Below are 72,089 nucleotides of genomic sequence, written 5' to 3'. Positions count from 1 at the left end.
AACATTTCAGGGAAATGAATAAGTAAGAAACTATTTTTCTTTGTCTGAACAAAACTATAAAGGATAAATTACTCATTAATTGTGACCACATTAATCAATGTAGTTTTCCCATAATTATTATGATGAAAGGGATTATAAACAATAATGAAACTAGACAAAATCAATCGTTCAGCCTTCTCATTGGTTGGTTTGTCTCGTGTGATTGGTCAGTAATATCTTTTCCCTTGGTCACATGGGAAAATTGCATTTCCCTGTCCTCATGACATAAACACATTTACTTCCTTATGACTTGCTTTGGTTAATGAAATGTGAGGAGAAGTGATAGGGGTCATTTCAAGATGGATCCTTTAAAAGAAAATTTCAACTTGCTGTTGTTCCCTTCTCCTGCCGGGGCAACCAGCAACTTTCCAGACAGTAGAAGCATCATCTTCCTGGAGTGAGAAGATGTAGAGCAGAGTTCCCAGTTGTCCTGTGATGAACATGTAATGCTAGCGAGAAGTACCCTTTTGTTATGCTCATCTACTGCATCTGGGAGCTGTTATCACAGTACAAACTAGCCTGTCTTGGTTACCCTCACAGTGTGATTTGTAGAAATTCAAAGAATAACTTTCTTTATTGAAATATATTTGACATATAACATTATGTAAATTTAGGGTTCAGTTAAAAAAATATACATGTTAAAAAAATAATTCTTTATCTTTTTGTAGAATCAGAGGTTATAATGAGGATAATGCTTCAAACCTCTTCACCAAAATGAGACAGACTGTCCTGTTTCTGTCTTGGCGAGAGGTAAGCGCAAAATCATGAGTTTATGGTTGAACTATGTTCACTAGACAGAAACTGAAATGCACACTTGGAGCAATCCAGATGAACTGTTTTACTACCTGAACTAGTCAGAAACAATTTCTTTAACTTGTTATCTTGTAAAAAAAAGCCAAAGTTTTATGAAAAAATGTTCCTCAGGCAGACCCCTTTTATTTTCCCTTGAATCTGCCTTTTTCTTTGTATACTTTACACCCTAACCTTTTCCCTTACAGCCACTCTCTCTCTCCTTTACTTATGTAGTATTCTCCTGTCTGACAACGAGAAAGTAATTATTACTACTTTATAGAACAGATTCTGGCAAAGTATTTGTGCTTCTGTTTCCACAGTAATTTAAACTTTCTGCTGTTAATGGAAAGCAAAGTTAGATGTTGGCCTTATGGAATCTTTGTGAAGTGATACCAATTCCACTAGGCTTTTCTAGTCTCCCAAAATATTTGAACCCCTTGTAATACAGGTAAAATAGAATACAGGTAATGTTAAAGCAACCCTACTATGTTTCTCTGTTTATTTCTGAGATCAGCCCAGAACAACAGGTTCAGTTGTGTTTCTGTGAGCACAGTTAAATGCATAAAAAGGGAGTGTGTGCGTGCATGTGTGCACATGTGCACATGTGCCTGTGTGTGCAGACATGCCTGTTCATGTGTTTAAAGTAAAAAAGAGACGTAATCAGCTAAAAAATGGACATTTATCAATTTTTAACTTATGAAAATAACACCATTATATTTGTTTATACTCTTTCTGCAGAATTACTACAATAAAACTCCACACTTAAAGGCTTACTTGGCAGAAAGCCATGATGACTTCTAGAAAAATCTAAACGGAGATAACGTGTATTCTTTATACTACTGACCAGGAGTAAATTCTTTTTCTCAAGCCACAGAAAAAAAATTTTTAAATTTTATGAAGCATTATGGTATGGTGTAATTTTTTTCAAAAAGGTTATTTTTCTCATTTGCAGAATATCAATTTTTCTATAGAGTAGTGGTTTTGCCTAAGATTTACTAGTTGTCAGTTCCATCTATATTATATGTACCAATGTAGAGAGTCTTTATAAGGGGTTTTAAAGGTAACAAAATACATTAATTTCACAGGGTTAAAATTATTGTCTAGAAATAAACTCATATTTCCCCAAATTAAATATATGTATTAATTTCAAAATTGCTTTATTTTGATGACATTATTAATTTATCACAATCCATAACACAAATATCTAAATTTAAAATAACTCAGATTCATTTTTCATTGCCAAATATTGAGAGAGAAGTTCAGTGATCATTTTGGAAAATAATAATAATCCCCCTTTTACCCAAATCTGTGTATTTATAAAATTTATTCAACTGTGACAATATGACAACTCTAAGTGTTATATGAATGGCTTATATTCCATGTTCCTACTGTTCTCTCTGTGAATCCATGGAATAGGATTGTATAATGAATTAAGGGGAATTTGCTAGTGAAATAGTAATTTTGATACCTGATTAGTAGAATTCACAATAGTTGTGGCTCTCAATAGGGGATTTTTAAAAGAAAACTCCCCTACCAGGGTTTTAAAATATGAAAATCCACTTTCCATTGATCATAGTCTTTATTAAGAAGACTATTGACTTCAATACTAAAAATATCTGATTGTTCCAGAAAATTCTGAAGCAATCATTTTTCTGGCAAACTGATCATGTACCATTACATAGTCCAGGTTGAGGTAGGCAGAGGTGGGGGACTTCACATTTTCAGAGAGCCTACTATGGCCCCAAACCTCTTTTGGACACTTTACATATATTATCATGTTTAGTATTCATACTCAGTCCATGATGAAGCAATTATTGTCTCTTGATTATAGAGGAGGAGGCTCAGGCTCAGAGAAGTGGGTAATTTGATAAGGGGCATATACCTGGTAAGAAGTGAAGAATTTATGATTTAGGTCTTGTGATTTAATGTCTGTACTATTCCATTATTTTATGTTGCTGCCCACAGGATACAATTGCTGCTTCACTAATTTGGGGCTTATTTTCAATTAGATTGTCTATAAAGTACTCAGCCAATTATTTTTCTTGTATGAAGCTTAAAATATACAGATGTGTGGTTCAAATTCTTTATCCATTGATATTCGTCAAGAATTTGACACAATAAACTGAAAAGAATTACTGAAGAAAAAAAATTCATTAACGGGGCCCACAAATGTACAAGAAATGCCTTATACTTGTAGCTTGCAGCTTAAGTTATATTTAGGGAAGGCTGGACTGACCTTCAGAGCCAGATGTTTCTACTCCCTGGTCTTTCTTTCCAACCTTTTCTCTTCCATTAAGAAAAAAAAAAAAAGGTTTGGTATAGTAAAAGTGAAGCAGTTCCTTGATTTCTACGCATTTATCCAGGATTTGGAAAACTCTAAATTAGAACTATAATTTGCTCTCTCCCTGTCAGCAAAAATGAAACCGTAAATGTATGGGCATTTAATCTACTATCTGTACAGAGTTCTCCTGCTTGATCCTGCTTTCTTCCCAAATCGGTTCCCGAACACATCTCTAACTCTAGCTTTATATTTCTCAGAGGGTGCTGTGCTTTTCCCTTTAAACATATAAAATCCTTTGGTATTTTTCCACTCATGTTTATAATTCTGACTTTCATTTTGGCATTCACATTTTCTAAATTTTAAAGTAAGACCTTTCTACCATACTTTGTTCCTCATTTAAGATTTGTTGCAAAATTCTAATTAACAGATTGAACAACAAAAGAACCCACTGAACACCCACTAGATTTTTTTTGAAGGGGGAAAACATTCTATAAAAAAACACTGAACACTGTAAGACACACACTGATGAACACCTACTGCTTAATGAAATTTATCATCAAATTCAGTTCCTTCTTTCCCACCTCGTTGCTTCTACCCACTCTACACACACAGACACACACACACACACACACAAACTCTCATAAGACCAGTTCTAATAGCATGTACACCAAGATTTTTCAAAGAGGGTTTGTAAAACTGAAAATCCTGGCTTGTGTTTCAAATAGATGAGATGATAATTTTTCTGCCTAACTTTCTGTTTTGTTCCATCAAAAGGACATCTTGTTGTTTGTGCCATCATAATTTAAGGATCATCTAAAAAATATTTTTTTTCTAGAAATTATAAAAATACAATTTGCTAAAATTTTTTACTGTAGATTTTTTTCAGCAAATTAACTAGTAATAACTGGAAGCCAAAAGCACTCTAAGAAAAGATTTATGATGGTCTATATAGATAACAGCAATGTGGAGCAAAGTTTTTTCCTTAACATAAAGTACATGACAGGTAGTGTTCAGCCATTTGTAACTTTAGTTCTAGGTGAAAGTATATATAGAATAGGTATAAGAATGAAGAAACACTGGCTTATACATAATTTCTTAAGTTTTAGGGGAAAAAAATGCCTAACGAGTTTTACATAAGCAAGGTTTAGTCCATAAAGAGGATAGGAATGTCTTATCTTCTATTCAGTTAACAGGTTTTAGCAGTTTTCTGAATACTTATGAGTAGCTCAGAAATTCATATAAGTTCATGTAATTCACACAGCATCTGTTGTGAAAAAATAAAGTGATAATTTACATCCAATTAAAATATTTTTCATTAGATAAAATGCTTTAATAAACTAACAAACTTATATAAGAAGATCGTATTCATTGGGAATAAAACAAGTCGATTTTCTACAGAGAATGCAAAAAATCAAGGACTGGTCAATCAGAAAAGGAAAGAGAGTCAGTCTTTTATGTAAAATTTTAATCCATTGAATATTGTTTTTAAAAACTCTGTGTCCTATTATGCCTTACAATTTATGTAAGTTTTTGAAAGCATATCTGCTCGAGTGCATTCTTATTAAACTGCTAAAAATATATATCTACCAAACCCCTCATATCTACTATAGAAGTGGAAATTTCAGAGGTGCTTCTTACACATAATCACCTTTCTGTCTTTTAAATGTTTGCCAATTATACCACAGGGGAATATATGCAACCAAGTCTTAAAAGGAAGTTAAAGGTTGCTTTTGTTTTTTTTTTTTTTTTTTTTATTAATTTCTCTTCTCTGCTATAAGAATTCTTTAACTTTAAAAATAAGCTTACATCTAATTTGGCAGGCAATTATGCAAATGCATTCTGTTAGGGCAGATTCCAATGGTAAAACATAAAATAAACCTAAAAAAAAAGGGGGAGTCAAGTAAAGAGAAAGTTGGTGGGTCTTGCAATTTTTTTTTTTTTTTTTTTTGTACTTTAAATATTTTTAGGCCTCTTTAGCACTGCTGTTGGGTCATTTCTCTTAGCTATACTAAAGAGCCTTTGTCAGTCTGGAGGAGGCAGCCATGTGTCCACGAACGCTTATTTAGTATGGTGAGGACAGATGGCCTGGAATTGCTGAAGAAGACCTTAAGATATATTTAAAAGAGGAAAGGGAAAGAAACAATAAGGGAGGAAATAAATTAGAGGAGAGGAGAATGTTTGGCCAGGAAAAGTACGTGCACATATACAAACACACACACACACATACACATGTACTCAGATGCAGACAAACTATAAAGCGGTAAGCAGGGCCTGATTTTTATAAATTTCCTTTTTTCTGTAGAAACGTTAATTTCCATTATTGTTGATTTGTTGTATTTTCAGCACAAAGCTGACAGTTACAGTCACTGCTGATCTGAACTTAGTCTGTTCTGGTTGATATATAATACACCTTTGGCTTCTTAGAGTATCCAAACTTAAAAGATGAATTTTGATTCATAAAAGCTCAAAACATGTACTTAAAATCAAACTGAATTAAATTGAATTCCCTGACACCCTAAGAGTCAATGTCTTAACATAATTTGTTTTCGAGTTGATCCTTATTGCTTTATATTGCTTAGCATTTTATTTCATTTTTTTCCTATTATTTCAACAAAACATACCCACTATTACCCAGTCAAAACATCATGAAGGGATGTTTCCTGTGTATTAGGGATGGGAGAGGAAGTGAGAGTGAAGGATGGATGGGCAGGGGGGCACCAGTGGATAATGTTGTGTTTTTAAATAGAAAAACTCTGTGACGTGTTATAAGATGATAAAAAGTGACATTAGTGGATTTTTGTTATATATTTTTCTTTCCAAGTTATCAGATTAACATTTCCCATTTTCTTCAGATATAGTCTATTTCAGCCATGTTCTGTCTATGCCAGGTAACAGAGGACTGTCGCTTCAATTGCCGGGTCTTCTATTGCTCATAAGACACATATTAGATTCCAAATTTCTTCCTATTGCCTTCTGAGTTGTCAGTTATCAAATGACACCTTCGCTACATTCTCTCTCATTTTAACTCTTTTTCCATACTCTGTGTAAACAGGCTGCTTGAAAATCAAGAAAAAAATCGATGGGTGCTACAATAGAAGCATGCAGCACAAGAAGAACAGGAATATTTTGTTAACCACAAATTGAAATTGGAAAGATTTTACCCAAAGCATTAAATGACTTTAGATATAAGAAGTCTAAAAAAATACCTGCTTTATATAATAGTTCTCTGAACAAGCTCTTGGTAACTTGCCGTCTGCTAAGTGTGTGACTCCTGCATTGCGGTTAGAGCCCTTCTGCAACTACCACCCCGCCCCACCCCCCACCAACCACCACCACCAATGAGACAGGCAGCAAGGATGCTTGGTAGTTCTAAAAGTAAATATAAGGAATATTTTTTTGGATACAAGCACCTTTAAAAATAGAAAGGCAAGAAGATTCATAAACAGAGCCTTTGAAAATGTACAATACTTTTGTCTTACAAAAATATCTGTTGCTCGGATGAGTATTTGGAACACTGACGCTTCAGATTACCCCTCGGAAGGTGTGTTGGGTGGTGGCTCTCTGTGGATTTGGCCCCAGAGGAGGTCAACCCGACTCCCTGGCCTGTTGGCTCAGCAATTTCCCAGTGGTCAGCCCGTCTTGCCATAATCATATGCTGGCGCCCCAAGCCTGTTTCTTAACTGTACTCTGTACCTTCTAATGAAAGCATCCCAAAATATCCCCAACCACTCAAATCCTGAGGCAGCCATGACCTCAGACTGGACTGCTGGACACATTGCGTATACTCAGACAGAATGCCTGATAGAAATCTCCCTGCCACGATGTCTGAAGCGCTCACTCTCTCTCTGCTAGATTTTCTCACTTCATAGCTTATGATTACTTGAATGAATTCCAGCATCTTTGATAGGCAAACTGATTAGGAAGCATTAACCCAACACACAACACCACAATTTCATGTGACTTGGAGCTTTTACAATAATGAAAAGAAAAAATAGGGGAAAAAAGTAATTATGAAATAACTTTTTGTGCTTAAACCAACAAATACAGTAATAACAACAAAAAGTAACGTGATAATCAAAAGAGATAATTCATTTGAAACTTATTGGAAAAATGTAGTTTATCCCCTGTACAAATGAGAAATGATATTATTATGATTCTTTTTAGGGAGCATTCCCATTATTAATTAATTTATGGAAAAGTGACACTAATGTGGCTATGGATGAAGATGTGCTATCAGATTTTACTAGAACCTTTTAGGTGAGCTTTCAGAAGCTGTGAGGATGATAAAACAAAATGGGGATGTACCACTTTTCATGAAAAGTTCAATTGGAATAGCAGGCAAATAAAGAAAAAGGAGCTGTACTTAAATTCAACAGGTGTTCCTCTGGGCACTTTATCTTGTCAAGCCTTTGTGTGATCAAATAAGGTAACTCAGTATTTTGTCCAATGTGGCTTGACGGGGGTGGGGGGAGGGAGAGAAAAAAAGATTAACAACTTAAGGAAATAAGCAAAAAAAAAAAAAAAAAAGTAGATAAAAACCAGAGATCCCAATTGTTATTTTGCCATGTTTTACATGCATTTTGAAAGCTTTGAAGCCTCTACAAAATAATGCTCATAGATACACAGCACAATTCACACAACTTGATTCTTAAAAGTGCCTTTTGTACTTTGATCATATCAGCTAGAGTGTATGTTTGAACTAGCCTCCCAGTATTAACGCTTTTATTTTCTTCAGGAACAAAAAATTTACCTGTAAAAAAGGGGTAACATAAAATACACTGACATGGTTTTGTTAAAAATACAAAGCATTATCATTTATACGATGGTGACCTTCTCCCTACGAGTATGCTTTGTAAATGTGATTGAATGAGAAGAAAAATATCTTTTATTATCTCAGCTCTCAGAAGCTTTATTGTTTAAGCTACACTTGCTCCTAAGTATAGCAGAATTAAAACATGTCAGGATGTTGTATAGCAAGTAACTAACGAGGCACTGATAGAGATTCCTTGCATGCGTTTAAATGCAGGTTGGCAAAAATAATAATTCCTCTATTACCTATTTTAGAATAGAATGTTAAAGGCCCAAATTTTAACTTAGATTTTTCTAACCCAAGATTCACAGATTTCAAATCTATGTACCTCACTTTGCCGAGAGTCAACGTTTTCCAAATGAGTGCAAACATATTTATATACAGTATGCAAATATATATATACATACAGGCTATCTATTATATATATCATTGTATATGTCTTTATTCATGTGTGTAGGCTATATATTATATATATTATTGTATATGTCTTTATTCATGTGTGTAATAATTATAGTCCACTTCTTACAACTAGAACAAAAAGCACAAATTCACTTTAACCTAGAAACTCCTTGGGTGTTTGGCTTATATCTACTTACTTTTCTTTCTCCACTAGGGAAGAGGAGTGAGGCAAACTTGCTAGTCACAAGCAGGCTTGAAAACAAGTGAAAGTCAATTTACCTTGCTAATTTTTCATATGCTTCTTTCTTTAACTGCAGAACTCTCTACTTTTTCCTCTTTTTCTTTTCAGAATCACTTTAAAATATTTTTTTCAACCTATTTTTTCCCCTAGAAAGTAACCCCTTGTGTCCTACCTTAGGCTCCTCACTGAATGATCTCTTTTTCTTCTAATTATATTTCCTCACCTTGGGAGGGACTTACACCGCTTCAGGATAAGCAACCCAGAAGAGCCTAAGGTCAGGTGTGCCCTAGAATCTAACTCTAGAAATTGCAATCATGGAATAAGAGCAGGAGAGGGAAAGAAGCAGAATGGGGAATTTGCAACAATACTGAGGCTCATTCTGAGGAATAATTAACCGAACAGCATCCTATGTTACATCACTTGCTTTGAAATCTCAGAGGACAGACTAAAGAATTTAGGAAAGATGATTTGAATCCCCTTCCTAAAGCCATGGGATTAACAAATTCATTGTACCATGGTCAAGCCTCAGAGTTTTATTTCCAAAGTATTACCTGCTCTGGGGTCCAAAAAAATAGAGTTCTATTCATGAAGCAGCAGAACACAAAAAGTGCCAATGGCATATTATGTATTAAAGATGCTCAAAATTAAAACATCGAAAGAAGAGGAGACTTAGTTCAATAGGAGGCTTTTATTCCTGTTCAAATGAGGTTCAGTGAGGGAGCTAATGGGGGTCAGCAAGAGAAGATTTCTAAGGTAATTCTTGAAGTAAAAGGGACTTCTATTTTGGGAAAGGTATGGGGACATTTGTAAAATACAAACTCTTCAGGTAGAGGAATTGTAGGTAGAAAAGGGAGAAACATTAGCTGAGCTTTTAAACCAAATCTTCAGCTGGGCTTTTGTTTAACACATATGCAAATGTGTGCACTGCTTCATTTGAATATTTATTTACTGCATTTGTGAAGGAAATTGGGGGATTATAGCCTCTTCCCAGCTGTGTTTTAGTTAATGACTGGTCAGCCTATTAGCCTGCTCCACTAAACGAATTCTCTGCACAAGCAACACCTTTTTTTACCCTGACTAGAAATTCTTTACATAAACAACAGTAGGGGAAAAACAGCAAATCAGATGCAGAGAGTTTTGTACCAAAAATGAAACTATTCCCCCAGAATCATTAGAAATAAGCAAGAAAGTTATTTGACGATGGTGACTTTTGCATTTTTATAATAAACAAAGCAAATATTTGCTATCAGATGTTGAGGGGGGTGGTTAGCTAATCAGAATTTCTCTTTACTGAGAACTAACTCGGGTTGTTGTTCTAAGTGGCCATTCTCTTCCTTCCCCTGGACTTGCTCACTCATTGTCCCCTATGAGCATAAACACACACAGCAATGAAAATGTCATGAGTTACTTGGGCAATTATTAGTATTTGAAAAACTTATTGGAATGTGAATTTTACAGTTTCCCCCATCTTCTCTCTGCCAAAAAAGCACAGAGGGAGAAGAGTAAATAACATTTCTTTAGCAACCAAACCCAGTGTACTGTCATTGCCTAAACCAACTTATTTAGAGCCATGGTGCTGGTTATGAAATTAAAGATTTGTATTATGACAAGCCCATTTCAAAGGCTTAGTGGTGAACAAATCTTTATGTCAAAAAGCCCTAATATAATAACTTAGGTGTGACAGTCTATCATTTATTCATTGTTATTAAGAAAAGTAGCCTCTGTTTTCTGGTAATTGTATGTATCTCAGTCAATAGGAGAAAATGTATCTTGTTGCCAAAATGTCTCTCTTCTTTATATCCTTTCAAATTTTATTTACTATTTATTCCACACTTCCGGGTGAGAACATGCGCTAATTCTAATACAGTCAGAATTAATCCATGGAAATAAATTAAACTTTTACTATAGGAATTCTGAATTTTTCTGTCTGGGTCAAAGAAAAACCCGGGCTTTGATTTGTTTTATTAGTGAGGTCATCTTTATAAAACAAATATAAGCTACTTATTCATCACAAGTGTTAATACTTTACATAATTTGTGTGAACAACTGTGCTGGTTTATGTATGAAGTATTGCTGCAAATAAAGAGACAACAACAGAGAATCTGAGAGCAATCTGGACATGAGGAACTGTTCCTGGAGCAAAATGATCATTTCTCACAGTTGGAACAATTGTGCATCATACATTAGACTGACAACTCAAATATTTACAGAACAAAAACAAATAAGAAAGGAAGAGATGCTGTCAGACCTCAAGATAAAAAGAGAAGTAGTAATTACGTTGATGAAAGACTATTACAAGAATAAATATTCTGCTTAAGAAACCTATTTTAGCGACTTCATTGCTAATAACATATTAATTCTGCTCCTAATACTTAAAACCACTCAAAACATCAGAAAGAAGTTTAAGGTATACATTTCATGGTCATCTTCTACATCAAAAGTGCATTGTGTGCACATCTCAATGGTATCATTTTTTTTTTGCCTCCATACATGAGTTTCTAAGCCATCTCATAAGCTCGTCAGGCATATTTCTTGTTCATTCCTTCTGTGGGGCAGAGGCAGACAGATTGCTGGATCAGATAGTGCAATACGCTGTATACTGCATTTGAAATGTGCCTTTTTTTAAAGCAGCAGATTTATTGATTTTCTTAAGTAGAAAATATGCACCCGGACATTAGACAAACACAGACTAAACACAGACTGAGGAAAAGCTGATAATTTGATTAAACTGACTGAGCTTTTGTTGTCTGTGTTTGGGGAATTTCCAATAATGCACAAGTGCCAAGCGCCCTTCTTCTTCTGAATTTAACAAATGTAATCCCTAAGCACAATGAATTTTTACAATTATACTGTATGTGGAGAATTCTTTTTCTGTAGAAAAACATTTTGATGGACCCATATACTGCTTTGAAAGGAAGGTGGGATGAAAATCTTGCCTTTCTCAAGATGTAGGGCTTTACTTAGGAAGGGTAAGTGTTGACTAGGCAAAAAGCATTTGGTTGTTCTAAGGGAATATTTTTCTTCTTTCTTTCTTCTTTCTTTCTTTCTTTCATCTATCTACCTATCTATCTATAATTATCATCAAGATCACTGAGATATAAGTGATTAGATGCAATTTGCTCCATTTGGGGTCCAAATTGACTTAAAAATTTAAGGTTTATACTGTTTCACAGTGTTGGTATCATTTCATGCATCTTAGAGAGCGGTTTGATTGTCTCAAGATGTCAAAAATCTCTAGTTATTTAATTTACCCTCGTGGATGCCTGCAAAGAAATTAGTGGCAGCAAGTGTGTGTGTGGGTGTGGCGTGGCAGGGATGAGGGAATAATAGCTGAAAGTATGTGAGGATTACTGAGTTTTATGAATTAGTTGAATGAGACCTTGTGAACTTTTATCGTGAACACCTCTGATCTTTCCTTGTATCTTTTTTTTCTCATTTCTATTATGATACCGAGAACAAAATCTAATTCCCTAATATTCTGCAAGGACCATGCTGTAAAACATCCATTGCTATTTGCTTGACCAGAAAGCTGTTCATCGTTATTGTTTTCTAGGCCTACATGTACTAGGTTTTTAATCATTCTTTTCTCACATGGTTCTGCAGCTTCTCATAACCATTCTTTCACAATGATATTTTATGCCTTCTTTTCCACTGGCTCAATCCTCAGGCTTTTATGTCTTACCAAAGTGACGTTTCCCCTCTAATTTTTGCCCACTCCAGTTCATATTGAATATCTCTTTCAGAACTCTCTACTCCAGCTAATTTGGCTCATAAGATATTTGATTACAACTTTTCAAAAATTTCTTGTGCTTATATTTGAAAGTCTGGATTCTTTCCTTTAGCCTATACCAACTATATCTTTTTCTAAGCAGAGACTTAGACCCCTAATAGGTAACCATTGTAGTGACCAGATACAGTCATAACTCAGAAGGTCATCAATTTCTTCACAACTACTGCTCACTGATGAGGTAGGTATATTTCAATAACAGATTCTGCACTCTTTTTAATTTCCTTTGACTCAAGGATATTTATGCACAAATTAAAATAATACTGAAGTTGAAAATCACTTTGCCTTCCTTGTATTAAGATAGGAGTTTATTTAATGATTGATCTCAGCTGGCCTGAGGATGTTTAAACCAAGCCACATATAAGGCAGATTTAAAAATAATTTAAATCTATCCTTTTTCTGATTTGCCTCTCTGCCTTTCCAAGTGTATGACAAAGATAATTTCCACTAACTCTTTTTCACACTGCTTGAACTCATCAGGGAAAGTAACATATAAGGAAAAAAAGTCAATTTTTAGAGGACATTTTATAGCTGTGTGAGGCTTATCCCAATAATTTCCAATAGCAATTTAAATATATTTCATCTCATTCCATCATTTATAATTTTAGCATTTAGAAATTACATCTATTTTATATAAATAATATTTACGTAATCTTTTGGGGGTTCTAAAAACAATCATGTAAACAAATTATGGCCCATTTTAATTTGATGTACATTTTCTTGCTCTTTCAATAAGCATCTAGGGAAAAAAGTAGCTTTCACTAACTGTATTAAATGTGACATTCAAGTCACATTGATATTAAGGTGATAATTTTCTTTAGAGAAGTCAAACTATGAGGTCAAATGACAGAGTCAGGAAACCGATGTTCACTGTGTGAGTCTACCTTGAGGAAGTTATTTACCTTTTCTCAGTCTCTGTTTCCTCATCTGCAAAATCACAAAGTTAGAATAAATGTCCCTTCCAACTTAAGGATCTAAAGTCATATATTTAAGCTCTGTGGATTTTTATTTTTTCTTTATGAAAACTTTTTTGGCCATGATGAGAACCTTTGAATTCAATAATTAGGGCTTCACTACATGCTCAGATATCTGGGTGTTAAATCACACTCCCGTGACCCCCACTCTGTGAAACCTAATTCAAATCAAGAAACTGCTGTGGGTGGTGGAGGTGAGCGCTCTGGTGGTACACAGGAAGCTTTACCGGAAGGTATCAACTGAAAGGAAACACACATGGAAATATCCTGTCACCCATACTGAAACCTCCTGCAGTAGACCGAGGCCTTTCACGGGATCTCCCAAGCATGGCCACCCACAGCTGCCTTCACATCATCCAGCTTCTCTTCTCTCTTTTAAAAAATTACTAAATATAGATTTTTATAATATGTGTTTTACTGATGATGTGTCTCCTGAATACCATGAAACAACTGGCTTTTCTTACAAGGTTTTAATGCATGTTTAAGCCCCAAACTTTCTACATAGTTCTTCCTTCACAATACTGGAAATTTCCTGGGCTTTGGTGGAATTGAGGGAAAATAAAGACTTTGTAATCTCTATTAAGGAAATTAGTTTTGATAACAATTTCCTATGTCTCAAAACAAAACAAACTTTGCCTTACATATATAGCTTATTAAATTAAGAAAAGTAGCAGAAAGTTTTTACTAACATTTGTTTTTATGAAATAATCTTATTTCTTGTCAAAAATAATTATTCAATATAGACTCTTTAATTTTTATTGTCTTCATTAAATGAACTACATACTACAGATATATTATGACATCCATTAACTGGACGATGATTCCATTACAGATTAAATATGACTAAATGTTAGCCATATTCTCTTATTTTTAAAAAAAGTTATTTTGCTATTCAGAATTTCATTCCTCCTAATGCAGATATGTACAGCCATGCAAACAAATTTACAGTTACCCATTTCACATGCAAACATGGAGATTTTTAGAAACATAAGGATGCAGCTGACCATATCATGTCATTCTACCTATAAAATGTATTCAGAAAACTAAAGGCTGTTTCCTCTAACCATCATAACTATTTTAAATAGTCTATCACCTAAGAAATAACACCTAGTAATTAAAGCCCAGAATTTTTCTTAGTAGTAATTTCTTTTATTTTACTTTTATTCAAAAGATATTTATCAGGATTTAATCTACATTACTTGAAACAGATATTTATGGAGTCAGGCAGTTTTATTTGGTGGTGGAGAAGGAGAAAGATAAAAATAAGATTTGGTTCTGGACACAAATATATACCTAATCTATTAGAGGAGATAAGGAGTGGGTATAAATAACTGCATTTAAAACAAATATGATAGAAATTTAAGTTTTAAAATGTGTGTGTCTCTGTGTCTATGGTATGTGTATGTAAGTATTAAAGTTTTGGCAGGTAGAAAAAGGGAAGATTTCATCTGAGGTTCACATCCGGGTTGCCCTTTGAAGGAAAGAACATTTCAACAAGTGGGAAAAGTGCAGAAGCCTTCTGACCACATGAAGGCTGCAGCATCACCAAGGTGTGATTAACCAAATTCATTCAAGAATGGTAAGTATGATTTAGCAGTGCAGGGTGATGGACGGGAAATTTTGGGGGGTGCATCATAAAAATTAGATACAACCTGATCTGTAGAAGGCCTTGAAAGCTAAGGTAAAGTCTCAGGGTTTGTTGAATAGGCAGTGAGGACCCATTGAAGAGGATAAAGATTTGAGAAAAGGAGTGAGTTACAACAATAAACTAGGAGATAGGAATGAGCAGGCAAGATGGGATGATCAGAAGTGGAGGTGTCATTTAGGAAGAGAATATAATAAAGTGGGTAAAGTAAAATAAAACTCTGAACAAAATAAGGACAATAAAGATTAAATGGAGGTGTAGGATACAAGAGACTTTTCAGGAGAATCAGAGAGCATGGTGAGCATTAAATATGTGTGACTCTAGGAGAATGCAGGGACATCGAGAAGACTTGAGCTTGGATTTTTGGCAGAGAGATTAAACTACTAACATAAAACATGGGGATGGTAAAAAATAAGATAAATATGGTGGAATCAACCCTACACACGTACTACTTCGGAAACATCCAAGTGGTAGCTGGAAAAGTGAGTCAGCTGCAGCAGTGTGATTGTGATACAGGGAAGCAGAGGGAGCCTGAGCTTTTTTCTGCTGCAAGGAGTAGTTAAAAGTGTTAAATAAAATGAGTGGCCAGATTATGAATCAGCTAAGAAGGCTGTCAGAGAGAACTGTCTTGATTATTTAAGTCTTCTGTCATGAATGAAAACTTCACATCTCCTTCCTCCCTGCCCTGTGCTTCTCCTGTTCCCTGTTCCTAGGCCTGATCTTCCCTCAGGCCTGGGGCTCCTGATAATGCCCTGAGTCTTATGGTCTGGAGTTGCAAATTTAGAGCAATGAAAAAGAGTCTGATGTCATCTTCACAAAGGTGGAAGCAAAACTTTCCAAAGTGGATGATTTCACTAACATCACTGGGAATAGGGATGAAGGCAGGAGGCCTAGGGGAGCAGAGCGCCTAGATTTAGCTTTATAGGAGGAGCAGGAGAAACTAGAGAAGAAGGCATGGTGACTAATATGTATAAAATAGATGACTATATACACTATATATACATTAATATATAACATATACACTAATATGTATAAAATATGACAAAAAATCAAAGTGTACACTTTATATGCAGTTTATTGTGTGTCAATTATATCTCAATAAAACTCTTTTTAAAAGGAAAAACAAAAAAAAAGAAGCCATGGTGAGAAGCATTGGAGGAGAATCTGGAAAGAAAGTGTCAGGAAATTTGAGTTTCCTACAAAGTAGAAAAGAGAAGTGGTCAAGAAATCCAAAATGCAGAGTTCTGAGAAAAAGCAACCAGACAAGCAATGTAATAATATGTGGGTTAATAAAAGGCAAGGTTTCCAGAGTTGCTAAAGGGAGACAGATTATATTGACTAAGGCTGAGTAGGATAAGGCAAGCCCTAGGTGGGGAGTAAGGAGGTGGGTAGATAGGATAAAGCTAGCTAAAGAAAGATTAAGAAAACGCAGTGGAGAGAAAAGTCCAGAATTTGTATCAGATTGGTAATTGTGCTCACACCCAGAGGAGAAGGAGTCTGAAAGACTTTTTATGAAAAAAAGAAGAATTTGGTTAAAATAATGTATATAGCTAATCAAACTCAAAGTAGCAGTTGTCATGTCAAAAGGCCTTACAATGTGGAATCTTGGTGATCAAGGTTTGCTGGTTTCATTGAAAACCTTGCTATCAAGCTGATAAAATCAAATCTCAGATTTTGAAACAAGAGCCTGCTATGGACTGAACTGTGTCCCTCCTAAATTCATATTTGAAGTCCTAGCTCCCAATGTGGTAGTATTTAAAGATGGGGCCTGTGGGAAATAACTAGGTTTAGATGAGGTCATGAGGGTAGTGCCCTTGTGATGGGATTAGTGCCCTAATAAGACGAAACACCAGAGAGCTTTCAATCTCCTCCAGAAAGGTGGGAAAATATATTGCCTGTTGTTTAAGCCACTCAGTTTATGGTATTTTGTTATGGAAGCCCAAGTTGATTAAGACAGTCATTGACCCCCTCCCACCCCATACACACAAAGTGGGGTATTTATAGAATACGATTCAATCGTAGTCCAATTTAAGATTTCAAAACTTTATAAACAAAGAATCCTACTCTCTATAAGGTTTGAATAGTAATAAAAAAAAATCAGGAAAAAATGAAAGAATAAAAGGAAGGAGCAAAGAAACAGTCATTTGGAAAAATTTTAAACATCTTGTGAATGTGTTAGAATAGACTAAGAATAATACCAATTGAAGTTCTTTGATTTTTCACTATGTTCCTAGCATCTTCCCAAACTAACTCATTTAATCCTCACAATAACTCTATGAGGTAGGTAAAATAGTATTGCTACCCTCTTTTTATAAGAGAAAAAAATAGCCAGGGAGGTAAAATAATACTTGCTTAATATTACTCCATAAGCCAATGAAAGAGCTAGGACCATCCTTCCACAGTGTCTAATACTTTGTAAGATTTCCCTAAATAAAAAACTATATTTCCATAATTTTTTTAACTTCCCTATAAAGCTACACTTACATAAAATATTCCATGCTAGCATTTACTTACTACCTGTCAATCTTGAAATGGAAGTAGGAAAGCAATAGGGGTACAGGCATATATATATATGTCTAGGATAAAGTTTAGATTTTAGATTTTCAAGGTTATGTTCATTGAAGCATTATTCACAACAGCCAACATATGGAAGCAACATAAATGCCAAAATGTCTTTCAATGGATGAATGGATAAAGAAAATGTGAAATATATATATATATACATATATGTAAAATATATATACACACACAGAGATACATATACACACAATACACATATATATAAATATAAATATACACACACACATACACACAATGGAATACTATTCAGTCTTCAAAAAGAAGAAAATCCTGTCATTTACAATATGGATTAAGAAGTAAAATAAGCAAGACATAGAAAGACAAATACTGTATGATTTCACTTATGTGTAGAATCTGAAATAGTCAAAATCCATAGAAGCAGAGTCAGATGGTGATTGTCAGAATCCTAGGGGAAGGGAAAATGGGATGATGCTGGTGAAAGGGTACAGAGTTTCAGTTGCGCAAGATGTAAAAGTTCTGGAGATCTACTATATAGCAATGGTGATTATAATTAACAATACTATATTGTAGATTTATATTTGCTAAGAAGATAGATCTTAAATTAAGTGTTCTCACCACACCCCCACAAGAGGGGATGGATGTGTTAATTAGCTTGACTGTGGTGATCATTTCACAATGTATATGTATATCAAAACATCAAACTGTACACCTTAAATACATACAATTTTTAATGTCATCTATATCTCAGTAAAGCTGTTGAAAACCTGTTTCTGAAACGTCCATCATTTAGTTAAACTCTAGTTACTTTTCTATCCTACACAAACCCCCAGCAAAGATCTAGTATCTTGAACAATCCAAGTGAAAAAGAGGAATTTTAACCCTCAAAGTATGTCTCTCCTTTTTTGCTAGCTTTAAAAAGCTGTCGATCCAAAATAAGTTGTAACTTTCAAACTTGGATTTTAAAAAAAGAAAAGGGAAGTATAATAATCTTCTAAGTGTAAATTTGACAGTTTAGGTTCACTGTCATTTCATAGAGCAAGTTAGAAGCTCCTTCTCTATCAGCCCAGGCAGTTTTACACCTAGCTGTTTTTATTAATGAGAGCTCATTCAACCCCTCCAGTCTCTTGGCTAGAGCAGTCATAGAAGTAGGTGGCCTGTGCCTTATTTAGATCAGCACACTGTGTGGCTATAGGAGAGTGACACACTTCCTTGGGGCTCAGGGTTGTGGAGGCAAGAAAATTCTACTAGGTAGCCTTTGGGGGAATCTGTGGTTTTATACTTTTTCCAGGAACTGAAGAGCAACAGGAGTGACTTGATCCTGCTGGAGACGTTGCCCAAAGGTCCATTAACAGGAGAGTATGTCTAGGGCAGAGCTGGCCAACTCTGCCAGAGGCCAGCATGCATTCATGTGGTTTATCAAGATCATCCCTATGAATGTCACTGAGGAAACAGCACTTAACTTCTTAAAATATCTTCTAAAAAACTAGAAGGAAATTGCACCAAGTATGGCATCTGGGAGTGAGCTACACAGCTGCCAAAGGCAGGAAACTTAAATTAAAGCTGCCTCTCCCCTCACCCCCACCCCCAACGATTGGATTCCTTTTTATATTTTTTTCAGGTCCCATGATAATATAAGATGAATACAGAGTATCAGAGAGATTTCTGAATTTCTATATTTTCCAAGCAGTTTAATCCAATGAGCCTCATATTTTCCATTGGTGGCTGGTCTGATGATGCAAGCAGAAGGAACAGGTTGGTGGTTTGAAGAAAAAAGAAGAGGAGGCAGAACAACTTCCAACTGCTTACAATTTACAGTTGGCCAAGCAGTAAACACAACTTCTAGACTTGCCAGCCTCCTCAAAACTGGCCATTTTTATCTCCCTTTCTCCACTAGCTGCTCAAAGCCATACCCCAAAGTGCCCTAACAGAAAACCGCTGGAGGGTGTGGTCTCTGCTTGTACTGGGCAACGAACAGGGAAGCTATTTATTTCTAGGGCATCTCTGTTCAGTGACTCATGTTTCGACTGGAAAATTGGCCACAGCTTTCTAGCAGCTCTTTCCTGCCAGCTCTCCTGGCATCCTACCCAGTGCTTCTACCACCCCTCCCCCTTTCTCCTTGCCTGGGCTGCTTTTATATTCCTAAAGCCCCCACTTAATAATAGTCATTGTTCCACGTTAACCTTGAGGATCTGGGAGGAAGGACAGTGAAGGGCGTAGCTGTGTGCTATAATGAGCATTTGGCTCTATAGCAGGTGGAAAAGGCTTTGGGGATCTGGGTAGATTAGGAGGAGAGGGGGCTCTAGCAGATGTTGAAGCGAGATGATGTATTGCTGCTCACTCTGGGATTCAGACAATACCAGTGCAAAAGTAGAACAGGGAAAAGGGGGGAAAAATTGATCCCTTTCGATGCAAACTGGGCTAGAAACCAGACGCACTTGAAAGTGAGCCTTTAAGAAAGACAAATTTGTTTCAAGGCCCTGGGTTTTTGACTGTCCATTTTTTCTTCCTAATGGCAGATCAATTGCCAAATTGTTCTTTTAATTTGAATGCTAACTACATGCAGGGCTTGACTTATTTCCCATCAGCTAAAGGCTCTTATTAATCTGACTTGGAGTAAAAGAAAAATAGAAACAGACGCATCAAAACTTTCATTTTAGTGTGTATTCAGAACCAAGAAGCCATATAAAACAAAGGCGAATGGCACTTAATTATTGATTGGTTTTACCATTTGAAGAAACATATATTTAAAGTTATTCTTTTGCTTTGCACTAGGCAATAAAATATTAAAGAAAATGCTGATGTAAACAAACATTCCATTCACTTTACAAAGAATCTTAATACATTTATGCTGACTATTCCTAGTTCTGTTTCTTAATATTTATTTCAATATGTTTTATGAAATTCTAGATATAAAGATAAATCACCTGCTGTACATATGGTTTGCACAATTATTCACATACATTTGTACATACACCCCCCCCACACACACACACATATACATACATGCATATAAGCATATAACATGTTTAGAATGTGAAAGAACAGATGGAATCCAAGGGCTAATCAAATGTAACCAAAAAAAAAAAAAAAAAAATCACAATCCTCAAATGTTGGTAACACTGATGAAGACAGTTATGACAAACTATTTTAGGGAATGTTGTATATGAAGAGTTGTATTGTAAAAAAAAAATTATTTCTGGACATTTTAGACTCTTTCCTTTTCCCCAGCACTCAAAACAGTTATTCTAAATCAATTTGGGCAAAAGGGGGAATAAAATCTATCTATATTTCACTCTAGTCAAGGATGACAATTAGAAGCTAAAGACTGTAGCCTCTAACCTGTGTGTACTTGGGCCACATTCTTTATACTAAAATTGCTTAGGGACAATCTATATGATGGGGGAAAATGACACAGCAATAAAGAAATTATTATGATAAAACTTATTATGAGAACTCTGATATGAGAATCAGTCAGGGCTCAATGAGAATTAGTCAGGGTTCTCCAAGAGAGAGAACCAAAAGGACATTTAATTGTTTGTTTGTTTGTTATAGGAACTGGCTCATTGATTTTGGAGGCCAAGAATTCCCATGATCTGCCTGGTGAAAGCTGTAGAACCAGGAAAGCCAGTGGTGTAATGTAATTCAGTCCAAGTCAGAAGACCTGAGAACAGGGGAGCTGATGGTTTAACTTTCAGTTCAAAGGTCTGAAAACCAAGGGGCCAGTAGTATGAATCCTGGTCTGAATCTGAAAGCCTAAGAACCGAGGTAGGAGAAGGTGGATGTCTCAGCTCAAGCAGAGAGAGCAAATCTGCCCTTCCTCCACCTTTCAGTTCCATTCACACCTTCAGTGCATTGGATTATGTCCACTAGCATTAAAGACAATCTTCTTTACCCTGCCTATGGATTCAAATACTAAGCTCTTCCAGAGAGTCCCTCCCAGATAAACTCATAAATAATGTTTTCTCAGCTCTCTGGACATCTCTAAGCCCAGTCAAGATGACACATAAAATTGACCATCACATACTCTATAGTAATAGTTAATTAACTAAAAATCTCTCTGAGTTCAGAGTGAATTATTTGGGTCTCTAAATTTAAACAGCAGCAGTTAAGTCAACTATTTCTATTTGCATTATCATAAATCTGAAGTAAATCAAGTCCTATAAGAGTTTGTGTCTGTATTGGCACATCTATAAAGTATTAATAGTCACTAGCCAGTTAGGTAGTTATTAGGAAAGATTAATAAAGCTTTTCATTCTAAAGTTTTTAAATTTCCCATTTTGAGGAGCTGGGGTAAGAAATGGAGGAAGTGTTCAGTATGCAGATACAGTAATTTGAGTGACCTAATCATTAAGTTGTTTCCATTATTAATTAAAATAACTTTGGAATTTTTGTTTTCAAGAATCAGATTTGTGTGATAGTAAGTATTCATGAGGGAAGAGTATTTTATGGAATTTTGGAACTATTAGTTTCATCTTTGGCAGGTAGAATCAGGTAACTCAATAAAACTTGAATAATAGAAAATATAATCATTAGTGCTAATATATCTGATAGCTGCTTTGTAACAAAATCTACCCAATTTTAGTAGCATAAAACAACAGCCACTTTATTAGGCTCAAAGCAAAGGGGAAGCTGGGACGAAGTGAGAGAGTAGCATTGACATATATACACTACCAGATGTAAAAGAGATAGTGGGAAGCTGCTGCATAATACAGGGAGATCAATTTGATGATGGGTGATGACTTAGAGGGGTGGGATAGGGAGGGTGGGAGAGAGGCTAAGAGGGAGGGGATATGGAGACATATGTATAAATACAGCTGATTCACTTTGTTGTACAGCAAAAACTGGCCCAACAGTGTAAAGCACTTATATTCCAATAAAGAGCTTAAAAAAAAATCGATGGGTCAAGACAGGACAGATTGGATATGCCTTATCTGTTCTCAATGTATCTGGGGTCTTAATCAGGAAACTCAAATGGCTGGAGGCAACTAGTTTTGCTGGAGGGTAGAATCTGGAAGCTGCTTCGCTTATGTATGTTTCCTGGGTGGGATAATACCATGTGTGGGCTCAGCTGTGTCAGGCAACAGTGTGTGTCCTATGGCCTCTCCACGTAGTTTGGGTCTCTTAAAAAATGATGTGTAGAATCCAAAAGGGAGCAACTGGAGAGGGAACAGTCTGAAGGTGAGGAGTCCAAGAGGCCAAGGAAGAAGCCTCAAGGCTCTCCTGACCCAGCCTTAGAAGTCATGTAGTGTCCTTCCTATCTCATATTGGTTTCAAGAGTTACTAAGGCCGGTCCAGATCCCAGAGGGAGAGAAAAAGACTGTAATTTGATGGGGAGTGGCATGGTCACACTGTAGAAGGGCAAGCAGGATCAGGATCTACAGTTGTGGCCATCTTCTGAAAATGCAGTGTGCAACAGGTCTTATTTACAACATTCTAACACCAGTTCTTCTATTTTTTTAAGCCATGCTTTACTCCTCACAAATCCTAGAGATAAAATTATGTGCATATCGCAAAAAATCTGTACATATCTGTAGATTTCTAAAGCATTGCTGGTTACCGGTTTTGAAAGTTGATTTTGAAAGTTGATTAAATCAGTTTGAATCCCAGTTTTGCCACTCATTAGGTGTGGGCATGGAGTAACTTTCTAAACTCCTTAGTTTTTCTTATGTAGAAAATGAGGATAAAAGTAATACATATTATATACAATACTAGGGCTAAGTGATGTATTACAATTAAACCACACAACTTTCAGGCTATTAAAACATGTTTGTTGTCTATATGAGTGTACACATTGTTTGTGACTATAGAAATAGGAATCAGACATTTCTAAATAAATATCAACAAAAGTATTATATGGTACAGTTTGTGACAAATGTTCAGTAAAGTAACTAAATGCCTTATTTTATTACTTAATAACATTAAAATTTTAATGTCAATTTCTTTCTGAGATCAATTAAAGCCTCCAACACTTAAGTACAGCAAATATCCAAGTCATGTAATCCCTTGTATATAGACTACGTCATTGTCACTTCCAGAGCTATTAAATCAACACTCGTTCACTCCATGACTATTAAACTGTTTTAAGCCAGCCCGCTGGTGATACACTGGTGATAAAGGTAGACTTTTTTTTTTTTTTAAACAGAGCTTGCAAGTTGTGGTAAGGAGAACATCTTGTATTAATCCTGCTATGTGGGAAGGACTAGATGGGATTAAGATGATGGAGCCAACAGACACAAGAAAAATTCATTCATTCATTCAATAAATATTTGAGTGAATGACTTTTTAAAATTTTTTAAGCTCTTTATTGGAATATAATTGCTTTACACTCTTGTACCAGCTTATGAGGTACACCAAAGTCAATCAGCTGTATTTATACACATATCCCCATATCCCCTCCCTTCTGTGACTCCCTCCCACCTGCGACTCCCTCCCACCCTCCCCATCCTAGCCCTCTAAGGCATCACCCATCATCGAGTTGATCTCCCTTTGTTATACAGCAACTTCCCACTGGCTATCTATTTTACAGTTGGTAGTATATATATATATATATATATATATATATATATATATATGCTACTCTCTCACTTCAACCCAGCTTCCCCTTCGCCCCCCGCCCCCCCAACCCTGTGTCCTCCAGTCCATTCTCTGCATCTGCATCCTTATTCTTGTCTTGTCACTGGGTTCATCAGTATCTTTTTTTTTTTTTTTTTTTAGATTCCGTATATATGAGTTAGCATACAGTATTTGTTTTTCTCTTTCTGGCTTACTTCACTCTGTATGACAGACTCTAGGTCTATCCACCTCATTACATACAGCTCCATTTCATTCCTTTTTATAGCTGAGTAATTGATTGAATGACTATTATAATGCAGATTATGTGGTAGACAGTTAAGAGAGAAAGATACTCAAGACAAAAGCCCTACTTTAATGGAGCTCTCCTTTTTGGGGAAAATTGATGCATTAAAAGACAATTCCAAAATAAAATTTAGTAGAAGTAATATACACACATCCGTTTGGGCAATAAAGGCTTCCTGAAGGAGGTGATGCAGAAGTTTTGCCTCAAGGACAATTATGAATTAATTTGATTAAATCAGGTGGGAGAGAGGAGTGAGAAAAAAATGGTTCAAAAAACTTCCCTTAAAGATTTATGCTGAAATTATACTACTTGTCTAAACAAACATGATAGAGTATGTGGTGGACATCTTGCCCAGATCATGAAGTTTTGCCCAGTTCATCCTTTAAGGAAGAGCTTATTGTCCAGATGCTGGGCATGCTCTTGTCAGATAACCTTTAGCTGTTAGCCCCTTTAAGAAATTGCCTAAGCTGGACAGAGCTGCCTCATCCAAGGCCATGCCCTTATGGGGGAGATCAACATCCCATGTCTGATGGAGGGTTCGTCATTTTGGGCTCAACATGGGGGAAGAGTGAAGGGCCATTTTAGCCCCAGAGCCCCCGGGAGGGTCAACCAAGGACGACATGAGGCTCCCTCAGCATCTTTCCTTCCCCTGCCCAGGTGATAATCTCAAGAGCTCTTCTTAATTAGCATCCTGCACCTCTGTCTCAGAGTCCGCTTACTGAGAAGCTCAACCTGTGACAGTGTGATAAAGCAGAAGAAATTTAAAGGAATTTAATTGTGAATTTCTCTTTGTTCTTTGGATCCCTATAATATGAGCATTTTCCCACTTTATGTTTTTAATAGACTTCTCAAATATTAGTCACATCAGTCTGCATTGTATAAATAATTACTCAAATTTGGTTGAAAAGTATTACTTAGAAAGCACAGCATAAAGCTGGGTTTTAGTCATGAATTTCTCATCCATTTATCATTTGATCATATTTTTGGATAACTGCTTGCCAAAGCTAAAAATTTTAATCAGAGCCATTTTTGAGTAGGAAAAGCAAAAAGGATGCCTTTGAAAGCAATAATCCTTTCTTTGTTTCTTTTTACTTTTATGCAATTTAAAAATAGTCAACTGGAGTTTTAAAATTTTAAATTGATAAATAAAATTGCATTTGATCCTTGCCAAATTGACTCATATATTTTATGGATGAAATTAGATTAATTAAGATACTACAAATTCCATGAAGTTATTTATTTTACTCTTCTGTTGAACAGCAAATATTAGCTTTGGTTACACAGTGATCATGAGAAATAATTATCTTGAGAGGTTTCACAATATTTATTATGATAATTTGTTATATTGCATTTACATAATAGTTTAAAATATTTTGTAGTCATACAGCCCAATCTTTCCATGCGTACTCACAAAGAGGGATTGTTTCTCAATGCATGTATATAATCGTTTTCCCCTTATACAGTGATAAAAACATAGCAGAAAAAACACAGCTCTTTTGCTTTGCTATCTTTGCTTTGGCTGTTAATGATGTGGCCCCATTTTTCCTACTTATTTTTGCCCTGTTACTCTCTATAAAACCACAGGGACCATGTGAAAGATAACAATGACACCCACAATAATAACAGCTAGTATTTGTTGAACTCATACTATACACTTGTCATTGTTCTAATTCCTTCACATGCATCAATTCATTTAATTCTTATAACAAAACTTTGGAAGTTGGTGCTATTACTTTTCTTATTTTAAAGGTAACAGATGACACTTACCTAGGATGGGGCAGAACCACTGAAAGAGTATACATTATGATCACTTCTATTTTGGAGGTTAAATAAAATTTTCACCTGCTAATCAAATGGGATGCATAGCTTGTATGTCTATTAGGAGAGGTGTGAAAAGAGCCAGAGGGTTAATGTTTCAAATTCTTCTGACTATAATATAAAGAATTAAGAAACAAAGAAATGAAGTAGAGAGACAGGTGTTTTCTTTAGACCTATTTATTATGAAAAATAGCTATAGTTGTTTGTGTTTGTGTGTGTGTTTGGGGGTTGTGGTTGCTGAAAAAAGGGAGGGAATTTACCAAATTGTCCAAGTATCTGTCCATAGGTACTGGAAATGTGATAGTTTTTCTTCTTCTCTCTTTTCATATTTTCCAATTTTATATAATGAACGTGTCTTGCTTATGTATTTGAAATATTATTTTGAAAGTTTTAAAAGCTGATTCTGCTTTTATATTTGTCTACCACTATGACAAATAACTATGTACAATCCCCTTTTTTCCAAAGAGTAACTCACTTCTTTCACTATATCTGATGGTAAGACTGCATGTATCATACACAAACAGTGATGAGAACTGACTAAAGCAAGATTCCAGAATCATCTTTATCAAATTCTGAATGTAACAGGGAATGTCCGGCCACTGAAACCTCTATATACTTTTGTAGTCATTAATATTTTAATTGGAAAGTTAATGTTACTAATATTACTAATTTAACATTAGGGCCTCATCATAATGCCATCTTCTCATCCTTTGTGTTAGTATTTTCTGAAGCTGAACACACTCTGTGCCAGGCACACAGGGAATGGGGTGTTGAAAGAGAGCAAGTGATCCTATCCTTATCAAAATATAGGCGGGGTGGTGGACCCAACTTCATTTCAGAATATCATTCAGATCTTTCATTTCACTTGGCTTTTTATTATTACTTATTTATTAGTTTAAGGATGATAAAATTTCATGTTATATTAAATTTCATGCTATAACTGATTTTCTTGGAAGATCCTGATCAATAACCAATAAGAACTGAAGAAAATTAATTTGCTTAGCACACTCCAGCCGACTTCACAAGCAAAACTAAGTAAAAGTGGAAGTTTTTGGATAACACAGAGATGGTGATTCTTCTTAGTTCATGGAAAATATTAACTGCTAATTATTTGAATATTGACAAATAGCAAAACCTCTTGCTCTGCCCAATGTATACACTTCTGCCCTCCACAACTAAAAGTTTACAGTAACACGAAAACTTGGGTTTTTCCTTTTTCTGGAGAAGATGTTAGATTCTCATCCGTTACCACTTTTAACTATTAAACTTTTAATGAATTTCATCTTCGTATACCAATGGTCATAAAAACCTACTCTGAAATATTTACTATCATTTTGAATTTATTCAAAAGTCACTATGAACATGTGTACATTTCTTACACTTTAACGAGTGTTGTTGGTGAGATGATCTCTATGTGTCAATACCTTGAGAATAGGGACTTACTCAGGCTTGCCTCTAGCAAGTGCTAATGCCTGGGAACATATAATAAATATTTGATGATAGAAAGATGTTAGAATAAGAGGAAAATCCAAATTCTTAGCCAAAGAAATTATACTTATTATATTCTTACTTGTATATTACTGTAACTATAAAAATTTTACTTAATAAGTTTGTTTTATTAATACAAAGCTGTTTTCTGGATGTAGGAGTACCACGTACACACTACAGAAAACTTAGAAATTACAGAAATTATACATATATATACACATACAGAGAGAGAGAGAATAAAATTATAATTCTACCATATGGAAATAACTACTATCTGACATTACTTACCTTCAGAATGTATGTAGTTTTATATAGTTAAGTTTATATAATAGATTCACTTTTGAATCCCAGTTAGAACAAAATGTTATATCCATTAGTATGTTCATGAATTATATATGTATTTAAAATATTTGAAAAAATATGGTAATTTATGTCTCTACAATTATTTTGGTTATCTAAATTTTGGAACTATTATTAACAGTAGTAATTGTGATCATTTCATGAGCGTTTGCTCTGTGCCAGGCACTGTGTACTCTGTATAAGAAATCCATTACACTAGGTATTATCTTCATTTTCAGGTGAAAGAATGCAGTTAAAAGAGATTAAACATTTATCTCAAACTAACTGCTAGTTCATGGTGGAGGCAGAATTAAAAATGGGCTTCATCTTGCCTGTGAACCACTTTGCTGTCTTGGCTCCACAGGATATGTGCCACCTTAATAACCATCTTTGTGCACTTTTTGGATTATATCCTTAAGTGTATTCTCAGAAATGCAGGTACAGAATCAAAGGGATGAACCCTTTTTTGAAGATTTTAACATATTTAACATAATAATAACAATTATTTTCCAAGTTATTTTCCAAATTCATTATCAATTTATATTGTTATCCGAAGGAGTTCAGGAGATCTTCACATTGGTTCTCATTTTGTTTGACATTTGTTAATAAGATGGGCCAAAATGCATTTTATGGATTTACCTTTTGTGGTTTTGATTTTTAAACATGGTAAACATCTTTTAATATATTAATTAGCTATGTGTATACTTCTGTATGATTACTCTTTTACATTCCTTAGTTTGTTTATTCCTCAGATATTAAGTGTTAATCTTTTTATAGGGGTTAATCTTACTGATCCCTAAACTCTTCAGATATTTAGAAAGTTACCCATTGCTGACAGGTTTATTGACAAACTTTCACATAACCATTCTTTGGTGTCAGACACAGTCCAGGACATTTTATATTTACTCCTCACAATTTCCCTTAAATATGGGTACTGTTATTATCCCCATTTTTACAGATGAGAAAATCAGAGCACACAAAGTAAGTAACTTTCCCCAAGCTCACAGAACTAGCAGGTAAAGAAGTTGAACTCTGGCTGGCTGGCTCAAGCAAGCATGCTTTTATACTATGTATGTCTTGCAAATATTTCCCAAGCTTCACATTTTCCATTTTATTTGGCTTATTACTACATATGTTAAGAATTTTCTTATAATCAAACCCACTGATCTGTACCTTCCTCTTAGGTGCAGTAATTCTTTTCAAATATATCCCATGGAAATCAAACAACTACAAAAGGTGTTTTGTCAGATATATTTATGCTAATATTTTTACAATAGCAAAACAACTGGATGCAACTTAAATGTTCAGCAAGAGGACTGAACAAATATGATACACTCAAGCACAGGTCTTGTGCAGTCATTAAACATGATGGGGAATCTGTATATTTGTTGACATAGAATGCAGTCACCACATACTGGTAAATAAAAAGGTAAACTTTGGAAATACAAACTCATCTATGTTTAAAAAACATATGTATGAATACATGTTTGTGTAAACCTATTAATATATTAATAAAGGTTTCTCTTGACTGCTTATCTCTCTTTTAAACATTCTAAAATGAGATTGGATTACTAGTGAAAAACAGCTTTTTAAAAAAAATCAAGGTCCTAATTCTAGCCGTAACATCACCAATGCAAACGATTCACTGATTAAAATTAAGAAACACCCTTATTTCCAGAAAAAAAGGCTTTCTTTATCAAAAGTCCAAAGAAATCTTCACCTGTTTTTTGGTTGATAGTCTTTCTGAAATATGTACAATCAATATTAAACAAATATGCTTTTTTTTGGTACCACTCTATAGATCTCTTTATGCACTGTAGGTGTCAAATACAAGCAATCTATTTGTAGGTGGGACTGGACATGCCCTCTTATACACAGACCTCTCTAAGAACGTTCCCAATACACGATTATTAACTGGATAATTATTCTTGGAAACATAATAGGCACTTAGTAAATACATATTGACAACTGAATGAAGAGCCTGCACTAGCACACTGACCAGAGATCAAATTTAATCCCATTGCAGGTTAAATCCAGAACCCAGTTCTTAAAATAATTATGAAGCATATAGTATGTGCACCAAAGTGCAAGCTTCGAGGGGAGAGATTTTTATCAACTGATCACTTTTGTAGTCTCAGTTTCTAGATCAGTGCCTGGAAAATAGTAGATGTTCGGTAACTATTGCTTCCAAAAGTAAATGAATAGGTAAAACAACCCATTCATCCCAACAGCTGACAGGGGAGATCAGTTTTATTGTTACCATCTTACAGATTTCAAAACTAAAACTAAGAGAATTAAAGTAAATTGCCCAAAGTTTCACAGTTGGTAAATGCTGGCTCTGGGACTTGAAGCCACATGGTCTGACTTTAAAGTTCCTATAAGCACACTCTACATCCTCTCAGAACAGACCACTCTGGGAGTTCTCCAAGGACACAGACTTAATAAACATTTTACATCACTCTATTGCTATGCAAATATCCCTTCATTCATTTCTTCAGCAAATATTTATCAAATGCGTATCATGTGCCTGTTTTAGACACTGGAATTACAATGGTTAGAACAAAAAAGTCAGGTGAGTTCCCCGTCACACAGTTCATACACTCTTTTGGAAGGAGACAGACAACAACTGTGCCAACTAGGGAATAAATAAGATAATTTTAGAGACTGATACGTGCTCTGAGGAGACTTTAAATAGGTCGATCAGGGATGGCTTTTCTGAGGAAAAGGGGCCCTTCACAGGAAGATTTAGTGCAGACTGTCACAGGCACAGGATCAAATAGCAAGTGCAAAAGCCCTAAGAAATAAGCTGGACACGTTTAAGGACATAAAATGGCCAGTGTGCTCAGAGCAAGGGAACAAGGGAGAAAGTGGGAGCTGGGTCGGAAGTCCTTCAAAGTCATTTTTTATTTCTTTGGAATTCTTAACGCTACCATAGAATAAGTGTTCAATTTAGGAATATTAAGTGAATAAGTGATACAATACTTTTAAAACATTAAGAGGGAAAATAGTGATAGTATAACTAGCATTATGAACCCTGTGAGTTTAAAATAAATCCCTAGGGATGTAAGACTGGCTACAGAAAATGTTGCTCAATACCGGCACTGGCTTTCAAGAGAAATCATGGAATCTCCCCTCTGGAGATGGTTTAAAATAGGATTAGATATATTCACCCAGTGCAGTCTTGCCTGAAAGCCCCCGCTGACCTCTCAAGGTCTTGCCAGTCCTATGATTCTGTGATAAAATTAGACTCTTTCATTGGGCGAAAACAACCTAGGGTTCACCGTGCCAGCTGCAACCTGGAACAATTGGAAGGGACTGATTTTGGAGGAGTGTACCTCCTACAGCTGAGACAAGATGCAATTAGCAGATCCCCCAACCTCTCTTATTTCATGCTGTACTGATTACTCTGCTGGTTCTCAGCCAATAATGGCTGGTATCAGTGATATAAGCAAAGTCAAGTGGTCTTCTCCATGATTAAATAGCAGATGTCTTTATTAGATGCTGACCTTGCTTTGAACAGCATGGCTTCAAGAATTGCGTACCTATTAGCTGATTCTTTGATCCTTCAAAATAGGAACCAGATGAATCCAATAATGCATTTTTATTTGGCCTCTTTTCTGCCACTCTCAAGATGAAGTAACTCAAGTTCTGATGCCATGAGCCTTAACCTCATTAAGAAACTCAGCTCAACTGTTCAGATATTTAATCATCTTCACTTATCCACTGTATTTTCTCATTGAACGATTGCTGGCGTGAATAAAAATTCAAGGAAATATTTTTTTTTTCCCATGACGTTTGTATTTAGAGGCAAATGGGCATAATAACTACAGCTCAACTCTGGAGTCAGGCAGACCTGGGCTTAAAGCTGGCTCCTTCCCGCCCAAGATGGGTGAACTTCATCTGTATATTAGAGAAAGTACTAGTTCCTGTGTCATAGGCTTGAAATTAGAATTAAATGAGATAATAGAAAGTAGTGCTCTTCCTCTGTCTTCCACACTATTCTCTATCCTGCCTCGGATGTTCATTTAACATAAGACACTATCAGATATAATGATGGATTTACTTGCTTTCATTGTTCTTCTCCCACTCTCCACCTTCCCTCACCCTCTGTCAGCACGTGCGTGCACACCGCCCCCCCCCCCCCCCCCCCCCCCGATGTAAGCTCCATGAGGACAAGGACCCTCTTTGATTCATGCATAAACATCCCTGGATAAATATTCATGGAGTAAATGAAAACATGACAACATCTTACACAATGGTTTCTGGTGTGTGATCAGCATTCCATAAAATGTTTGGTGATTAATTTTTTTCTTGGAAATAATGTAAGGTTTGGCTATATCCATCACTCAACATTTGAAGCAGCCTGGAGCCAAGGTCAAAGTGAGGGGAGCTTGCACGATGGACAAGAGTTTGCTTCTGGCTTTGCCAACAATAACATGAGTCGGGGCAAACAATTGTATCCCTTCAGTTTCCTTCACATGCAAGTTACATCCAGATGTGAGATTCTCTGAGATCTGTATTCTTACTAGTGTTGTCACATTGTTTTGTAAATGTAGGTCATTGTTTCTTAGTAAAAGTGGTGTCAACCACCAAAGAAAGCATGTAGTTATGCTGTTAGATGCTCTCAGAACCAGCCCCCTGACTTCCTGGCACCTCCAGTTAGCCTCGTTATGAAGTGAGGAGACCAGAACACAAAAAGATGAAAGAATGCATTGATACATGAAGCCTTCTCAGTGAACATCTTCACTGCTTCCCTATTTACCCAGTCAACAAAACACAAAGGGAGGGAAAACCCTTCAAGCTTGGATTAGCCAAAAGAAACTAAGCAGCTTGGTGTTTGTTTCTGGATCATTTTGTCTGTCCTGCATGCTGAGATATCTACAGGTTTGTGTTACAGAGGAAATGTTCTTTTACTGTCTTTCAGAGCGTCAGCTTTGCTTTTTTACTTACTTTCTTCACTTATTCACGATGCTCATGATGTATTGGGTTGGCCATAATGTCCATTTGTGTTTTTCCATGGGATGCTATGGAAAAAACCCAAACGAACTTTTGGCCAACCCAATACATTCGGGCTTCATGGATAGGGCATAGCTGGGAAAGGGAACAATTCAAGGCATGATGCTCAAATTTCAGAAAGAGCAACAGCAACCCTGGAGATTCATATCTTAACACAGCTCCTTTCCATGTTAAATTTTAAATACTTATGCAAACTCAAGATGAAAGCATATATGCTGGTTTGTGTTTAAATAAGTAATTATCTGAAAAGCATAAGAAGGTGAGGAAAATCAAGGAAAGGGGGCAAGAAGGCTGAATAAAGACAAGGAAAAATGTGTGAAAGAACAAATATAATTCTCAAACTCAAAACGGAAAGACAGGCCATCAACAGGTGGATTAATAACTAGAAAAAGTGGTTTAAGGGCAAAGTTTTTAATTTTTTTTTAAACTCTTTTTTTCAGAATTTAGAAATTAGATGGTGATTTGATTGGAGAGATGTTTTGAAAAGGGAAAAAATGAATAGTAGAAATGTCTAAAGATGCTGATTGAGAGGAACAACAAAGCCAGATGGCATCTTTAGGGATTTTGTGGCATAAGAAGCTATGCGAAAAAGTGCCCCCTCTGTCCTGAAAATGCTGCAGTCACACTCTGAGCATGCTCTGTGTCCTTAGCTAGCCATGTTAACCCACTTAATGTGCTTGACCCTAAAACCTCTAACTTTCTCTCCTTCATGCAGTCTCTTGGTTTTCTTAGCTGTCTTTAGCACTTCATCAAGCTGATTTTGCGGCCCTTCTGGACATCTTAATCAGTAAAAGTTGTCTTCTTTGTGAAATATTTATGGCATATTGATACTAAAGAATTTGAAACAGCTATTTAAAAGAATGAGGACATCTATATGAAATGAACCTAGATTAGGTTAAAAAATTAAGCTGCAGAATAATTTGTATAGTATGATGCAATTCTGATCACTGACAACAATATGTATATCAATTATTTGTATAATTCTAGAGAAATGTAGGAATATATGTATAACTGCTAGCTTTGGTTTGCTGAGAGGTGGGGAGGGAGACAGGATGGCAAAGAGGAATGGGGTGATTATTAACAAAATAGAAGCTTCATCTCTATACAACTAAGAATGGGCAGACAAATAACATATAGCCAAAGTGACATAAGCAGAAGTTATTGTGCGGGACTAGCAGAAGAACTTATTTAAAAGGAAAACAGGCAGTTTACACATACCCTTCTGCCCTTCTCATTGTGCTCCTCCCTGCTGCCTGAAATACTGACGTGAGGACTGGACCTCTAGCAGCCACCTTGGGCCATGAGGATGGAGGGTACATGCTGAGGATGATGAAGCACAAAAAGAGAGAAAGGAAGGTTTTCTGATGCATTCATAGTGTCAATTACCACACCTGAACTGTCTACTTCTGATGAATTTAGTCCTAATTTATATAGACAGATACAGACAAACTAGGTGCATATGGAAAATAAAGTTTCTTATGGGAAAAAACAAAAACTTAAATTTCATATTTTTGCTTTTGTAGCTCAGGCATATTCCATTTATGCTCAAATCTAGAGGAGCTCACTTGTTAAATCATGATAATTGTAGCTGTGTCTATTTTGCTTCTGTAAAACACTACCGATCCCAATGAATAATTGAATGTTTGGAGCTGTCGTGAAAGTTCTTGGTCTCTGCCTTTCTCCTGCTAACAATAGAAGGTCTTGATGAATTGATTAAGCAAAAATGAAAGTGCACTGAGGCGAGTGCTACAACCACTTAAACCTGTTTTTAAGGGGTCAAAGTGCTAATCTGTGGAATTTCAGACAACAAAACGTCAACTGTAAATAAGAAATCTGAGCTGAAATGAAGCACGAGCCTTGTTCAATGACATGAGAACAGACCTGGAAGTAAAGCCGTCTAACGGGTTCTAATTCCAGCTCTGCCATCTAATTGTCATTTGTGCCTGAGTGACATCATTTAGCTTATCCATGCCTCATTAGTGAAATGGGATAACTGACCCATAGGGAAAGGAAATATCCCATGGTGGAGTGAAGCATGGTTGAGGGAACTTTGTGGAAGCCCTCCCTCCATGAAATAAGGTTTACTTCTGAATGAGTATGTGCCCAGCCAACCAGATATTATACTTACACTCAAAGCATGATTTGATCCCTGGCAAGTGATGTTTTGAATAAATGATAACTGGCAAAGAATAAGGAAGGTGATGGTATAAAGTGGTTGTGAGCAGACAGCACTGCACCTTCCTCCCTCCTCCCAGTTGTCAGTGGCCATGAGCATGGGAAGTAACTATAGTACAAACTCCTTTTATTACATAGAAAGGTGCTAATACCACATAATTAAAAGAACTGTCCTGAATCTCCTGTTCAATACAATTTCCTTTTTCGAAAAATTTGATTAAGTAGGCAATGGGAATTATTATCCCCATCTTACAGATAAGATTATGCAAACTCAGATAAGAAATAAGTTGACTAAGATCACTTAGGTATTGAATGGCAGAGCTGGAATCCAAACTCAAGTTTCCAACTCTAAATCTCATTGTCTAAATATACCATACTGGTCTGTGTGGGATTTAGTGGAGCAGGTTGTAACTGATATGTGAGCTTGACAGGGCATATTTAAGATGTGAGAGTTATTCTCTCATTCCATTTCCCTCCAAGCTGCATATACTCTTGACAAAGTAAGTAATCCCAAATACACACACACACACACACACACACACACACACACACGCAACTATGTTCACAGTTTTAGAAGGGAAAGAAGGACCAGGTCCCAGGCTCCCTAGGAGGAGTTTCCATATGAACATAAGCTTTCATATGAAGATTAAAACTGTGTTGTTAATAATTTAGTTGTAACCCAGACTCTTAGTCATTAAGCATGGAATATTCCAGGCAGAATCTAAGATAGCCACGGGTCAGAAACTCTAGAGGACAAAAGGCACATCTGTCTCATTTACTCCTGACTCTTCGGGGCTTAGTTAAATCAAATGAAGTAAAACAATGTTTGCAGAAGAAACAGATGCTTGAAACTAATTCTTCTACCTGTAGTTGAATGTCTAGTCATTTTTTAAACTTTGATTTCTCTAGTCACCAACTTCGGGTTCTTGGATGTATAAGACTTGGAATTTAAGAACTTTGCATAATGATATCCACAAGATTCTAAGCCCACAAAGGCAGAAAAAGATGACTTTGTTTTTAACTATTGTATTCTCAGGAACATCATAGTACCTGGTGTAGTTTTAATGTTCTCAATATTTATAAATCAATTATGTACTAGGTTCATTTCCACGTAAATAATGACTTTACCGCAGTAACTAGAAATCAAATGGCTTTGAAGAGTTAATACAGCTTTTACAAGAGGCTAACTATACATTTAGTAGTAATTTTGACCCTACAAAGCACAGTCTCCAATGGAATCATTTATTTATGTAGAATTAAGAAAATCTTAACAGAAAAACAGAATCTATGGTTTAGGTCATCAATTACTATTGGTTTGGGTTTAGACCAGAAGGAAAAAGAGAACTCATCTTTGTAGCCCCAGTTCAAATACAGATAAAAGTGAAGACCTTTATATTAATTTGGATCACAATTGCCCGAATTACATATAACAAAAAATTTATTTTTTTGTTCCTGTGACCACATGATGTGCTCCAAAACTCCTGAGTGATGGAATTTCCCTGAAGCAGATAGGAAACCATTTACTTTGGTGAAGGCATAACCCTTTTTTAAGATTTAGATCTGACAGGAGAGCTGTGTCAGCACTAATGAGAGAGAGCTGGTGGCCCTGGAGCAAAGTCCCTCTGCCAAGAAGACCAAGAAGGAATTTCTTTGGGAATCTTAGAAGAAAAAATCCTTCAAAGGATAAGTAGTAACTCAGACCATTAGACCCTTTCAGCTTCTGCTAAGGAAAATAATTAAAAATCTAAATTAACCCAAAGGAACCTGACAACTGATGAAAAATGACCTAGAAAACAATGCTTATTTTGTCTACATGTGTCTTTCTCTCCACTGAGTACAGAGTCAGGCGCCTTCCCTGGCCAGAGATGTAGACTAGGACAGAGAATAAAATATTTATTAAACCATATATGTTAGAAATAAAAGCAAGCCTACAACCACACAATTAAACTCAATAAGCGAGGAACCCAAGAACCAGTAAAGAAAAATGAATTGTCCAAGAGCACTCTATAAGTTACTGGCAGACCTAGAATTAAAACCCAGTTCTTAAGTCCCATCCAATTTAATGTGGTAATATTTTGGTGTTATTTTGTAAATAACTGTACCATGTTTGCTATGGAAGCTGGCAGCCTATACTATAGAAACACAAAATTTCAATTATGAATTTTTGAATTCAGTGTCATAAATCATGGAAATTCACATTAAGTGCACATAAGAATATACAACACTACACATCTACCAGAACAGCTAAAATTAAAATACAATATCTACTGTTGGTAAGGATTTGTGGCAACTGGAATTCTTATACGCTGGTGGGAATTTAAATTGCTTCTGCCACTTTGTAAGACTATTTATCAATATCTACTAAAGCTATACATAAAGCATTCTATCACCCAGAATTTCTGTTCCAAGACATAAACCTAAGATAGATAAAACAGTGTTCATACAAAGATCTGAACATGAATGCTTAGTCCAACTTTATTCTTAATGGCCCAAAACTCAAAACAGCCCAAATGTCCATTAACAGTGCACTGAATCAATATATTTTGTTATATTCATACAATGGAATACTACACAGTCACTAAAAAGCTAATTTTCTGCTTCATACAACAATTTGGGTGGCTACCACAGATCTAATGATGAGTGAATGAAGCCAGACACAAAAACAGCTATTATATGATTCCATTTATGTGATGTTCAGGTAAAACTAATCAATGCCAGCAGAAGTCAAAATAGTGGTTACTACTTGGTGGAAGGAGGAGTGAGAGGTGGTTGGATGCTGGTATTAACTGTGAAGGTCATAGAGAACCTTCCAGGGTAGCAGAAATGTTTTACAGTGTGTGTGTGTGTGTGTGTGTGTCCATTTAACTACTACCAAGGTATACACACTCATATATACCACGCGTATCAATTGAGCTATACACTTCAGGCTTACACACTTTCCCCCCTAATTGTATATGTATTTATACCACAATTAAAATTCTGGGGAATTTATCTGAAAAAAAAGCTTCTAAGTATGAATGATTTATATTCTCATTGAATAGAAGGGTACAGTAAACTTTTCAAAGTATAGTGTTTGAATAATTAGGGCTACTTAATGGCATGTTAACTGAATAGCTATTTATTTATGTTGGAGAAGCAGAAATGCTCATACTAACTAAATTGTGAGTTGTAATAATCTACTGAAGGGCTATAAAGTCATTCCTTAAGGTATTCCATGCTCTTTCATCATTGCTCCTTATGTTCAGAAAATATAAATCTTGAGATGAGTAATAATAGTTGAGATGAATAAGAAGAGCTGATTAAGGAAAGGAGCAAATGACACAAATAACTGAGAGAAAAGACGGTCTGGGCAGGTGATGTATTGTTAGTCAGTATATTTTTGTTGTGAGTCACAGCTTAAGCATGGAGAGGAGATAAAGAGGTGGCTTGAAGAATAAAAGGAAGAGGAAATTGTAGGACACAGAGTAACTCTAGGGATTTTCAGGACCAAGATGGGAGACTTTTCATCACTAATGCTACCAACTTATCCCGCCATGTCTCATACTTTTCTTAGGCACCTCCACACAGAGAAGAGCATGTCTACAGGCCTAGGTCACTTTTTAAGAGATCATGAACAAAGTTTAAAGTTTCAGTTTTGTCAAAAAGTCAAACACCAATATTTCTCGTGCCACTTTTGTTGAAGACTTGCTCTACCTGTCAGAATAATGAGGTTATATCAAAACAGGAGAATAATAATTGTAAGCCAGAAAGCTTGGGCAGTTGTCAAGGCCAAGAGCTGTGCCTATGCTTTACTGCATCTCACATTCTGCCCTTTAAGCCATAGAATTAATTAGCTCTAGTGTTCAGTTTCCATTGAACTCAACTTACTTAATGTTTATCTGGATGTCTGATCCTACTAAGCTTGATTTTTGTTCTTCTGTAGCACTCTGAGAGCTCGTGGCTCAATCTCAGTAAATCATGTTGACTGACAAACTATTTCCTCTTGATATCAAAATATCTCAAAAGACTTCCTCTTAAAGAGTTCTGATGTCCCACAATTCATTATATAACTGATATTACTAATCCTAAATATACTTTTATTTGAAGCGGATTCTGCTGATAACCAGGTTGCTATTCTGGGGTCTTGAGGGGTTACTGCGTAACCTGTTCCATGATGAGCCAGTGTTTGGCAGTAATTCTTGCTATTTAGCCACCACTTTTTTTTTTCTTAGGGTCTTCAATAATTCTTACACTTGGAGTCCTCATCTTTGCTGTCCACAGGTCACTCAAAGTGCCTTTCTCACAACTGGTCTAAGTAGCTCTCATCAAGTTTTCACAATAGTTTTACTACCTGTGCCTACATAATTGTGAGCTATCTTAAAGAAGTTTGCAGAAAAAACTGACATCAGAATTCCACCAGCATATACTGAAACAACTTGAATATTAAGAAGGGCTTAGAAGTTGCCTAATTTGATTCTCCCATCTTGAAGACAGCCCACTTAAGACCCAGAGAAATTACATGACTAGTCCAAAGCCACATGGTTTACTGGCAAATAACAATAAGTCAACAATAAAAACTGAGTAAGATCCACCATCTGTTGGATTCTTACCACATGTCAAGTGCTATGTTAAATGCTATAGGTGAATGATCTCATTTAATCCTCACAACAAACCTATGAGGTAGGTTCTAATATGTCCCCTGTCTGATAGCCAGTCTGACTATTCCTTCCACTGACTTATAAGACCCCCTGTTAAATGTTGAGGAATGATGATGTCCTTAGTGTTGACATTAATCTTTTGTAACAGTGAAATGATAGAATACTAAGAATCATAAATGTTTGTTTTTGCCATTTTAAATGTCAATTAGGTGATAGACACATTATATTTTAGACACAGTTATTTTCTTAACTTTATCCTGATGTTATTTTGTAACCATCCTCTGACCCCCGTGATTTGTTTTTATTTTATTCATAAATCTATTACCCAACCTTAGCCATAAAAGCCAGAGGCTTTTATTAAGGAATTCTGAGATAATCATTGGTTGCATTTTTATTTTATGAAATCTGGCTAGTGTATGTTAATCCATAGGTCTTTGCAGAATATGCAAAATGGTCTGTTTCATGAGCTGGTGATATAAATGAGGTCATTTCTATTTTTAGTTTTCAAATTAATCTCTAGAGCCTTCGCATGCCTATTAGCAGGAACTCAAGTATCTCTCTTGGGACTCTTCCAACTCCCTGAATATTTCAAGAACTCTGGAGACTTTCTTATTCCAAGGGGATCAGTTCTGCTTCACACTCAGGAGAAAGAACTAGAAAAATCTCATCTAATTCCATGGAAGAAAGTTACTTAGTCTGCTACAAACACATGTGGACCCACGCATTGGTATGCTAAATTCATCTGCTGCTCTGATGTCACTAGTGCCCTGGCAAGACTTTCTCAGGTCTCAGGGTCTAAAGGGCAGGAAGTTTATTTCCCAAATGTTTCCTTATATCACTTTAAGCATAAGTTCCAGTTCTGAAATCATTTCTACCATCTTTGATCTTAGCCCTGAAAGTAAAACCCGACTGTGTCATTGTGCTAGGGATGAGGGTACCCCAAGCTTGGGATCCCAAAATGTTACAGTGCAAAAATAGGTAGACACCAGAGTCAAACTGATTAAGATAATCCCTGGCTCAACCACTTAAGAGCTGTGGGAACTTCGTCAAGTCATTTATTCTCTCAGCTTTCCCACGGGTAAGATATGTATTGTAAAGTTGCTTTGAGATAATCCACGTATGGTACAAAGAAAAATCTCTGATGCAGTAATAATATTATTATTAGTTTATTCCTATTATATAATGTATAGTTATTGTTTGAAAGCACACACAGTATTGGGAGAGGCTACAAGCTTCAGACACACAACCCACTGCCTTTGTACACCAACCCATGACTATAGATGTTTCGGCACTGAACTCAGTTACCACTCCAGGTATCCCATGTGGTATAACCCCACTGAGATGCTCCTAGGGAATCTCTTCTACCTGTGAACCTCTGTGGGCTAACCATCTTCATCATCAAATATGATGGGCTAGGATTGAACCTCAAAAGGAAAGTCATTTAGGTCTTGATTGCCTTGTTCCTGAAAGCTTCCTTGACCCTTATGCATTTTTTTTCACTTCCTCTTCAGTGATTATCATTACCTGTTAAGTGCACATCAGAGAGACACTTCTTACCAAAACGGATATCTTGTTATACGTTTTTTTTTTTTTCCAGGTCAATAATACATACTTGCTTTATACTTATAATTGAAGAGTTGACCTTAGAGAGACATTCTAGAGCCAAAAAAAGAACTCCTCCAAGGCAGTTTTCTCTTTGCACCAAGACAGAGACATGGCTGGTGGCTTTTATAAAAACAGCCGTTTGCTTTTTCTAAAAATAATTGAAGTTCTATCTAAATCATGTGCAGTAGTCCCCATCTATTTCATATCTAATTACATAGGCTTTCTTTCTGCTATGAGAACTCATGGATATGCCTAAAGGAAATGAGACTGAGAACACAGTAGGATTTTAATGAAACAGAAATCAAATCCATAATAATACAAGCATAACACGTTGTCCTTCCTGAACTCATATATATCTTCACTATGCTATTGCTAATTCAGAGAAGGACTGATTAAAATTTTCTAGGCTGACAAATCATCTGTATTAGATGGGTCCCAAAAAGCTGTCTGAGAAGTTGCATTACTGGTAACATAATTGTACCATATATAAACATAAAACTCCCTCAACATCACACCTTTTACTCTGCCTGCACATCCAAATAGTGTAACTAACACTGGGTCTGTGCATCCAATAAATATTTAATCCATTCTATTTATTACATGCCTTTAATCTGTCTTTATATTAGATCCATTTGCTGCTAGTAAGTTTTCTATGTTTATGTTGTCTCTTTTAATAAAAGGAACCAAGGTTATAGACATCATACACTTCAGCATGCTTATACTAAAGACTAGAAAGCAATGGTTATACTTCATTGCAATTGCATAAAAGAGGATTTATAAAAAATAATCTTTTTGAAGGATCAAGAGGAAATGTATCATACTTAAAAAAAAAGGAAAAGAAAAAATAGTCTAGTTAATAAAAACCACTCAGATTTATATAGAAGGTACATAAGATGAGATCTCCTGACCTAAGAATCTAGGGTTCCTTCATCTGGTTATTTGAGAAGTGATTGTTGTTGGTTTTTAAAGTGCACTGCGGTCAGGACATTACTTTTAAAGGAGAAACCACATGATACTTAAGTGTGAAAAGTAGACTTGCATTACTTACAATCTTTGCTTATGACAAAGCAGAGCATCAACATTACTTTAACTGTCTTAGTAGCAATGATGCTATGATGTCATCAAGAGAACCAAACTTTGGTAGTCCAAGTTCATGGATACCCAATTATAATGCCATTATGGTAGGAAAATGATTTTAGTGCAAGTTAATGGAAACCACATTACACTGGTAAGCGATTTTATTGTAAGTCTATGAAGACCACATTATGATGGTCAAACAATTTCCCTGTAAGTCTATGAAGACTGCATTAATAATGCCATTAGAAGAGCAAAACAATTTCAAATAAACTCTATGGGGACTCATTTCACTGTCATGATGGTGGCAAAATGATTTCAGTATATGTTTATGGAGAACCCCTTACAATGCTATTATGACAGCATTACAATAGTAAAAAGAAATTATGGGGAGCCCATTATAAGGCCATTATAATCCCATTACATTGGTTAAAAGATTTCAGAGTAGTTCTACAGCAACATCATTACAATGGTAACAATTAGGTCATAGAATATATCAGAATATGTGACACTTAAAAGGAAAAACCAGGTCCAGGTTTGGAAAGATCAGATTAATATCCAGGAAAGAATCAGGTCTATTAAAATAGTCTTACCTTACTGAGTTTATGTAGTTTTATGAAAATTTCTTCACCTCTAGATCATCCAATCTGTCATCATGGCTAGAGGTATTTGTTACTTAAATTAAAAATTCAGTCCCTCTCTACAAGGTAAGATTTTTATTGCCACTAATATGTTGCCACCTAGAATATGGTGCCACTGGGGAATCTATCCTACCTGTAGACCTCTGTGGTCTAGCTGCCAGAAGCTATCAAAGATTTAACTTTGAGCCCGAACAGGGAAGTGATAGAGGTTTTGCCTTCTTTGTTCCCCAAATGTTCCTTGATCTCTGTATACACTTGCTCAACTCTTCCCACATTATCAACACCACCTATTAAGTGGGCACTCATTAACTAATTCATAGTTGGCTAATGTTGAAGACTTTGCTACTGCATCAGTCATTTAGTTTCATGTCTTTAGGTGTGGTTTAATATGTTTTAAAGATAATCATTTAATTTTTTTCTACCCTTACTGCGCGTTCCTCTTGATTCTAGTTCTTCAAATAATGTCCTTCAAATAAGACATTTGGAAAAAAGGAGAAATACCCAAACTTTGAAAACATAAAGAATAACACTGACATCAAGAAATATGTGACATTTGGATGGCTATTTTAAAGTAAAAGTATGTCTAGAAATATCTCATTCTTTCTACAAACATTTGTTCTTTCTTTCCTGGGAAAGGAGAGAATGTATGCATATGGAGATGCTTCAGGGGCTATGAAATAGTCACCCCAGCCTGGAGTGAGAATACAGCTGGCAAGGTGGGCAAAAACAAATAGTGCTCAACCAAGGTCGCTGTGCTTATTTATATTTCCCAGCATCCTTTTCAGTTGGGCTGGGGACACAGAAGTAAGTTCTGGCAGATGAGAATGTGAGTAGAAGTCATATGTCACTTCTTATTTAGAGCCTTTAAAAGCCAATATGCATCCTACTCTCCTCCCCTGCTACAACCAATTTATAAGTCATATGATGATAAGGGGACGTGACAAAATGGAAGAACCCTAGAGCTCTGAGTTACCAAATGACAAAGAACCCTCTGCAAAACCATGCTGCATAACTTTTGTTAAGATACAAAGATTTTGAAGTTTGTCTGTTGTGGCAACTAGCATTAATTACCTTAACTAATAACACATGGGAAGCAAAAAGAAAGTTGAAAATTCCTTCCCAAAGTTATCATTATGTTTGGAACTAACTCCAGTTTTTCCAGAGGTCATAGTATCCTACACCAAAATGAAAGTTACATATCTCTTAATCGCCACACCAACATAAGAGAAAAGGCAATAGGAGATGGCACTTAGAGATATGATTCCTCAAAAAGATATATAGCATAGAGAATTGAAATTCTGGAATAGCATTATTGTGGGGAGGATGTTACAAAGGAACACATTTTATTATTGTTGTTTATTTTGTTTTCTTGAGAGAGACTTAGAGGATTCCAAATTAAAGCAAAAGAAATTTTAAGAATTAGAAGAGCAATGTAAGCTTGGAAGGACTCATCTCAAAGGTATTTGCACAGAGAAGGGAGATGAATTTAGTTTAATATAATTATGTGAACTGACTTACACCAAAGCAACAAGTGTTCTAATGAAAGATTCATTGTAAGACACTTTAGTGAATGTTCTGCCCCAACAAAAAGATTCATACTTTATCAATATTTAAGGATATATGGGCATGAACATATGCCACCGAGCTCTCCTCAAGAAAACATGCTGCAGGTGCAGGCAGCTGACAGCCTCCAGCTGTAGCACCTCTAGATCCACTGTGTTGTTCGTGCTCAGTCCATGCTTCCTCCAACCCATGGCTAAGCAAGTGTGTGAACTTGAGCTTGATCATTCATGCCCAATGCTAGGCTCTAGTGAGCAGCATTTGGTAGGGGACTCCTCATTGGCCTGGCTGAGCACATCTCTGAACTGCAATGAATCTGAAGTGTTTCCTATCCAGCTCTCATTTCTTCCCATTGTCCTTTCACAAATGTCAGATGTGCATTGTACCCGGATGCAGATCTTGCCCTCTTCTGCTCCCTGTCCCTTCAACCTCCACAGACTTATTCCAGCTTGTCAGCCAATGTTTCTTGAAAGACCTGAATGGACACAGTTAGGATTTAGGGCTGCCTCCCTCCCCACCCAGAGAGCAGTGAAGAAACAAGCCTGGGTGAAATCAGGAGCATGGTTCTATCCTAGCACAATGTGAATGCTCCTTTTTTTTTCAACACCAATTTTTTCTTAGCCAAAATGTATGTATATATGTATGTATTTGGTAGTTTATTCATATCTTTTTTTCTTCATTGCCCTATTCATGGGTTTTGTCTGGCTGTTGGGCAATCCAGATTTGCTTGGGGCCAGTGTAGACCAAAATTGTGTCAGTGAGGTACAGTTTGAGCAACAGCACTTCCATGCTCAACCTACTTTTCCATATTCATTTTAGCCCCAAGAAGCATAGAAATCGGGCTTTCTTACACTCCCATCCCAAAGTTGTCCAGTAAATCATTTCACGCAAGTAAATCACTGCATGCATGTATATAGAGTGTATGTAGATCTGTCTTTAACCTTCAAGCTTTGTATCTTTCAGATATTGATCTTAGGAGACAGTTTAAAGAATCGATCTCATGATCCTCTCATATAGAAGTGGAGCAGAGCAGGCTGGTATATGGATCAATAAGGATGTCCTGAGTGTCCCTACCTATAACAACTTCTGAACTTATAAGCAGGTGAAGTATAGCACTGCTTCTCATAGAAGCATCTTCCCCTGCACTCCCATGTTGTATTTAACTGCAATATGTAGTTAATCAAAATATCTGGAGGACATTTTGTGGAGCATGGCCAGGTGTTAGCATGGGGGAGAAATGGGAAAGGACAACGAAACGTATAGAACACTTGCCTTTGGAAAGAATCTATTATTTGGGCTTAGAATTCTGTGTAAAAAGTTTCCAAATGCGAAAGCTCAACAGATAGAAAGCTTTTGCATATTTGTATGTAGAGTAAGCACTCAATCAATGTTGTTTCTCAACAAAATTAATAAAAGGAACACTACATTCAATGCCAAGAGTCCGCTAAAAATGTTCCTTCAAAAAATTCGTACAGCAACGGCTAGAAGAAAGTGAAATGCCAAAATAAATGCTATTAAATAAAGGCAGACAAAAATTACTAAAAGATAGATTGGAAGATTATACTGATCCTGTCATGTAAATCAATGTGCCTGAAATCCAAGTGTGGAAATGTTCAATATCACTGATATGGGACTATTAAAAAGTAACCTAGTAATGGTTCAGGATTGTTTAGACTTCTAACCAAACTTGACCCAACAAAAGCTGTAGGCAGTCCATGGTAAAAACCACAGACTCATCCCCCAAATTTGGTAAGACCAAAGTCATGTTTCTTACAAGGATTTATTAACAGTTCTCTTCATAATACATAGGGTTAGAAGAATAAAAAGTATATTAGCATAAAGCAGAACAGGAAAGGAAATCAAAACACCTCTCTGGAAATAGAATACGTCAGATTTGAGGTTTTCACTACAAATATTTAAGACAAAGTTGTCCTCAATTCTATTTCATATTAAAAGAAAATAAGGAACCATAAGAATTTATGCACACCACCCTCCAAATTTGCCAAAAGAATACTGGATATTTACAGTTTGATGACGTCGAAAAGGAGTTGTTTCAATCATTTTCCTTCTAGTATTAGTGACTATATGCAATTTCAGAGATATATTATCCTTATGTTTTGATTTCACTTGCAATTAAAATGATTTAAAAAGAAACTTTTGAAGTTTTCAGAATTTTTCTCCACGAAGAAAGGGAGGTCATTCTTTGCCAAGAAGGTATAAACTTGAATATTCACAAGCTTAGTTAGGTTTGAAATTTCAATCACAAGAACATTCACTGAGCTCTCAACTCAGGAGTAAGTTCTCAAATTTACTGTTTCTTACCTGCTAAACTTCCCAGAATCGTGATAGGAATCTTAACCAATAAATTCTAGCCTCTCTAAAGGTGAAAAGGGATTGGATTTTGTAAGGGCTAGGGATCTATGTTCTAGATAAAGCAGTCTCTAATCTTGAGGGTGTGGGAGGCGGCAGGATTGCACTTTTGAGAAGTAAGACTGGGCACAAAAAAGTACCATCTTGGAACCCACTGGCACCATCCATACAGTTTCCTAAATTCTAACAGAGATTAAGATTTAAGTAGAGATTGGCATTGTCAAGCCACATGGACTTCCAGTGGTGTATCCATGGAAGCCAACTCTCCTCTAAGCAGTGGAGATTCCACAGAGAGTTATCAAAAGCTAGATCCAGGTATACTTTGTACAAGTCAGCATGAGATTTCTCTTAGACTGTATAAATAAAGGTGAAACTCATTGGACCTCCAGAGGGTTTCTAACTCTTTTTTTTTTTTAACCAGAAAAACCATTAGCATATTTCTGAGGTCAGATGGACTTCTGACGTTAAGATGGACCTGGTCCAGAGCTGAGCTACACCAGGAGAACTCTCAGGCATCTGCATCTTGCCCTTCTGCATGGCCTATATTTCCCTGATTTTTCCAGGGTAGCAGAAGGCACAGAAATGGTCTGTTGCTCTGGAAACTGCTCAGTGGCATGCCACAGGACTTTCCTGGCCTGTGTGGGGAGGTAGACAAACCCTACTTGACTGTTGCCATTATTAAATGCAGAAGGAGAAAATAGTAACAGTTAAGTGCTTCACAAAATGTCCTACTGTTTATACCCACTCCTGTCCTCCTAGTTGCCTTTAAGGGCCAGGGTTGGGACAAAGTCTATCTTTATTTTAAACATGGCAACGACCATCACCAAGAAACTAGAGAGGGCAGAGTGTGGTCAAAAGGACGCTGGATTGAAAGTCGTAAGATTTGGTTTTAGCCACAAACCAATTTTGTGACCTTTAGTAAGTTACATAAATTAAGCAGTTCCCAGTATTCTCCTTTGAAAAAAAATGACCTAGTGATCCTTTGGTTTCCTTATGTCTGTACAAAAGTACACTCTGTGTTTCAAAGTGGTGGCACAAGGATTGGTAGGAGTTACAGAATGTCCTTTACTAATACATAGATTATTTTCAGGGAAAGGTTAAGCTGTATTTGTGTCATACTGAAATTAAATTTCATCCAGTTTCCTGCTGTTTTAATTCCACGAGAGGACGGAATCAGTGCTCCTGAGTTTAGAGATAGATGAGCTATGGTAGGTAGGTCAGCCTAGAAAAATGCACTGGTTACATCTGACAGTGGCTACAAGTGATGGGGAAATAGAGCCCAGTGGGTTCATCTGGTGTCATACTTGAATGATCATTTGTGCATTTGTGCATTTATGCTTAAAAGAGCTGACTCAGGACTGCTGTGACAGCTTTTAACTTAGAATTCTCTTATTTTTCTGGATTTCTGTCTCCTTCTTAATGGTATTTTAATGCAGTTTTTGTGTTCAATTATAATAGTGTTGCTAAATACAGTAGGTCTGATTCCACAGAAGAAGAATAGTTTTTTCAAAATCAGCATTTTCCTGCTGATTTGCCAGCTGTTTCAATAAATACTCATCTCCCAACTTCAAACGAGTGTATTGCACTCTTACTAAATATAAATGCCATCCACAGCTATGGCTTTTGAGTTCTCCGTAAAATCAAAGACAAAATGTGCACAATGAGGGACCCCTCTCTCAACCATGAGCAGGTGATTTTGCTGTCTCGGGTGTCCTAAAGAATAATACACGATTGTTTTTCCAGTCATTTCCTCCCAATGTAAATGCCTAAGTATGAGCAAATGAATGAGCACCTTCTCTTCTAGTTCTGCCATCTCTACTATTTCTGTCTGTAAACCACACGGAATGATTAGTCAGGGCAACTTAAATTTGTAATAATAATACCATGTCTATTTCATACCTGTTTCACCAAAAAGACTTTTGACCTGTCCGATAGGATAGGATCAAATCTGCATTAGGCTCCAAGGATAAAGTTTTACTTTTGGACACAGTAAAGCAGTAAGATGTACTGATGAGGTGTAAGGAACAGACATCCTTAAAAATAAACTAAAATAGTAGTATGCAGTATCCTCACTACACATCTTGTACTTTTATAGATTAGTATCGTGACAACCCTGCCTACGGATCAGTGGGACCATCAGACTGCATTTTCAGCTGTACATTGTTTTTCTCACAGGCCTCACTAAATTGTATGTGTGCATTTTTCTTATTTTTAATCAGCATTACAAGAAATACAAGCAATTAAGCCTTTCAATATCTCCTAACAATAGTAAAAAGGCAGCTATAGTAATTGCAGTAAGCATATTTGTTGGTGTTTGCATTTAGAAAAATACTAGTTGGTCTTTTATTTGACAGAAACTAAAGCTGGGGAATTGTTACAGAGACAAATGCAATTCAGAAGCAAAGTTGCTTCACTTTAAAAAAAAGTTTTTTATGCAAGTCTTTGCTTTTGAGTGAACACTTCTATCCAATAGACCAGTCAGGTTAATTAAAGTACAAATTGCTGGGTCCTTAGGTAGCAGCCCCTGCTGGTTGATCCTTGGATTGATAACAAGCTTCTTTGATAACTATGTCTCTACAACCACCAGGTTGACTATTTTCCAAACTATTTCTTCCCCCACACATTCAGAAGATGAGAGAAAATAGGAAGCCCTAAGGTCCTGAGCCCAGTGTACCGCATTCTCAGACACGTGGGTGGCCAAGAGCAAATGGCCAGAAAACACTCTTACTTGGTATCGTGTTGTTTTCACAAAATGACATTAGTGGTCCACCCTGAATTCTTGATACACAGACTATCTACACATAAGAAACAAATTGAAGGGGCAAGTAGGCTGAATGCAAACAACCAGGTATTGACTAGATTTGGCCACTTTTGGTTGTTGGTTTTGTCAAAATAACTGGCCATTTAAATGAATTCAATCATTTTTAAAATCAGTTTGTGGATGCAGACACAGCCACAGTCTAACATAGTTGACATTCTTTTCCTTGCAGCTGGAATTAGAAATTAGAAACTTTTTTAGACTCTCATCCATTCATAGCCCATTTTCTTTGCATACTTTATGGTTTGAGATTTCTGAAATAAATTTTATATGCAAAGTTTGATTTTAAATGTTTTAAGCCAATGTAATTGGAATTGTTTACAGTATTTTCTATGAGTTTTATCAGATGATCATCATACTTACATTAAATCATACACATTTGGAGACATTCTGAAGTCTGATATGAGGTTTATAGATAAAACTTCTGACAGTATAATTTTTACACTTTATCCAGAAATTTTGGTGCTACAAATAAAATCTGCAATTTGAAGAATAGCTGTCTTTCTGGTTATTACAAAAAGGAACTGATTAATCAAACATATGGACACCAAGTGGGGAAAGCAGGGTGGGGGGTGGGGGGGAATGAATTGGGAGATTGGGATTGCCATATATACATTACTAATAAGAAAAAAATATCAAATTGTACACTTTAAATATATGCAGTTTATTGTATGTCAGTTGTATCTCAATGAAAGTTGTTTAAAAAAAAAGAACTGATTAGAGGTTTTTTAATGGCTCTACTTTTTAACTATTTAGAATGCAAGTTTATTTATTTATTATCCCTACGTGAATGTAAGCTCTCTGAGGACAGGGACTTTACATTTTTCACAGTCGTGTGCTCAATGCCTAGAGTAGCACCTGTCAGGCAGATGCTTCCACTAAATATACGTTATATTCAGGCATCTCACAAATTTTTATTGCATGGCACATTCTGGGTTCACCAAGCAAAAGGAGCTAACAGTAAAGAGAGGTAAAGAGATGATACAATGTACGATAAATACCTTGTTACATGTAAACATGGAAATGTGTGGGAGCACAGAGGAGAGGCCCCTAACCTAAAACAGCGGAAGGAGGGAAAACTACCTGTAATAGTGATGTCTCAGGAAAGGTTTTAAGGATGCACAAGAATTGACCGAATGACGGAGCAACAGACCAACGGCTGGAGAAGTATGTCAGCAACTAAATCTCCAAAGGTCATGTGAACTCAGTTTTTTAAAAAGGAGACTGTAATTCGAAGGGAACAAAATCTCTAAAAGTTTGTTTATAGGAACTTGGCACAAGAGAGAGAAGTTTTAGAAATATTAAGTGCAGTATGGAGAATGGGTTGGAATAACCACTGAAATAATCCACTTGGGAAGTAATGCAGATCTAAAATAAGGCAGTGGCTTTGGAGCTTGAGAAACTTCAGTGGATTTGAGAGATATTTAAGAAGTAGGATGGAAAGAATTAAGAGACTTATAGATTTAGGGATGGGATAAGTGGTAGAACTAAGAATGATTCTTAGCATATGGGTTGGAAGACTGGATGGATAGTGGTGCCATGCAACAGGATAAAAGTATAGGACAAGGAGTTTATAGGAGGTGGGTGCTTGGGAAGAATCATAAAGCTGATTTGAAGCATACTGAACTCGAGATGCCAGTGGCACACAGAGATGGAATTGTTCAGTAGAAAGTGAGATAGATATGTGCAACGTTGAACAGAAGGAACTTGGAAGTCACCAACGGATAGATGGAAGTGAAATCATAATAGAAGATGGGATCATAAGAACATAGTTGAGGACGGAACCCTGCAGGACACCAACAAATAAAGAATAACCAGCAAAAGAGAAGTAACCTAAATAAGAATTATTAAAAGTATAAGAAAAGAGAACATTTAGGGAAGCAGTGAGAGAAATGAATTTTAAAGGGAATATATTTACTGTCAGAAGTGACATTAAACTCAGGTAAAATGAGGACAGAAAAAAAAGTATTGAAAATAAAAGTGTATCAGACTTGGCAATTAGGTGGTTATTGGTCAACCACACTGAAACAGAATAGTGAGTCAGTGGCCTGGAAAATAGAGAGGTTAGGAAGTGAAGGACAGACAGACTCCTTTTTATAGACATGACTACAGCATGAAAGAAATTCAGCAGCTTATAATGCATAAAAGGTTTACAGAGCAGCATTTTAGTTCTATCCATGATTATTTGTTTACTCATTTATTTGCTTCAATATTGGATAGACTTAAGAGAGTATAATTGAAAGAATACGGTCTCTGAGTAGGTGTAAGTCGACGGAATCCAGGCCACAAGGGATGTTATAAACACTGGATGGAAGAGAAGTAACATTTTATGTGAGATCTTGGGGAAAGAATGAAGCATATGTTGGTACAGATAAGCGGGTAGTGGGGTGGGGCTGGGGGGCTTATGGCTTCCATCAGATCTTTGAATTCTGGCTGATGTTGTGGTAGAGGCTTTGAAAGCTAGGAATGTTATGAAATAACTCCTATACAGAATATGAGAGTAATTCTGGGATGCATTTTGCAATACGGCAGCATAAGTTTAACTTCATGCAACTTCAAGTATTCTTGCATTTCATAAGCTTCGTGATTGCTCGTTAACATCTGCAATTAATGCTAATTTTGTCCAGACTTCTTATCTCCCTTGCAGTTCATGCCTAGTGACCACCTGTGCAAGGCCTCTGGGTAGAAGATGGATGAAGAGGTAGTAAGTGTAGGGGAAAAGATAGTAGACTAGTATTCAGCCGACCCTGGCTTTGAGACCAGCTTTTCCATGGTTTGCTGGGTGAATCTGCTGCCACCAGACTGAGCCTAAATTCCTCTTCTATGGCACAGAGATGATAATCTCCCATACTCCAGGTTCACAGGGTGATTAGGAGGATCAAAAAGCATCATGCATTTAAAATTCCTATACAAACATAAATTCTCTATTCTCTTACAAAGTAGAGTGTATATTATGGCAAAGACACTTAGATCCAAAAGGAGTTGGTTCAACTAGGGCCCATGCAATTGATTTATTAGAATATATGAGTCAAATAAAAAATACACACTCTGAATGGATAATCCTGTATTTCTATGCAAAAAAAAAAAAATGTTACCAAAATGCTTTAAAGTGCAAAATATTTTTTAAAACATCTAAAATTTACACCAGGACAAGCTCAGAAAATATAGCCAATTGTCTAAAAACCTTTAATTTTATCATCTTTGATTTGCTACTAGATGTAATACATTCTTTACACCTTGGATAGCAATAATTAAAGTTATAGTATATTACTCAGAGTAATATTTATTAATAATTAATATATAATAAATATATATGTATATATGTTAAAGACATAAGTAGAGTAAGTGGAGCAAGGGGGTCAGAGGAGTGAAATAGGGTAAGGAAAATAGGGAAAAAATACACAATACTGGACATTCAGCAGTTACTACTATCTGATTGGAGACACTGGATATTCACTCAGATGCTGGATTTAAACATGTTCACAAATTAGTTCAATATAACCATAATGATATTGAGAACTATATATCTAAGTACTTCCTGGACAGCTGTAAGTTCCCCACCTATATGTCCCTCAAGAACAACTAGCCAAAAACTAAACTCCTATATGTCCTGACCACCTTCCGCCTCACAGCAGACTTTTCTCCTCTCAAATAACCTTTTCAGGAACTGACATAATCAATGTGGACACTGAGTATTTGCTAAAAACATCTCTGGTTTCTTCACTATTATATAATCAGTCATAAATGCTGATATTTGTGCTCTTTAAAATCTACTTTTTCAGCTTCAATAATACTACTTTCATTCAGACTCTCATTTTCTTTTACCCGGACTGTTGAAATTTCAATTTATTCAGCAAATATTTATTGAATATCTATCATGTGTCAGGCACTACTCAATGCTGGGAGATAAAGATGAGAATCCTTGTTTCTTGAGTTTACATTCTAGTGGGAGGAGATAGAGAATAAAAATAAATATAATAAATAAGCAAATCATATAAATGTTAAAAGATGATAAATGCTATGTGATCCTACCATTTTGATCTATCACCTGCTACTTCACTGAATTTAACTTTCTAAATAAATCTCACTGTATCAGGTACCTACAGTCTCCAAGCTCAGATTTGTTAGCACAGTAGTTGAGACTGCACATGAACCAGCTCTGCTCAAATATCAAGCTTTATCTCTCTCCATCTTTTAGCACATTAAGTTTAATTTTTAGAAAATTACTTACAATTCCTGAAGTTCACCACAATGTTTTACCCCTCATGCCTGTGCTGTTTCACTTAGATTTCAGCCTTTCTCCCAGCCAATTTTTTGGGTGAACACACTGCAAGATTTAAAGATTCAGCTCGTGGCAACCACTCTCCGGAGCCTTTCTGGTACTTACACACTAGGGAGATTTGAAATATCACTATCTCCCATTTATCCTAATGGCATCCCATGCCTACTTCTACCATTCCAGTTACGATATTGCAATGAATTTTTTTTTTTGTCACAAACTGCCTCCCTATTTTAGTTCTTAAGCTCCCTGAATGAAGCAACTATCTTTGTGTTGTCAATATCTAATAAAGTATATGACATAGTTGAACAAACCCATAATATATGTACCAGAAAAAACACTTGCTAAATGAATAAATGAATGTATATTGAAGAGTTTAAAATGGTGTCAACTAAGACTTATGTCAATGAAAAAATATTTCTAAAAATTATTCCAATTGCCTCATAGAATATAATAGTCATAGCTACATTCATGACTGCTTTTTATATGACAGGCACTGTCTTGAGCAGTTTATATATATCATTCCATTTAATGTCCACAAGGGCCATAGGAAGCGGGTATTACTATAATTCTTATTTATGGGTGAGGAAAATAGGACACTGAGAAATTAAGCAATGCCCTATGGTCTGACTCCAGGACCCACGCTCTGCATCCTTACATTGTACTGTCTTCACCTGTATAGTTACCCACTATATTTATTCATGGATGTTCCTCTCAAAATAAAGATGATGATTAAAATTAAACTCAAAATTCATGATGATTGAAATTAAAGACACAGGAGAAATGGATGAAGGTGGTCAAAAGATACAAACTTCCTGTTAGTCATGGGGACGTAACGTACAGCACTGTGACTGTACTTAATAGTATTGTATTATACATTTGAAAGTTGCTAATATAGTAGATGTTAAAAGTTCTCATAATAAGAAAAAGAATTTGCAACTGTGTGTGGTGATGGATGTTAACTAGACTTAGCATGGTGATCATTTCACAATGCATACAGTTGTCCTTCAGTATCTGTGGGGCTTTGGGTCCAGAATCACCTGCAGACACCAAAATCCTCATATCAAAATGGCTTGCTATTTGCATGTAACCTATGTATACCCATTCCTGTATGCTCTAAATCATCTCTAGTTTACTTGTAATACCCAATACAATGTAAATGCTATGTAAATAGTTGTAAATACAATGTAAATGCTATGTAAATAGTTGCTGGCATCCCGCAAATTCAAGATTTGCTTTTTGGAAATTTCTGGAATTTTCTTTGAATATTTTCAATCCGATGTTGGTTGAATCCACAGGCACTGAAGGAGCTGATACAGGGGGCCAACTGTATAACTTAATATATACCAACCTTCAATTCCTCCTATTAAAACCTTTATGTTTATTTATCAGTTACATATAGTTTGTCTAGAGCTATCTGTTCTTTTCAAATCAGGGTAGGTAAGTATTTTGACATCGGATAATTTTATGTAACATCAAATTTTTAAGTAAAATATATGTTTCTCATACAGAGACTTTGTCTCGTAGACAAAATTATTACTGAATAAGAATATACATGTGTTTGAATATGAAAGTACTGATACTTCACTGCATGGTTTCAAATACATGGAACAGTCCTCTTTAAACAGAATTAAATGATTGCAGTAAATGCAAACCTACTATATTACATTCTTATTTCTAATTGCAAAAGCAGAAAACAGGCCTAACAATTTTTTAAAAAATCCAAACATTGTATTTAGGGAAAAATTCATTCAGCTTTTACACCTGTTAAGCGCTGCATGGGCCTCAGGTAGGCGTCATGCCAGATATAAGAAGGAGATAAAAACTTCCTTTGCATTCTACTTTTTCTTACCATGTAAGCCCTGAGCAAAACTGAAAAAAAAAAATCCACTGTTACCATTGTCTTGTTCATTTCTGTTCTCTTCTTGGGGACAGTAGGTACAACTGCACAACAGGGAAAGTTTAGGCACTGATACTTTGCAGGTGGAAGTGGTATGGAAATCAGAGGGGTCTTTGGGAGGACACTGAAATCTAATCTGAAATCCAAGGCCTTTCATTCGAAAATAAAAGTGACATGAGTACGAGAGAGAGGCAGGAAACCCATGGCATATGAACACAGACACAGATGCAAGAGACAGGATCTGCTATGCTTGCTTTAAATATGGATCCTGGGAGAGTCCTGGTCGCACTGAATTTAGGAGAATATGAATACATAAAATGCATTCTGTTCCCCTCAAACTTAAATTCACTGCTTAGCATCTTTAGTTGTTCTTATCATTGAAGATTTTATGTTTATTTTTAATACATGCAAGTTTCATCCTTTTCAGTAAATCATAAACTCTTCAAATCTAAGGTTGTATCTCAGTCTTTTTTATATCTTAATTATATAGCATAATGTCTCATAATAAATGCTTAATTAATGTGTAAATAAATTAATGAGTGGATAAGTGAATAAATTTCTTTAGCAGTGGGGTCACTGGTTTTGCTATACTCAAGTCTGTTTAGTAATTTATGACCTGCGCATGGTAGTAGTTTTGAATGTTGACCCTAATTGTACAGGTATCCTGGCAGCCCCTTTTAAAATCATGGCCCTGCACAAATGCTTACTCCTTCCCTGGGAACTGTCTCCCAAGTAGGGGTCAGGGTGGGGGTGGGGAGGTTCGGCTAATTGGTTTTATTCATCCTTCCTGAACTTGTGGTTGGTCACGGAAGATTGATCCAGGAGTAGTCACCTGATTTAACTTGATCCCTTCAGACTCTCTTCCAGGATGTTTGGTAGATAAAAACCCCAAGACCAAAGGTCAGTGGAGTAAATTCTCAGTAAGAATAGCATTCTAGAAAGAAAAACTTACACAATTCTGTTGCTGTAGTTTAGTTCCTTCTTTCAAGTCTGGGTTACTTAGTTATTAAATTTCATAAGCTATTTTTCTGTTCTTCCACTAAGTTTTCTCTTAAACCAGTCAAGGAGGTTTTATGCCTTATGAACTGCAAGAACATAACTTGTAAAGACATGAATGAGGAATGAGTCTCAACCCTTTCTTCTTCTCTCCCATCCCCTATAGAAAGCTCACTGTTATGCTTTGTATGATATATTCCAGCTCTGTAAGAAGTTCAAATTTTTAGCTCTGTTTCAATTTTCAGGCCAAGTTGCTAGTCTATGAATGGCAAAGGTGTATTCTTTCTAGAAATTCTAAAACATTGGGAAAGGCTATAAGGTCAGAGATCTAAAATTAGTATCGAGGATTGTCATTCATCAAGAGATATTCTTTGACAAGGAAGCCTAAATTTTATTGTTATTTCTATGGTTACCATTTTCATCCCAGAGATTAAAAAAAGAGACCAGTTCTTTTGCAAATTTTTTCACTTTTCCCTCAGGGAGAACAATCTGTTTCCTTCTGAATTTCTGTTACCCTGTTCTTTACCCTTCTCTTATACTGTTCTTTGAAGTTATAAAGTCCTAATTCACGTCCATCAGACCATTTAGATATAGGTAATGTAGTACCGACATTTCCCTTCAAACACAGACACAAATAGAACAAAAAAATGCAGGTCACAGGCAAAAAATTCAGATATTCTGCTTGAATTAGGAAAAAAAATCCTGTGTTAGAGAATTTAAAATAAAGAAAAGCTCTTGTTTAACAAAATAGCTAAGAAGTACCAAACACTACTACTAGGACGATAGACCCAAAATGAGTAAATAGTGTATAATACAAAGATGTTAAATTAGTTTTGCATTTTATAACATTTACTAAAGAAATAATGCATCCGGAAATTCAAAGTGACTTTTTAACTACATTGAAATATTTTAACTAGCCTTTAAATTTTCTGTGAATTGTACATGTAATTTTGACAGGGTGATAATTAAAAAAAAAAAAGAAAGAAAGAAAGAAAAAACTTCTGTGTTAATACACATTGGTAAAACAGCTAGGACTGTGTTTTTTGTTGTTTTTTTTTTCTTCACAATTTGGTCTATTCACCCTCCTCTAAGTACTACCAAGCCACAGACGTTAAAAAAGCAACAGGTGACACATGCTTTGGAATTGAAATCATATAACAATCTACTTTATAATTAGTGTCACGAAAACCTTATTGTCTAATTCAAAATTCCAAATTTCAAATGCCTTCTTTCTTTATCATCCAGAATAGTACAAAGACTGCAGCTAAATTCTCTATGTTTGTTAAAATATAAGCCAAAAAATTTTCAAGCCAAAAATTTGGCTTGAAAATGGCATATTCAGATCCCTTTTAAAATTAATTTTATTGTGAAATATTTCAGACAAAAATAAAGACTGTTAGACTCTTTATATTAAAATATATGTTTGATTGCATTCTCACTTTTTCACAATAGAAGACACGGTCAAGCCCATTTTATATTCAGATTCTTATTTTCTGATGACTTGACAAACCACCCTTTAAATGTAAAAGTAAGAATGGTGATTTCCAATGTATTTACAGCTTCTTAAAATTTATGAAGTACTTTACACAAGTATATAGAAATAGTTAAGTTGGTAAAAATAAAACAACCTTGTTGTTTGTTTTCTTAAACATTATAGTCATTGATGAATGTGGTACTCATCTATTTAGCCCTAATTAGGACATATTCAAAATGCAACAGTGACTAGAAAGGTGAATGTCTCATGGACCCTGGACCTGACTCCCACAAAACGTGCAACCTAGTAAGGAAGTGATCATAATATAATATACGGCAATATATGGAAAATACCACCAATACAGTGCCAATACCATGTTCTTGGAGTTGGAGGAAAGGAAAAATATTTTTTAAATGATATTTTAAGTCTAAATATTTTTAGCAACTATTAAATTCCTCAATTTTGCTTTGCTGCTTAAACCCCTCATTTTTCATTACTTCTGGTTTCTTTAAAAAGTCAAGAAGGATTCTACAATTCGCTTATGATCAAATGTGAATTCTTGCTCATTGGTAACTTGACTAGCCTCTGTTGGAACCGGCAAGAGTACTAACTAATATTCTTGCAATCATTACCCTAGCTTCTCTACCTCATTAGCACTTGCTTTGCTAAAAAAGAAGAGAGTTCAGAGTTAAATGTCATCCTGTGGCTCCAGGTTTCTAAGGACTGATAACCCAGAGGCACATTACAAGGAAGTCAGGTCCAGAATAGTGTTGTGTTGATTCATGGTGTGTTTCCAGATACCGTAAGACCTAGGCTGTATTTACAGTCTTTGCCCCCCATCATCCTGCTGGCCCTCCCGGGGCAAGGCTTTTAAGACCTATTGATGTAACTCTCCCACAGCTCAAGCTGTTACCTGGTTGTAACCTAACCAACCCTTGGAAGCTGTCTCTCTCAGGTCACTTGGGAATGGCTGTATTTAGGTGACTCACAAGCAGGATTTATAAAACAGTACATGATACTCTGATTCCACTTCCTAACGTGCCTCATGTACTTCTAAGATGTAGCTCAGGGACCAAGAAATTTTGATGTTATGTTATGTACCTTTAACTTCACCAATATGTTGTGTAGCCTTTCTTCATTTTACCTTACTTTTACTTTTATTTTAAAAGTATGTATTTTCTGCTCCTCTAGTTTTAATCAGATAATTATAACATTATGTAATAATCTTATAAAGCAGCTACTGTTTATGAGAGATGAAATGTAGATAAGATATATAATCTTTCAGGAACTACTAACCATCTGCAAATGTACATGTGTGTCTATGTGTCTGTATGTCTGTTTCATTCTCTGAGTGGTAAGCAAAGTAGTTCTCAAAGCCAGTACTTGCTGTATGTTGAAGATGTCTTTAGAACGTCCCAATAAAAAGGTTGGCAAAAGACATTACATTCCTTCACAAAAGGAGCTTTATAAATGTTCACTAAACATATGAAAAATGTCCAATCATATTAGCACTAAAATATTTTGGAATAAAGCAACAGTATTTTTGTCCGCCAAGCATTTCTTAATACTCACTGGTGGCAAGGGTGCAGAGAAATAGGTACTCTTGCATATTCCTGATGGGATTGTAAATTTTTTCTCAAAGGCTAGCTGCCATTTTCTATCAAAAGCCTTGATAGTCACAGGTAAAATGGGGAGAAATACAAAAAGCATTCCTTTCCCTTTTCTCCTCTTTCTACTTTGCAATATATAGTTCTTACTTGTCTTTTGTAGGATCTAACTTTCCATTTAATGGAAGAGATGTTACCAGAGTATTTCAACAAAACTAGAGGAAAAATGACTGTCCCTAATGGTGGAATCAGAGAATTTAACCCCACGACATGTGGATATAGGAGTAAAACACGATAACAGTGGTCAGAGCTGCAAGTTCGGTGGAGCCTGAAGTGTATACCCTGGCAAAAATAATACTGTGCCGCACACACAGAAAACAGAATCTCACATCTGATAGAATGCAAGACCATGGTGAAGAGAATCGACAGCTTCACAATTGAGCCACAAGGTATGATGATGAAAGGGGCTAATAATACTGCAGATCCTTTTCCCCAAACCCAAATATTATACTATTAAGTGCACAGTACTTGATGATCGCCATTAGTTTAGTAAATATATCAAATCATGGAGGCCAGAGAACAAATTCTCGAGTTGGTATCTTAGATAAGCATTTTCCAATATTCTTTTCAGCCAGCTGCTTCTGGGTGAGGAACATATGTTAAGGTCAGTAAAATATCATATGCTAGCGCCTATTGTAATGCCTCATTTATCATAAAAATAGGTTATTTGGTCTGAAGCAACATTGTGTGGGTATCATGTTAATAGATGAGGTATCTTGGTAAGCCCTGAGTTGGTGAGGTGGTAGCAGCATTTCAGGAATGGAAGGTAAATCAATATCCACTGTGGGTAAGAATCTGCCTGGTAAGGATTTATCACTGATCATGTAAGGTGTAGATTGGATTGATGTAACAAAACTGCCACAGAGGGATTTCCCTGGTGGTGCAGTGGTTAAGAATCTACCTGCCAATGCAGGGGATACAGGTTCGATCCCTGGTCTGGGAGGATCCCTGGTCCAGGAAGATCCCACATGCCTCAGAGCAACTAAGCTCTTGCATCACAGCTACTCAGCCTATGCTCTACAGCCTGTGAGCCACAAGCCCACATGCCACAACTACAGAGCCTGCATCTAGAGCCCTGCAACAAGAGAAGCTATCACACTCAGAAGCCTGCGCACAGCAACAAAGAGTAGCCCCTGCTCACTGCAACTAAAGAAAGCTGGTGCACAGCAACAAAGACCCAATGCGACCAAGAAAGAAAAAACAAAACAAAACTGCCACAGAGTGGCTGACTAGGTACCTTTGAGCAATACCGACAAAGGCCTCAGACACTATGGAACAGGAAAAAGATGTCCCTGAGGTACCCAGTTTCAATTCTTGACCCACAAAATCAGGATTAAATAAAATAACTGCCTTTTAAGCTACTATTTTGAGGGATAGTTCCCTATGCAAAAATAGATGATGAAATGTCTAACAATAAGAAACATAAATTATAGAACATTCACTAGATACAGTTTTATGTATTCTGTATAAATGATAGCAGTGCAAACAACATAGCAACTGCTTACAAAGTAATGATAGATGACAGATTGGTATGCAAAATTATGTGTGAGGTCATTAAAATCAAAGATATATATAAAAGAATGGAAAGAAATACAGGACTATTATATCAATGACCTAATATTTGTGTTTACAGTTGATATTAACTAAATTTACTATCTACATAATAAATGATTTTTTTTCATCAATATGCCATCTCAAACACTATGCTTACTTACTCATTTCGTGACCAGAGATTTGTAAATGCTCTGGGATTACTGGGATAATAGAAAAAAGCTGAGCCTGGAAAAATCAGCAGAAAAATAATTTACATTTTCTTTCTGAATTTTGCCTGGGATGTGTAAAATCTTCTGTAACAAAGTGCCTGGCCTAAGTATTTAAATAAGTATTGGTTGAAAAGAAGGGAAGAAAGAAAAAGACAAATTTTAGCTCTTGATTTCAAGGAGGCACCCTAATATAAAAAATGCATCTTAGGAAAGACACCACTATACTTAATACAATAGTAGCTAATGTAAAATGATGCAGTATAAGTTAATATGGGATATTCTCCCTTTATTCCTAGCTGTATTACCAGCATTCATTTGAAAATTATTTGGTTGAACAGTAGAACACATTTTCTCAAAGAAATGACTAAACTATGGTAGTATGCCAGAATGAGGTTTGGTCCTAGAAAGGAGCCATGAGATTTGCTACTGGTTACAAAACTTGCAGAGGGCCAAATAGTCCACAAATCAAGCTAACCACAAAGACTTTAGCATATTTTCTGGCTCCAGGATGAGATTAGGTTTGGAGATCTGTCGAAGTCATGAAAATATGTAACTCCAGAAACATTTTGACACTGCCATGATCTCACAAATTTATAATTATATTCGTTGACAAGTTACAATTGAATGACACTTTTATTTATTGATAAATACGAGGGAGAGTCAAAAATTATCCGCACTCCAGTTATATTAAAACTTCTGTTGGTTGCACTGTCTTATCAGCCCTTTCTGTTCAAGGCTACTACCTCCCCAGTCACTGCTGTGCAGGTGTGAATGTGTTACATCAGTTCATTTGTAACTGTGGCGCAAGCAAAAATAGATGCTCACTTGTGATTAGCACGAAAGAAGAGCAGTGTGCAGTGACTTGTTTTTTGTGGTCTGAGGGTGTGCACATCACCACACTTTTACCCACACTGTCGACACTCTGCAAAAACTTTGTTTTGAGGTGTTAAAGCATCCTCCCTATAGTCCTGATCTTGCTGCATCAGACTTTCACCTGCTTGGTACCCTGAAAGCAGCCCTATGAGGACGAAGATTCACTTCTGATGAAGAAGTGAAAACAGCGGTACATTTGTGGCTCGCAGCTCAGCCTAAAACATTTTTTAATGCAGGAATATGAAAGCTTATTGATAGATGGACAAAGTGTATTGAAAAGCAAGGAGATTATGTCAAAAAAATGATGTATTTGTTGTTTCTAAAAGTTAATTAAAATAAATTCTACAGCCAGAATGTGGATAATTTTTGACTTACACTCATACATGTCGAGGCCTTCCTCTAGCGAGTACCATAGTGTATAACTTTTAATTTTTATTTGGTCAATGAAAAATTTATTTAGAAATGATATTTCAGCAACATGGCTATTTAATCAAAAACTACATATTTATCAGATATGAGTGGTCATTAAGGGTATTTAAGTTTACAGCTCTGAAAACAAATAAATATCAGTAAAAGCAAAATACACTTGAAATATATAATTTAAATAGATTAACTATATCTCCATATGTAATGAATCTACTCCTGTATAAAATTCACATTCATTAAAATCTCCTTTCCTTTTATTTATAAACATATGCCTTTCCTAACTTGGTATCCTAAAGAGTTTAGAGGTTCAAATATGAGCTTTTAACTAGGTTCCTACCCTGAATCCACTACTTACAAGCTATGTGAACTTGGAGAATTTAACTTCTCTGTGCCTCAGTTAACTCATCTGTGATATATGGATATTAACTTCCTCCTAAGCTTGTTAAAAAGATGAAAAAACACTCAAATGAAAGTGTTTTGTACCTAGAATTAATAAGTCCTGAATAGATTCTAACTTTAAAAACATCTAGTTTGATTTAGTGTACAACCTTTCCATGAAAGGCCATGTGAAAAGAAGATCATAGTCACTGATGATGCAGATTGAAGAAAGTATGCTACAAAGTACTGACTTCAACTATAATTCAATGAGAAATTAATATGAAAAGTAAGTATGGAAAATACAAATTTGGAAATTAAACAATACACATCTGTATTCCTCATGGGCTAAAGAGGAAGTCTCAAGAGAATTTAGAAGATATTCTAAATGAAAATAAAAGCACCACATATCAAAATTCTTGGACTGTAGCTAAGTCATTACTTTGAGGGAAATATATAGTATTAAATGCTTACTTTAGAAAAGAACAACAGTCTGAAATCAAATTTGTATGTTACTAAACTAGAAAAAGCAGAGTAAATGAAAACAAAAGTAAACATAAGGAAGGAAATAATAAAGATAAGGGCATAAAACAATAATATTGAAGGCAAAAAAAAGCAATGAGAAAATCTTTAAAACCAAAAGTTGATCCTTCAAAAAAAAAAATAATAGGGACAAATCTCTGGTCAGACTTGGCAAGAAAAAAGAGAGAAGACATAGTTATCAATATCACGTATGGAAGAAATAAGATCACTAAAGAAACAACAGATATTAAAATAATAAGGGAATTCCATGAAAAATTTTATGCCCTTAAATGTTGGTATCAGATGAAATGGGTAAATTCCCTGAAAGACGCCAAAAACCTAAGCTCACTCAAAAAAAAAAAAAAAAAAAAGATAACCTGAATAGCCTAAAATCTACCAAAGTAATTGAATTTGTAGTTAAAAACCTCCCAACAAAAAAAAAACCCTGGATAGGTTCACTAGATGGCTTCACTGGCAATTTTTATCAAGCATTTAAGGAGAAAATAATGACAATTCAGTACCAAATTTCCCATGAAATAGAAGTAAATGTTTCCCAACATATTTTATGCAGCTGGCATTAGCCTGAAACCAAAATCAAATAGTGCCATTGCAAGAAAACAAACCTACAGCCCATTAACTCTCATGAACATAGATGCAAAAATATGTAAAAATTTGAATCCAGCAGTATATAAAAAAATGTTACTACCTCATGATAAATCAAAGCAATTCCATCATATCGAAAGAGTAAAGAAGAGGAAACAAACTTATGATCATCTCAATCAATGCAGAACTGTTTGACAAAAAAAAATACAATACCTGTTCATATAAAACTTTCCAGCAAGCTAGGAATAGAGAGGAACTTCTTTCATCTATTAAAGGGCATCTAAAAAAATAAAACTTACAGCCAACATTATACTTAATGTTGAAAGACCACTAAGTATGAAAAAGAAGCATAAAGTTGGGCAGCACATATTATCTGACTTTAAGAGTTACTTTAAAACTAGCGTATAAAAATAGTATTTCATTGGAGAAAGAATAGAAATGTGAATCAACTGTGAAGAATAGAGTCTAGAAATAGACAAACACTTGTATGGTGAATTGATTTTTGGCAAAGTTGCAAAGGTTATGGAGAATGGATGGTCTTTTCAACAAGTGATGCTGGAACTACTGGACATTCATTACCAAAATAATTAACCTCAAGTATACCTTGTACCCTGAACAAAATTAACTACAAAGAATCATAGACCTAAATGTAAAACCTCAAACTAGAAAAATCCTAGATAAAGCACTGGAGAAAATCTTTGTGAACTTGAGTTAGGCAAATGTTTCTTAAATATAACACTATATGCATGAATTATAAAAGAAAAAAATGATAAATTGACTTTATTAAAATCAAAAATTTTGCTGTTCAAAAAACAGTTTAGAGGGGAAAAGACAAAGCACATGTGGGAGAACATATCTGTAAAACACTTATCTGATAAAGGACTTATGTCTAGAATGTATAAGGCCTCAAAACTAAATTATAAGAAAAGAAACAAACCAATAAAAATGGATAAAATATTTCAACAGACACTTCACTGAAGAAGATATAAAGTTGGCAAATGAGTATATAAAAATATGCTCAATATCATTAGTCATAGGGAAATGCAAATAAAAAGAAAATGAGCTATCTCGTAAAAAGGATTCTAAAATGGTCCTTCAATGACCCTGCTCTTGTACAATACATTCCCCTCTCTATAAGTGTGGGTGGGGCTTGTAACTATGATGGGCTATCACTCCTATGATTGGGTTACATCATAAGGCAAAGGTGAAGGGATTTTGCAGATATAATAAGATCCTTCATCAGTTGACTTTGAGGAAGATTGTCAAATCAAAAGGAAGATTGTCTTGGTGGGCCTGATGCAAATAAGTAATCTCTTAAAAGAGGGTTTAGTGGCCAGAGACAGAGGCAATCAAAGACATATGCTCCTGTTGGTTTCCAAGAAGAATAAAGGGACTTCCCTGGTGGTGCAGTGATTAAGAATCTGCCTGCCAACTCAGGGCACGTGGGTTTGATTCCTGGTCCGGGAAGATACCACATGCCAGGCAGAAACTAAGCCTGTGTGCCACAACTACTGAGCCTGAGCTCTAGAGCTCACAAGCCACAACTACTGAGCCTGTGTGCTGCAACTACTGAAGCCCGCGTGCCTAGAGCCCCTGTTCCACAAGAGAAGCTACTGCAATGAAAAACCTGCATACTGCAACAAAGAGTAGCCCCTGCTTCCTACAACTAGAGGAAGCCCGCGTGCAGCAACAAAGACCCAACACAGCCAGAAAAAAGAAGAAAAAGAAGAAGGAGAAGGAGAAGAAAGAAGAAGGGGAGGAGGAGGAGGAGGAAGAATTAAATTGCCATAATGTGAGAGGACCTGTGCCTGAGATCTCTAGCAGTTAAGCATGACCTCAGGCCAATAGCCATGGAGAAAATAGGGACCTTAGTCCCACAATGCAAAAAACTGTATTCTGCCAATGACCTAAATGGGCTTGTAAGAGGACCCAGAGCCTCAGATGAAGAATTTGCAGCGCCATTTGATAACCTGATTTCAGTCTGGTGAGACCCTAAGTAGAGTATCTAGCCAAACTGAGCCCAGTCTTCTGACCCACAGGAACTCTGAGATAATAAATCTGTGTTGCTTTAAGGTGCTAGGTTTGTGGTAATTTGTCATGCTGCAGCAGAAACTAATATGAAATACAACTACACACTTAAAAGAATGGTCAAACAAAACAAAGTTGACAATAGCAAGAACTGTTTGCAATGATGCAGAGCAACTAGAACTCATACATTACTGATAAGGATAAAAAATTGCACACTTAACAGAAAAATTCAGCAGTTTCTTATAAAGCTGTACATACTCATCCAGTAATTCCATGCTTGGGTATTTATTCAAGAGATGTGAAAATGTATGTCCACATGAAAAACTTGTAATGTAAATGTTTACTGTGGCTTCATTCATAAATACCCCAAACTGGAAATAACTCAAATGTCTTCCAACAGGTGGAAGGTTAAACAAACTGATACATCCATACAAGGTAATACTCATCAAAACAGGGATAAACACCTGATACATGCAGTGACATTGATGGATGCAAAACATTTATGGGGAAAAAACTCAAGGGTCTACATACTGTACAGTGCCATTAATTTTCCATTTCAGAAAAGGAAAATTAGCCAGAAATAAAACAGATCGGTGGCTGCCAGGGATTACAGTGATCAGATATATTGACTACAAAGAACATGAGTGATTTGGGGGAGGTGATAGAACAGTTCTGTATCTTGATTGTGCGGTAGTGACTACATACACTTCCCAAATCTCATAAACTATACACAAAAGGGTTAATTTTCCTTCATATAACTTATACTTCAACTAAATTATTGGTTTGAAAACTAAAATATAGCCCCTGGATTAAAATCTCAGTGACTTAACATAGTAAATTCATCTCTTGCTCAGGCAAGTTCAAAAAATGTTTATAACCCGTGGGCAGTTTTCCTGCACGTGTGATTCAGGAAAACAAGCTACTTCTTTTTCCCATGTGTTCTTCAATATATGGACCACAAGTTCTTCAGGCTGGTCTACCTCGAGCTGGCAAAAAAGAACAAGCATGGGCTGGCACTCATTGGAGGGCCGGGCCTGAAAGTGGCAGGCCTCACATTTGTTCATATCCACCATGAGCAAATCCAGTCACAGCTACCTGAAGGGAGGCTGTCAAATTTAGATAAGCAGTTTGTCTAGGAAATATAGGAAAAACTTTTTGTGGACAAATAACCAATCTATTTATTATCTTATAGTAAGTAAAAAAGCATAAACTGTTTCCCACTTCTAATAAAGTTTGGGCCCTATCAAGTAAAAAAACAAAAAAAGAAAAAAAAAGAGAGAGAGAGAAAACATAGAGTAAACAATAATAACCAGGATATTTGTTAATTTTTGTAGGATCTTAAATCCTTGTGGAATATTTCTGCTCAAATAATGTACCATTTAAAACAAATTGATAAAAACACTCTTGCAAAAAATGTTCACCTACTGTGCAATCTTTCAGAAATTTCCAATTTGCGACTTATCTCCTGAGTTGCAGTTCAGATATTTTCCCACTGTGTCACCTGGCCTTTCTAAATTCTAGTTAGAGTGGTATGCACTGGAACAAAGATGATCTCCTGAAGGAAAGCTTCACAAATAACATTTAATTTACTTTATATGAATAACCTTTTTTTTTCTTTTAAAGAATTAGGCATTTTATTTTCCAAAGGGACCTGCTGATAATACATGAGAAGAAAAAATTTGCAAAATATTCTCTGCTGTTGCAGGGCAATATGGAATATAGAAGGACAAGATGTGATCTTTTTCTTACACATACTTGCCAGGCAGAGGGAGGTCAATCTTTTGCCCTGATTCTCTTCTAGCAGGCACAGTATTTCAACTTTCTGTCCAACAATTTGTGCTATCTCAGATTATGGATAAGCTTTCAATGATATTTTAGTCTATTTGTCTAACATTAGTATTTTAATAATATTCTACCATAAAAATGTACTTTCCTGATATAAGATACACAGGGGTAAAATAAATAAAATAATTGTGTTCCATGCATCAACTTTGGGAAAAGCATGAAAATTGATGGACTCTTCAAAATAGTATTTAGTGGCATAGATTGGAAAATCATTCAGAGAAGTTGAGAACAAAAAATAAATGTAATTTTGTTTCTCATAATGTCTCTGTTGCTATGTGATAGATCGCATAATAGCATCTATTAGGAAGGTTGATTATCTATTTTTCTATATGTAAGCTCTTCTTTTAGAGTGGATGAGTGAGTAGCATTACCAGATTTCACAATCTACAAAGTGATTTTGTTTTAGAGTCATATAATCTTAGTAGTGTTTTCTAAATATCAGGTTTGTTTTTTTTTCTAACTTGGCTTGAATAATCCCACAAATTGCCAGTGACCAATAAGAGACATTTTTTAAGCAGTCAGAATTAAACAAAATGATTTTCTCATCTCACAAATATCACCCAACTATTGTTTTAATGAACTTTTAGAAGAAAAACTATATTTTAAAAGGATATTCTGTTCCTCTTTGAAGGACAGGAAATAGTAAAATGCCATAACTGCTTAATGCCTCATGTGTGTAATGAATCATATATGGCATTAGAGATTCTGGTCATCTGTATGTAAGTGCAGAGGTGGTTCTTCTGTATATCTAAATTACATTACTCAAATTATTTTCTCATCTATAAATGGATTTTAAGTTGCAATCTTATGAACTTCTATCAGTCATCATCTATGGTTATTAATGCAAGGGATGTGGCATGTTTGTGTTAAATTGGCACAGTATGAAGCGTGAATTTTATGATATATTTTAAACTCCATGTTCATGAATTGTTTTCTTCTGAGTGGGTGGATCACAGCTATATAAAGACACGTTATGTTTCAAGGTCTGTCTCAATTTGAAATATATATATACTTATTTACAGAATATAAATAAATAATAAAATGAGGAAAATTAAATTTGAAGAACTCAATATTTCAAAGCTTTGAGCATTATTTTAAAAATTAGTTTTAAGGAGAGACTAATCAGTGGAACAAAGATTCAAGAAAACTGTCAACCTGGTTCTAATGAAAAGTAATAGCATCAAGGAAAAATGTGGCCAAGTAAGGAAGAAAACAACAACCAAGCAAGGTCAGGCAGATGCCTTTGAGTGGGCCGTTGTGTTCCAAGCGATGTCAGTGCTTCTTCAATTTTATGCTGCATGGTAAACCTAGTTTTAAAAAGTAAAAATCAATTACCAACCAAGTAACTAATTTACTGTTTGAATGGATTAATCTAATTCTTCATCAAATTTGATTAAAAGAATTCAGATTTTTATCATACTGTATATTAAATCTAGAGTCTTACTTTTGCATGTATAAAATGTCATCCAGTGTAAAACTGGGCCTTATATACAGTACATAAGTTCAGGAAAACATATTTAATACACATATATGGCTATCTTTTAAAATTTACTTTCTCCCTTTCGTACTAATCTCTGCACTATGGTCATATTAGATGAAACAAAAAATTAATACTTGATTGAAGTTGTAGCCTAATAATAACATTGTTTACTAAAGATAAGAGTTTAGTGCTGTCTACTTAATTCATTTATTCATAAATATTTATCATACATCTATTATTGCCAGGCATTATTACACATTGATGAGAAAAAAAAATTAAGTTACCTGCAGGGAGGAGCTTATAATCTAGTGCTAGCAACTCTCACCAAAGAGTTGAATATTGTGCGTGGGATATGGGCTATGAAGGAGAGTTTTATGGTAATACCTGAACATAAAAGAGATCATGGAAAACTTGAAAGAAGAAGTAAGATGTGTATGATGAGCTGTGATCTGAAAGATAAGCACGCCTTACTTATCTACCATATTTATTCCTAGGAGAGAAAACAGGGTGTGGAAATATGCTATGGCAGAAAGGGAGCAAAAATGAGGAGTGGACTGACAGTAAGAATGAGAAGAATATGCAGTATGAGGACAGGGACATGTACGCTGGCTGAAACTTGCAGGGCCTGGTAGGTCCCGAAGAGGTCTTTTCCTATTTACCTGAAATCAATAAGAGGGTCTCAAAGTATTTTAAGTGTGCGTGTGTGCGTGCATGTGCGTGCGCGTGTGTGTGAGAGAGTGATGGCGGGGGTAGAGCATTGCGAGGGGAAGATTTGCATTTCAGAAAGATCCTTCTGACTTGCAGTGGGGAGAACAGACCCTCAGGGTCAGGGAGATCAGGGAGGAAGCTACTGCAGTTGTCTAGGTAGAAAAGACTGGTAGCTGGCCAGCCCAGAGCCTTGCCTTCGAGGACTAAGAGTAAATTCTCTCCCAAGACTCTGAAAATCTACCCTACAGATAAAAAGCTTTAATGGTCTTACTTGTAACCTACTCAATTTTATTACAATGGTGGTCAAAATCTAGGTTCCTATAAGAAATTAGAAATCCTCACCAAGAAGTGTTGGCAGTTTAGAAAGTCAGAAGTGAAGTGAAACAAAGCTGCAGCGAAGCACATGTTAGTGAGAAGTTAGGAAGGTCTCTGCGAAAAATGAGGGTAAATGATGAAGTCCATGTAGCAACATGATAAATCCAGTCTCTTCCAAGCTGCATTATCTATTGCTGTTTAACAAATTATCCCAAAAGATAGTGGCTCAAAACAACAACATTTATTATCTCAGTTTCTCTGGGTCAAGAATCTGGTTGTTGGCAGGATTTAGTTGCTTCTGTGCTATTGGACAGGGTACCTCAGTTTCTTGCTGACTGTTGGCTGAAAGTTGCTCTCAGTTTCTTGTCACATGTGTCACTCCATGAAGCAGCTTTCAACATGGTAGTTTGCTTCATCAGGGGAAACACGTGAGACAAGCCAGAGAGAAGGTGAAAGTCCATTCATCTACAACCTAGTCTCAGAAGAGACGTTCCGTTACTGTTGCCCTATTCTATTTGTCATAAGCACGCCAGTAGGGCCAGTCCACACATGAGGGGAGGAACTGCACAAGAGCACGAATACCCCGAGGTGGGGATTATTGAAAGTTATTTGAGAAGTAGCCTACACACACTTTAAAATGCACAACAAACATGCATGGGGGATGAAAAAAAGTCATTATTTAGAAGTTGTCTATTAGAAAAAAGCATAAATAAAATACATTCTTGTACATTCTAGGAAACAAGACTAAAAAATAGAATAGAGAGTGGGAAAAAGAGAATAGTTTCAAACTGCTACAAAATAATGCTTAAAAGGAGACAGATAACAGCCTCCAGGAAAGCTGGGGACACAGACCATGCTGCCCTCTAATTGCCTGTTTACTTTTCTGCATCTCCCACTAGACTGTAAGCTCCTGAAGAACAGGGTTGTCT

This window comes from Hippopotamus amphibius, chromosome 1 (assembly GCF_030028045.1).
Source record: "Hippopotamus amphibius kiboko isolate mHipAmp2 chromosome 1, mHipAmp2.hap2, whole genome shotgun sequence".
Taxonomy (NCBI): Eukaryota; Metazoa; Chordata; class Mammalia; order Artiodactyla; family Hippopotamidae; genus Hippopotamus; species Hippopotamus amphibius.
Note: the sequence above shows the minus strand (reverse complement) of the source record.